The sequence below is a fragment of the Rhinolophus hipposideros genome (genome assembly GCF_964194185.1).
Source record: "Rhinolophus hipposideros genome assembly, chromosome: X".
In the NCBI taxonomy this organism is placed as follows: Eukaryota; Metazoa; Chordata; class Mammalia; order Chiroptera; family Rhinolophidae; genus Rhinolophus; species Rhinolophus hipposideros.
The window spans coordinates 99402906-99474994 of record NC_138046.1 but is presented as its reverse complement, the minus strand read 5'-3'; the positions used below and the strand labels follow the sequence as shown (position 1 = coordinate 99474994).

The 72089-nt window shown below is 39.4% G+C and overlaps 1 protein-coding gene across 4 annotated transcripts; it reads left to right on the top strand.

The window, feature by feature from the left end:
• Positions 1–17059: 17059 nt before the first annotated feature.
• MAGEB16 (MAGE family member B16) lies at positions 17060–65652 on the top strand. 4 transcript variants are annotated; one of them, XM_081042495.1, is made up of 3 exons: positions 17060–17211; positions 20273–20402; positions 27247–30019. In XM_081042495.1, the coding sequence occupies exon 3, from the start codon at positions 27507–27509 to the stop codon at positions 29478–29480; it is 1974 nt and encodes a 657-aa protein (XP_080898621.1). In that variant the 5' UTR covers positions 17060–17211; positions 20273–20402; positions 27247–27506; the 3' UTR covers positions 29481–30019. The 4 variants fall into 4 exon arrangements, with proteins under 4 accessions (XP_080898621.1, XP_080898623.1, XP_080898620.1 ...); XM_081042497.1 differs by lacking the exon at positions 27247–30019 and adding an exon at positions 64034–65646 and having other exon boundaries at positions 17062–17211; XM_081042494.1 differs by having other exon boundaries at positions 17064–17211; positions 27238–30013.
• Positions 65653–72089: the final 6437 nt, after the last annotated feature.

Sequence of the window (72089 nt, the reverse complement as noted above, 5' to 3'; positions counted from 1 at the left end):
TTTTTAAAAACCATTTGTACTCTTGTGTTCTGTTATTTTGGGCTGAAAAATCCTAAGTGACGAAAATAAACAAATCTTTAAGGGCAAAGTTACAGTATCCATTCACCTTTAAATCTCTCCAATGCTCAGTATATACTGTATAGTAAAATCTATATAAATGCTTATTTTATTTTTCGGTATCCTTTCTGCATGCATTTCATGCATACATACCTTCTATGGTGACTCAAACATTTCCATGAATTTTTTGCTCTTAAAGAAAGCATGGGCTAGCAATGAACAAGTGGAAACTGAAATTAAAAGTACAATACCATGTAAATAGCACACAAAAAATGAAATACTTAGGTATCAATCTCACAAAATAAGTATAAGATCTATGTGAAGAAAACTGTAAAACTGTAATGAAAGCTATCAAAGAACTAAACAAATGGAGAGAAATTCCATGTTCATGATGGGAAGACTCAGTATTGTCAAGACATCATTTCTTCCTGTCTTAATAGAGTTATTGCAATCCCAAGCAAAATCCCAGCAAGTTATTTTGTGTATATCAGCAAACTTATTGTAAAGTTTATGTGGAGAGGCAAAAAATGTAAAATAACCAACACAATATTAAAGGAGAAGAACAAAGTCATAGTACTGGCACTACCTGACTTCAAGACTAATTGTGAAGCTACAGTAGTCAAGACAATGTGATACTGATGATAGAAGAAACAAATAGATCAATGGAACCGAGTAGAGAGCCCAGAAATAGACTCACATAAATGTAATCAATTGACTTAATTTTTAAAATGAAAGTTTATTGGAGTGACAATTGTTAGTACAGTTACATAGATTTCAGGTGTACAATTCTGTATTACATCATCTATAAATCCCATTGTGTGTTCACCACCCAGAGTCAGTTCTCCTTCCATCACAATATATTTGATCCCCTTTGCCTCAATTGACCTTTGACAAAGGAGCAAAGGCGGTACAACGGAGCAAAGATAGTCTTTTCAACAAATCATTCTGAAAACTTTGGACATCCACATACAAAGAAATTAACCTAGCCACAGACTTTACACCCTTCACAAAAATTAACTCAAAATGGATACATGTAAAATTAAAAAACTATAAAACTCCTATAAAATAGTATAAGAGGAAATCTAGATGAACTTGGGTATGGCAATGAAATGTAGTTGTAGCAGCAAAAGCATGATCCATGGTCTGTGAAAAGAGAATTAGAAGATGAACTGCAGATTAGAAGGAAATCTGCAAAAGACATATCTGATAAAGAAATGTTATCCAAAATATACAAAGAACTTTAAAACTCAACAATAAGAAAATAAACAAAAAACCCACTAAAATATGGGCCAAAGATGTGAAGAGACACCTTGCCAAAAATGATATGCAAATAGCAAATAAGATATGAAAAGATGATTCGTATCATATGTCATTAGAGAAATGCAAATTAAAACAACAGTGAGATTCCGCTATACACCTATCCGAATGGCCAAACTCCCAAACACTGACACCAAATGCCCAAATGCTGGAGAGGATGGGGAATGATAGCAAATCTCATATGTTGCTGATGGGAATGCAAAATGTTATAATCACTTTAGAAGACTGTTGCCTTACAGCTGCCAGACGGTTTGTTCCCTGTGCTCTTCCCAGGATTTCACAAGGGAGTGCCTCAGCAAACTGAGGCCCAATGGAGAGATATCGGAAAAGCTCGTTTGAGGGGAAGTCTCAGCAAACTGAGACCTGATGAAATTGTATCGGTCCCTCCCCTTCAGTGGATTCCTTGGAGATGTGCGTGTGTGAAGGCAAAGTACAAGCTGGAACACAATGGGAACTTTCGGAAAGACAGCCAGCAGGCTCCATAACACACAGATCTTGAGATTAACAATCTTTTACCTCCTTAGAAGTTAACCAATAAAAGCCATGCATTGGCCCGATTCGGGGCTCAGTCCTTGAGGCTTGAGACCCTTGGCCCCGCCTGCACCCTATTCTTGACTACTGTCTTTTCTCAGCCCTGCCCTGCCCTTCTCGCTTCCCACTGCTCGTGTCGTGCTGGACGCGACAGAAGACAGTATGGCAGTTTCTTACAAAACTGAACACACTATACAATCCAGAAATGCCTCTCCTTGGTATTTATCCAAGTGAATTGAAAACTTAATGTTGCCATAAAAACCTGCACATGGATGTTTATAACAACTTTATTCATAATTGCCAAAAGTTAAAAGCATCTAAGATGCCCTTCAGTAGATGAACTCCAGACAATGAACTATTATTCAGTGGTAACAAGAAGTTAACTATGAAGCGATGAAAAGACGTGGGGTAACCTTAAATGCATATTAGTAAGTGGAAGAAGCCCATCTGAAAGGCCACATACTGTATAATTCCAACTATATGACGTTCTGGAAAAAGAAAAACAATGGAGACAGTAAAAAGATCAGTGTTTCTAGGGGCTGGGGCCGGAGGAAGGACTCGGTGGAGCACAGATTTCTAGGGCAGTGAAACAATTCTGTCTGATGCTATAGTTGTGGATACAGGCCATTATACATTTATCCAAACCCATAGAATGTACAACACAAAGAGTGAATCCTAATGTAAACTGTGGACTTTGGGTGATAATGATGTGTCAGTGTGGGTTCATCAATTGTAATAAATGTACCCGTGTGTGGTATGGAGAGCTGGCATTGAGAGAGGCTGTCAATGTGTTGGGGCAGGGGTTACACGGGAACTCTGTGCTTTCTGCTCAGTCTTGCTGTGAATCTAAACCTGCTCTAAGAAATAAAGTCTGTTTTAAAGGGAAAAAATGACATGAAAATGAGAATATATAAGAACTATATATTTCTGCTGGCAGTATTCTACAATAGGACGTATCATTGGCATAACAACTCATCCAGCTGCCCTCCCTTTTGCCAAAGAAAACATAAGAAAGAAGAAATTAAATATTAATAAACAAGAACACCACTGAATTACACAGTATATTACTGTGGTACAGTGCTAAGCATCAATAATAATTACCAGTGGGGCGTCAATTTAAGATTGACATTTTAAAATCTAACTCTCTCTACAATGTAGTGTAGTTGATAAATCAGGGTGATAAGAAGTTAGGGCATTGGAACTGACTGGCAGAAGCTTGATTATTATTCACGAACGTAACTGCTTGTTTATCCATTCATCAAATCTTTGACATATGTATATTTTACCCAAGATATACTCAAATTTTTAAATTTAAATTTCTGGCTACTCAATAAAGTAAACATATCTCGAGTCAACATATCTGGGGAAATTTTATAAAAAAGCAAAGGAGTGAATCGCACATATGATACTTGCAATGAGTTTCATATTCTTCAAAGGAATGGCTTATATCTGCATTAAACCAAAGTAAAAAAAATCAAAATATAGTAAGTATACAAAATGTTTTAAATGGTTGCAATTGTAGACTGGAACAAATTGAATTATAACTCAGAAGTGCAAACGAAATGAAATGTAGTATTACTATAGAGATCCCCACACATTTAACTTCGTTAAAAATAAAGGTGAGAAAACTGATAATTTTATATCTGCTACTGAATTCAGAAATGATTTTAAAAATCTATATGCATACAACTCTGCTCCTTAAATTCATAGAGTTCTGGTAATACTAATAAAGCATTCAGGCTTCATTCACGTGTTTTTATGACACCTGGACCTTTCAACAGAATGGCTCCTTTATTATTTACAGTTGGATTATATATTATATATGTATACATATATAATATATATGTACATATATTATATACATTACATTATTAATACATTAAGCGTTAACAACATTCAGGCAATTGTACAGATATTGTTTAAGACAATTCAAGCTTATGCACATATCTGTAAAATGAGAGTCTGGGAAACACAATATTCAGTCCTTTTAGTAATAGAAGGAAATTGCTACTTTATTAACTTTCTTTGTAGTTCAACAAAAACGTATTTAAAGGTTAACACTTAGGCCATATTAATACATTAAATGCAAAATACAAGAATAAATACAGCATTGCTAGCAATTCAAATTCTGACATTTAATGAAAATTAATAAACTGAAACAAATCAGTTCATAGAAATATTATTGAAAATTTTAATAATTAAGTAATTTGCAATAATCTGTATAATGATGGCTCTTACCAAAAATGTGAACTGTGCTATAAAAGCCAGACCATTGAATTGGTCTTTGCCACAATTTGTTATCCATTTCTCATAGGGAATACAGAGGTGAGATTTTTTAAAAAAGAATTAGTTTTCTTTTCTAAATATCAATCTTTCAGAAATTCAAAGAATAATTACAGAGAAATTTTACATCTTATTACAAATTATATGAACATATGCATGTATGTACACAGCGTGCCAAAAAATGGATACACGTTTTAAGGAAAAAACTGTATTAAAATTGTAATACTCAATGTATAACAATAACAAAAGATGAATACAAGTCACGTTTGACTAATGCAATTACAAGTCATGTTTGACTTCTGCAATTACAAGAGGTGCTCAAAGTGGTTACTATCAGCATAATTTTAATACAGTTTTTTTCCTATCTTAAAATGTGAATACATTTTTTGGCACCCTCGTATAAGAAAATAATAAATTTAAATAAAACAAATAAAATGTAATTTCTCCAACTGTAAAACCGCAGAAACTTAACATCAAAATATATCTGTAAGATTTTATAAGTAACATGAACTATAACCTTTATTTTTATTTGAACCACTTTAACAAGAGGCTAGCATATGGCAGTGGAAGGGAAGTGCAAAATTACTCTTTCTACTGAGTACCACGGAGTACAAATATTTCATCAGTAATTATCAAAATGAGTAAGGAATCTCAGAATGAACGGATTACTTGTAACTCTAAAGTTTCATTGTCAATTTCCCTCTTTGTTGAGCAAATTTTCACACATGTAAAGCAAGTATATGGAAAGCTTGGAATAAATAAGAGGAATTTTATGTCTTAAGGGAGACTGAATTATTTGACTTATAAAAGACAAGGCAAGATGAAAAAATAATAAAAGGAATTCTCAATTACAGAAAGTACCACTCACTACATAAAGGTTAGAAGAAAAAGTGAAACCATCTGAATGTTAAATAAATATCTGAAACACCGTCTTATTTTGTAGGGAGTTGGGGTTATATAAATAATGAAAATTACTCCTGAGTTGAATGGAAGTATCTTAGTTGTTAGAGTTTCCAAATCAGTCTAGATTCTCCATGGGATGAGATAATTTCTTGTATGAACGTGAAGGACACAAAGGGGTGATCTTTATACATCCACACAAATCCTGTGAATCCCATTTGCTGTAAGGGGGGAAATGACAGAATATACCTTTCCCATGTTGTGATACTGTGAATTTTAATGATTTTCATCTTGGTTCCTGGCCCACAGCTTCCAAAACCCTTGGAATTTCCTGAGCAATAAGAGAAATGGGAACGTTTTTTGTTGTTGTTGTTGGAATATTTGGTATCTTGTCCTCAGTTTTTGAAATTGGTTCAGAGCCATGAAGGTGAACTGGGTGTCTTGTTATTCATAACAAGCCCCTTTCCATCGCAAATGGGGGTTTATTTATTGCGGTGACTTTTGGAAAGCACCTAAGGATGAGGGCTATTTGTCAGGGGAACCAACCATGAATAGAGGGGTTGGCACTTTGAGCCCCACTCTGATTCCCGGGGAGAGGAGAGGGACTGGAGCTTGAAGGAGTTACCAATGGCCAATGATGTAATCAATCATGCCTATATAATGAAGCCTCCATAAAAACCCCAAACTATGGGGTTTGCAGAGCTACCAGAATGATTCCATGTGCCACACTGCTGGGCCCCAAACTCAGTGGGAACGGAAGCTTTGTTCAGAACCTCACCCCACATTTCTCTTCATCTGGCTGTTCATTTGTATCCTTGAATATCCTTCATAATAAGCTGATAATCTAGGGAGTTAACGAATTTCCTGTGAGCTATTCTGGAAAATGAATTAAACTCAAGGAGGGTTCATGGGAACCTTCAATCTGTAGATGATGGGTCTAAAGCACAGGTGACAATCTCAACTTGCGACTGAATTCTGAAGTGAAGGGCAGTCTTGTAGGACTGAGTCTTAACCTGTGGCTTCTGATGGTATGTCTTGGGTAGATTGTGTCAGAATTTAGTTTACTTGTAGGGACACCCAACTGGTGTTGGAGAATTGTTGGTGTGGGGAAACATCTCCCACATCTTGGAAATTTGGTGACTAGAGCCCTTACGTGTGTATTAACTTCACACACCAGGCTTGCTTTACACCTGAAATTTGAAGACTTGGTTTTATTTGGAACCATAAATGTTTTAGATGCTTCACAGGAACAGTACTAAGTAATTTTTCATCTGAGGTGCCACACCTTTGAATATTTTCACAACATATCATTGCAAAATTAGTTTATTCAAAATAATAGTAGAAGTTTTCAGCTAATATATAAAATTAGTTAAAACTCTATACTTTTTATGTTTTTAAAATATTTTTTTCTGCTAGAAACCTATCAATGTTTTAGGCCTAACATGCAATTCAACCTAGGGGATAATTTTATCATTCTTATTTCTACTTTGCCTAGTATCTGTGAACTAAGTATTTGTCTTTTAATGTGTAATCAACATCCATAGCTTTTAATAACAATTAAGAATCTCTATGTAGCCAACTTTCCTTTCCTATGTGCTAAAAGCAAAGATGCATTTTGATTTGAAAAAAGCAATTTACTAGCCTTCTCAGAACTTTACCTGGGGCACTCTTTTCTTTCAGAAAGGTGATAGTGAATCAGTCAGTTAGCAGAGCATATAGACTATGTCCTCAAAATATACCATCCTTGCTTGCTCTCATCATTGTGTGAATCTAAAAAATAGTGAAATTAATTCTGTTAAGATGGGATGTAGGTCTCTGTATCTCTTTTGAAAAATTATTCTTTAAGCCCATGCAGTTGCACTTGCCTCACATTTTATTGTGAAGATTTATTTGCCTCCACTATTCCCACCCCAGAGAAATACTAGAAATGTGACTATAAAGCAGTGAAGCTAATTTTCATTTGTGGTTATATGGTTATTCTTATTTTTTGAAGTATAGCATATTAATGACGTTGGGTTTTGTTTTTCAGCCTGAGAAGCCCCAAACTTGAAGACAGCAAATGGTAACTTAACCATTTTTTTAAGCACCTAAGGATGAGGGCTGTTTGTTAGGGGAACCAACCATGAATAGAGGGGTTGGCACTTTGAGCCCCACTCTGATTCCCGGGGAGAGGAGAGGGACTGGAGCTTGAAGGAGTTACCAATGGCCAATGATGTAATCAATCATGCCTATATAATGAAGCCTCCATAAATCTTATCCTTTTTATAAAGTTTTTCCTAGCACATTCCTATCATTTTAGTGTCATGATGGCCTCATTAAGAATCCTAATTTATCTCAGCATAGTGGTTAATATCTGACAACAAACATTTTTGAGTGCCTACTATGTGTCAGGTACTGTGTGAAGCTCTAGAATTATAGATAATCTCAGTCTTTGAGTTGCATATAGACTAGTGAGAAAGGCAGTGTTGGGGAGGAAGAAACTTTCTTCTACCCTTGTAGGTTCTTTCAACTGGTCTAATAATTAAATTGACATGAGACAGATTAATAAAATAACCACATTTAATCACATATGTATGTACGGGAACCCCACATACATGAGAGAGTCAGAGATTTAGGTACAGAAAGAGAAAATGAGGCGTGTTTGACATTCTGAGCTATGGATGAGGTAAGGTATCTTGGGGCTTTATAGAGGAGGAAGGTCATTCACAGGATGTAAGAAGAGCAGGTGTTCAGTAATTAGGTTTGCCCTGCCCTATAAACAGGTCATAAAAAGTTATTTTAGGTGATAACTCTTTCAATGGGCAAGTCCCCTAATTTAAATTCTTTAAGGGAGAGGTAAAAGTTTCTCATGAGCCCACAGGGTGTTGATTGCCTTTAGCTCAAGATAATTCACATGCTGAAGTGGCACATCTTGGGGAGGCCTGTTCTGAACCCCTTCAGCAGATAAGCAGAGTTACATTAATTGTGAGTATATTCCAAATGACTGCATAGAAAGCCCCATGAGAGCAGAGTGGAGGCATGCCTGATCTTACCTGTGTTAGTTATCTGTAGCTGTGTAACAAATTAACACAGATTTGACAGCTTAAAACAATACACATTTTTAACTTACAGTTTCTTTAGATCAGGAGTCCAGATAAGACTTTGATGGGTCACATGCTTTGGGGCTCACACATTTTCAATCATAACATCAGCCAGACTTAGTATATATAGAATCATTTATAAATCAAAAATAATACAGAATATTAAATATGTAAAATAAAGTTTAATTTTATACATGAAATTACTGATAAAATGAAGTTGTACAGTAATAGTAATTCTTGTTTCTCTTTTTCTCTAAAGGAACATTTAATTTAACTGAATTCTCCTATGTAAAAATGTGTGCAAAATGTAAACCACAATGTTATGAGTGGTTTAATCAAATGCTTCTGAATCCCTTTGTTGTATTAATTCAAAATATAGCCTTAAAAATGGTAATGTTAATTTGTAATAGCATAGTAATGAAATCAGTTTTATTCTTTGAATCAGACAATTGGAATATTAGTATTTTACTCCATACTTTGATATCAGTTAATCAAAATATAATTGCACTTAATTTGACATGTAAATATATTAAACTATGACTTTTGATTGTAAATATATTTTGTCCTGCTAGAGAAAATATTAGGAAAAACAACAATCATGATCAAATAAGAAATACTGCTCTCAATTGAATTATGAATACTTATATGAAAATGGATCTATTTATTATGCATTTAATTATACTGATAAGTATATTGAAAAATGCAAGTATGCACTTAAATATGTACTCAGATCAACTTCTAAGCTCACCTAGTTGCTTCTTGTTCTAATGAAATGTGCAGTAACTTCTTTGTATATTAAGAACCACATGTTGAAACCTATAATTAGGCCTCTATTTGATGGCTTTACATATGTACAACACAAACATTTCTACTAACATGGCTATCAAGGAAAGGCCATTTGTTTCATTTTAGCTATTATTTGGACTTTCAAATAAAAATAAAACCATTTATGTAAAAGCTCTTTGAAAGTAGAAGCAAGTCTATAACAGTCCCACTGAGATTGGTAGAAATTTGAAGATTAGGGAAAACCTGCAAAAGCCCTGAAATTTAATTTTCAGGAAGTCCAATTAATCTACTTTTTCTTTTTTTTGCCTGTGCTTTTGGTGTTATACATACGAAACCATTGCCAAATCCAAAGTCATGAGATTTACTCCTAATTTCCGTTTAAGAATTTTATAATTTTAGCTTTCAGTTTAGTCTTTGATCTGCTTTGAGTTAATTTTTGTATATGCTCTGAAGTAAGGGTTCAACTTCATACTTTTATATGTCAATATCCAATTATCCTAGCACCATTTGTTAAAGGGAATAGTCTTTCCACATTGACTGGTCCTGGAACCATTGTCAAAAGTGAGTTTACCAGAGATACTTGGGTTTATTTCTTGACTTTTATTTCTATTTCATTAGTCTATATGTCTATCCTTGTGCCAGTATCACACTCTTGTGATTGCTATAGCTTTATAGTGAGTTTGAAGTCAAAAGTATGAGTCCAACAATTTTGTTCTTCTTTTTCCAGATTGTTTTAGCTACTCAAGTTCTCTTGAAATTTCATATGAATTTTAGGATCGGCTTTTTGATTTCTGTATAAGAATATACTGGGATTTTAGTAGAGATTGCACTGAATCTACTATAGATGAACACAAAGCATCTCTCTTTTATTTAGATCTTATTTATTTCTTCCAGCAATGTTTGCAGTTTTCAGTGCTCAAGACTTATACCTCCCTGGTTAAATTTATTCCTAGATATTTTATTCTTTTTGATGTTATTGTAAAATGAATTATTTTCTTAATTTCCTTCCGATTGTTCATTGTTAGTGTATAAAATACAATTAATGTTTGAGTGTTGATCATATATCCTACAACTTTGCTGAACTCATTTATTAGCTCTAAAGGCATTGAGTATTATTTGAGGGTGCTTTCTCTTTTTCTTCATAACTTTATTGATAAGCCATAGTCTATTCGCTCTTTGATTTTTCTTTCAGTTTATTACTACCGTTCCTTTTTTCATAGCTACACTCCTCCTTATGTGTCCAAACCAGTGAATTATGTGGGTAACATAGAGAAGATGAGATCTCATCTGACCATCAAACACCTGGAAACAATTATTGATTTCATGGGGACTGCTGGAATTTTGGGGGAGGTGACATGAAAGCTAAAGTTTCAAGCAAAGCAATAAAATTCACAAAATTACACATAATATGAATTATAAATCCCATCCCCATTGCTAGGCCTTCTTCCACTTTAGCCACCCTTCTTTCCCTTTTACCATAAATTGTCATCCCACAGTAACCAACTGCATACTTTTTAAAGAAAAATGTGGGGAGAAAATCTGGAATTGAGAACATTGTACCCAATCGGTAGTTATTTATTATTGGAGTTCTCTTCTGAATGGCACTATTAGTGAGTCTGTAAATTTCTACATGCTTTGGGTGCTAATATTATAGCACCTGGGAATACTACCTCAAACGCCTTGTACACAATGAAGGGACAGTAATTCCTATTTTCCCATGTTAGTGTTAATTTTGTGGACCCACTTAGTCTTGAAGGAAACTGTACAATGGGTATTTGCTGAGATAGTGTCATATAGCACACACTCTATTTTTATTAAGCAAGCCATTTGTATGTTATTCCATTTAAATATATATTAATTTCCCAAAATGTCTGTGGAATTATCTCTCCGGCATGCAGTTAAGATTGTGTTAAAATGACTGAATTTATTAGCACAGGCATACAAATCTTTCTGAATCTTTTACCCTCACTGAGTCTTCCAGCATGTCTCTCTGACCTATTTATTGTTAATTGTTCAATTAAGATTTAGTTTTCCAAAATAACAGCAATTATTCCGCCCTGGTCAGATTATGGTATAATTCTTTTTAAAGTCAAGCAATCCTCTTGAATACTTAATGGCCTCTTTCTAGGGTATGTAATTTAACATTTTATAATTTCAGTTTAGCTCTCATTTGCCTTATCCAGCCTTCAAACTCATATAATTTTCCCACACAGTTCAAACAAATAATTTTAAAAAACCTGGCAGGATCCAGGTTCAAAATAAGAGAATAAGTAGAATTTAAGATCTGTTTGACAACATGGATGTTATCTGTCTATGTCATTATCTTTTTATAAGTGTGAGATTATTTGTATCTAGAGGGCATCCATGACATGTCCAACGTTACCCAGCTAATTAGTTACAGAGCTGGGATTAGACCTTTCCTGCCAATTCAATTTTGTGTCCTTTCTTTCTGGGTCATTAATAGTTGGCCTTCTTCAAAAGTTGCATGTAACTGTACTGTTTGAGGAATGCAGTTATCAAGATACACAAAATGAACAAAATATTTTCTGTGAGTGTTTCTTAGTTTCTCCCAGGAAAATGTAAGTACAATTAATTATGTATACTGAAAATATGGAATCAAGAGCCGGAAGGAACTAGTACAGGTGACAATAAGGACAGCTCACAATAAGTTTCAGAAAATGTTTCAGAAAATTTCATTTCTCTGGTCACAACCTCTAGACTTGAAATTAAGGAATTTCTGGGGTTTTTTTCCCAAACATTATAACACTTTTTTTCCAAATATTATAATTGGCATATAGCGTTTGTAAGTTTAAGGTGTACAACATGTTGATTTGATATATGTATATATTGTTAAATGATTACCACAATAAGGGTAGTTAACGCATCTTACATAGTTACAATTTGTGTGTGTGTGTGTGTGTGTGTGTGTGTGTGTGTGTTGAAAACATTTAAGATCCATATTCTCCTAGCAACTTTCAAGTATACAATACAGTGTTATTAACTATAGTCACCATGCTGTACATTACATCCCCAGATCTTATTCATCATATAACCTATAACAGTCCTTTATTACATTTGCATTCTTTTCTTGGTCTGATTTTATTTCAAGAAAAGTGGAGAAAAACAATTACATTAGACTACAGATTATAGTCTCCTGAATAACTTCTCTGACATAAACAAAACAAGATTTTAAGAGTTGTTCTATAATAAGAGAACATATTTAAAATGAACAGGTTAGATAAAATAATTTTTAGGAAAATGGTAATGCACCATCTGTGTAAGATATGGAAATAAGTGGAATTGACTGGAGATTAATTTATTGATATCTTAGTAAAATTTGGCTAATCAATGGCTGGCATACTATTTGTAATTTATATTAGAAAAAGATAGTTTGGCATGTAAAAGTTTGCTGCTTTTAAATCGACTCTCATGGTTTGGTACTCCTTTGTAGGGGGTAGACAAACTGCAGTTCCGGTTTCTTTCAGCCACGCATAAAAACTCTGAAAATTATTATTTTATAGTCACTGGGTCTAATTGCTTATAAATACTATATTGTCGGGGCGGGAGGGAAACAACCGAATTGTAAATTACAATAGGGATGCTAAGACAATTCAAATAAACCTAAAAGAATAACTTCCTGTTGTCTTAAGCTTCTGCTTTGTTGGGCTGATTCATTTGTCCTCTGCTCTAATTACTGTTGGAAATTTTCCATCATTAGCATTGATCACTCGGCTATATTTGTGCTTAAAACAAAATGTCTTTTGTCCCCTGCAAAATACATGGCTGCTTAGGAAGTATACTATATGCAAATTACATAAAAACACTATTTATTTCCTGGGGTAACTGAACTGAAAATAATTATGTATATTAATTAATGAAATTCTAGGAAACTTTATCCTATGGAAGCACACTACCAAATGAATTATGTTATAAACAAATATCAATTTGGGAAGAAGGTAATGAAGCTAGGAATAACGTGACCTTGCGAACATAAATTATTTCTACATTGTTTTTCTATAATTTTTATTTTCCACCATTTCGCTTCTTATCTAAGATATTTATAGTCTTTCAGAATATCTTTGCACGTTATCCATTTAAAAATAGATTGCCTACTTAAAGATTATCTGTGGAACAATCTCTCAAGCATGCATTTAATGTTGTTTTGAGATTGCAGGGCACTTATACAAGTTACAATCCCTCTTCAAAGTTGGATTTGAGAACCTAAGAAACAAAATAAAGGAACAAACAAAACAAAATAGAAATAAATTTAGAGATACAGAAAACAAGCTGACAGTTGCCAGATGAGAGGGTGTGGGATGATGGTTGAAAAGGTGAAGGGATTAAGAAGTACAAATTGGCAGTTACAAAAGAGTCATGGGGATCTAAAGTACAGTATACGGAATATAGTCAATAATATCATAATAACTATGTATGGTGCCAGGTGGGTATTAGACTTATCAATGTGATCCCTTCGTAAGTTATATAAATGTCTAATAACTGTGCTGTACACCTATAACTAATATATTGTATGTCAGCTATAATTTAAAAATACATATTTTTAAAAATGGGGAAAAAAGCTGGATTTGATACTTTTTGGTTTTCTAGTAGAATACCTGTGTGTGTCACATGCCCATTCAGTTGCAAGATTCTCCACTTTGGGCCCACACTTAAATTGTCCAGTCTTTGTTTTTCATTGGTTCTCTCAAGTCTTGGTCCCTATAGACCTTTCGTGTCAGACTCTGCATTTCACAAGATCGCCAGGTGATTTGTATGCTCATGAAAGTGTGGGAAGCCTGCACTCAAAGAATGGTCCCACTCCATTTAAATGGATGTCTTAAGTGCCTGGTATGTGCCAGGCAAAGGTTTAGGTTCGCAATATGTGTTACCTCATGTAATCCTCACCACATTTTTATTATCGTTCTACTTCTTAAGGCATAGGGACTTAAAAAATTATTATATAATGTATAAAATATATACATTATAGAGATAAAACTAACAATAAACCTATGCTGTTTTTGTTTCTTTTTTTTTTACCTAGTTTCAGTGGTGCATCATGGCCAAACATTTTTCACGATTATTTTCAAGGGTTTATTAGGCTATTGCTAGCAAAAAAGAAGGAGAAGGAGAAGACAACAACAACGGGGGAAGGGAGGAGGAGGAGGGGTAGGAGGAGGAGGGGTAGGAGGAGGAGGAGGAGAGCAGTCTAGGGACATGGAGTCTAAACTGCCAGCAGTGTGGCTAGGTAGGAAAGACAACATGTCCAGTCTTCTGGAGTTTTGCAAGCGTTTTTATATGTCAAGTGGTGGGAAGAAATGTAAACCCTTTGAAAGGATTGATGAGTTTTGACAATTAAGTTGACAAACTTGTTGCAACGATGTTGCTCACCTTTTTTGATATCAGAGGGATGATTCAACATTAATTTGTACCAACTGGACAGTTAACCAAGTTTACTATTTGGTAGTGCTAGAAAGGCTGTGTGAAAAAGTTAGACGACCTGAACTTTTCACCAACCATTCGTGGCTCTTGCATCACGACAATGCACCAGCTCACAGGGCACTGTCTGTGAGGGAGTTTTTAGCCAGTAAACAAATTACTGTATTGGAACACCCTCCCCACTCCCCTGATCTGGCCCCAGTGACTTCTTTCTTTACCTGAAGAGAAAGGAAATATTGAAAGGAAGACATTTTGATGACATTCAGGACATCAGGGGTAGTGCGATGACAGCTCTAATGGCCATTCCAGAAAAAGAGTTCCAAAATTGCTTTGAAGGTTGGACTAGGTGCTGGCATTGGTGCATAGCTTCCCAAGGGGAGTACTTCAAAGGTGACCATAGTGATATTCAGCAATGAGGTATGCGGCACTTTTTCTAGGATGAGTTTGTGAACTTAATTGTCCGACCTTGTACATTAACTATAGACAAAGCAGACTGGAGGAGAAGCGAATTAGTTCTGGGGTAGGCAGCAAGTCCGCAAGCAAGAATTGTCTACCCCTGTGGACTAGCTGTGGGCAGCAGATTGAGAAGTTCGTGTGTAAATAAGAAGCGGAGGTTCCTGCTTCTGTGGTGCCTGGCTGTTCTCGCTTTTGGATAGTCTCAGAAATAGCTACCTGGAAATTCATCCTAAATTCAGATATACAGGAAATGTGAGCAGTCTTTTATCAGAGCCGGTCCACAGCTATTAACAGGCTAACTGTTCCCTTTCTCTCACACTCCAGCCACTGTAAATTTTATTTAGAACAGCTCAGAATTTTTTTTCTTGTCTGAAGGTATTTTTCATTTCACTTTACATCGGAGGAAATTGGAATTCAGAAATTAAGTAAAGAAATTAAGTGAACTTGTCTGAATCTAAGTAGCTAGTAAATAGCAGTACCAGAAAGAAACCTGGCCTGTCTATCTCCATTGATTCATCTCTATATCATGTTACTGCCCTTACATTGTTCTCAGTTTTATTTCTTCACTCTCATTTAGTTTCCTGACTTCTTGCCTTCTTACTCATTCTAAAAGATTTTTCAGGGGCGGACGGGTGGCTCAGTTGGTTATAGCACGAGCTCTGGGCAACGGGGCTGCTGGTTGGATTCCCACCTGGGCCAGAGAGCTGCGCCCTCCGCAACTAGAATGAAGTCAATGAGCTGCCGCTCAGCCTCCGGGTGGCCAGATGGCTGTTGTCTGGAGCACGGGCTCTCAACCACAAGGTTGTCGTTTCGACTCCCACAAGGGATGGTGGGCTGCGCCCCCTGCAACTAACAAGGGCAACTGGACCTGGAGCTGAGCTGTACCCTCCACAACTAAGATTAAAAAGACAACAACTTGACTTGGATGGAGCTGATGAGAGTCCTGGGAAAAAACACACCACTGTTCCCCAATTAAAAAAAAAAAAAAAAACAGTCCTGGAAGTATACACTGTTCCCCAATAAAGTCCTGTTCCCCTTCCCCAATAAAATCTAAAAATAAATAAATAACAATAAAAGATTTTTCATATCTGCCCATGTTCATTTGGAAAGTCCACAATTTAAAGTAGATGTTTGGGAAGTCAGACACATCCCCAAATGATGTCACTACCTTTCAACAATAAGTTACAGAATGAGGAAAGACAATTTTTTAGTTTGCTTTTTTGATTGTTCATTAATTTTAATCTTGCGTTCTTTCAAAGATTATGTGTAGCTATAAAGATCAGTTGCTGTTGGTGCCATTTGGGGACCTGCTGAATGCATCCCCTCGATCATGCTGGTTGTATGCAAATTTTCCTCCATACCATGGTAGGGCTACCTTTCTCCACTGATATAGGACCTATTTTCCACAATTAATGGATGTTATTGTAGTATGCTGAGTTATCTTTGGCACCCATTTAGTTCTGCCTTTAACAGGAAACGTACTTTTGTTTTATGATTTATCACAATCTCCCTGAGCTTTAAAAAATTGTCTAGTTATGAATTAATATACATTTTCCAAGGAACAAGTATGATTCTCTTGCCGTCTACCTTCCTTCCAATAAATTCTTTCAGTCCACTTAACTATATCAGTATTCAAGAATAAATCAGAGTTTATAAATATTACGCTTCATTTATAATGCTGAGGGATGGGACAATTCTCTATATAGTCACCTAACCATCCTCATAGCAGACTTTTCCAGTATGAAATTGAATTTTAGAAGGCATCCTTTTAACTTTATTATACTATCATGCATGTAATACAGCAACATTTTACCAATTAAAAAGTATAGATTATGGTGTTTTTAAAACTTTAATTTTCAATCTTGAGATTAATATCAAACTTTGGCATGCAAACTATTTACTCAGCAGAACTTTCCATTTCGCAGATGATTTGGAAACCACTATATGCTCAAAATCTGTATATTACAATATAACTTGGAATTCTATCCTGTGTTCTATGTTTTTGATCATTAACCACAAACAATTAAATATTAAACGGTAAAGTTGTCACCAAGTGTTCACTATTGCCCATTACCTATCCCCTGCCTTTGCTTAACTAATCTTTAGACAGGATTTTCTCTGCCCAACAGGCCCCTGAATTTTGGCTTGCCCTCAAGTTTGATTAAACATTAAAATGCAGAACATGCCCCCTTAACATTTCATCCTGAGAATTAGCTGAGCACAGTGAGAAACAGACAGCCCGGAGCATGCTGTCTCCTCACTCCCACTCATTGGCCCAATGTCTTTTCAACAGTTCCTGCTAGCCCTGCTTATCCCTCCCTATGAAAGAAAAACATTATAAGTTTGTGAGTCATCTTCAGAGCCTAAGGTCAGTGCATTCTCCCTATTTCAGTACTGTTTTGAATAAAGTCTCTCCTTCTCTAAGTCCAGATTTTTTTTTGACAATTGTTAGCATCTCTGACTTGATATGTTTCCTTACATTTATTTTTACTCCCCTTGCCTTCGAGTGCATACTAGAAACATAATGCGCACTAAATTTTTTGAGCATGTTGATGATGTTTCTTTGAGGGAACCATTTGACTAGAGCACATGTTTGATATTATCAGTAAAATGCCTCTTTTCTAATTCTTCTTGAGTCGCTGAATTAGAACTACTAGAAATGAGCTGTCTGTTTTTTACTGTGTTTAATGAAGTCCATAACTGCAGTTATATGTTTCATGGCTCCCAAGTCCATCCTGAATAACAATGACAAGGACATAAATGGTCACTGCAGTCACCGATGTTTTTGCTTCCCCTAATGTTTAATCGGGAACACCTGGTTCTACATTTGGAATGCGAGCTCCTTTAAGTACTGGATGTGGAATTCAAATTACCACTGACTAATGATGCCAAGGAGAGGCTTTGGCTTTTGCAGCACAGCAACAGATGTTGGATAGGAAGTGTGAACAAAGGTTGATGACAGGCCCTGTGGACAGCAGTCGTGTCACAGTGGTCATTGCCCTTCTGAGGCTGCCCAAGGTCCTGGTGGGAATGGAGCACAGATGATGCACTGAAATGACTCTCTTGAAAACCTTGTGCACAGGTGTCACTACTTAATTAGTACCAATATTTTTCACAGAAAAATTTTGGGTTAGCCCTGAAGCCTTTCTTTTTCCCAGGAAGACAGCTCAGACTTCTTTTGGTTGTTTGTTTTGGTTTTTTACCTCACTAAATAATACATTGGAAACAAATTGTTCTGCTGTAGGGACAGAGTCCCAGAGAGCGGTTTCTAGGCTCTCGGCCTCACGTGGAAAGGTGCTGGCTCGGGTAGCAGATGGCCATCAGCTGTGACTAGTTGGCCGTCAGCTGTAAACAGTTAGCCAGTTAGCCACTGATATAAGTGCTGTGGCTGTGTTGGTTGATTGGTTGGTTGGCAGAGAAGCAGCCAGCGGATAGCAGATCGTGTAGATACTACTTCCTGTGTGTGTATCGCCTAGCCCCCAGCAGGACTGGGGTGCAGGAAGACCCCTTGTTGGGGTACTGGCAGATGTTTGCTTTTGTCTCTCCAACCCAGCCACCAGCGAGAATATAGTGGTATGACTCCCCTATCTATGGCTCCGTGGGTGTTCCTGTTTGGCCTCACCATGTCCTGCGTTCTTGTGCGGGGAGCGGGACCTGTATTATTTAGTGAGGTAAAAAACCTGCGTGACAGATAGCATTTACTGCCTGAAAGTAATATATTTGTGTGTTTACTCATGTCTATCTCCAACAAGGGATTTTGTAAGAAGATACTTGTTTAGTAAATTGTCATATCACCAGTGCCTAGAAAATGTGTGCTGTGCAAATGGCCGTCATTAAATCTTTGTTCAGTAAAGGAATAAATAGTAAATTTTTTCATCCTGTTTCTTAATGTTAACCTTAATTTATATATATTACAAAATCCTTGGTATTGTAAGGATAATTTCTTTTATATTTGTGAAAATGCTAGAATCAATACAGGAGAAAAAGCTTCCAAACAATTAATGATGGCTTTTTAAGGATGTCCTGAATTTTTACGTTTATTTTGGCACCAAAACATCAAGGCCTGAGGTTCTGATGCTTTTTGGTTGATCCATCTATATTGTGCTTCTGAGAAGCTGATGACTCTCTTCAGCTCATATCAAACAGCCTGCTTCTACTACAGAACAGTGAATTTGGGAAGGTTTATGGTCAACTTTCGGTACACTGTTACCAAAAAATATATTAAATGAATGGCCATTTAAAACTTTAAGCCTATCTTAGGGCGAGCTCTCTCTCTCCTTTTAAATTCATCTTCTTCTTTCTTATCTCTAGTCAAGAGATTTTATTGAAATGAAAAATGGTTGAAAGAAGTCAATTTTGTAGAAAGACCAACTTTTTATGATGAATGTACTTAATGCGAATTTTTTTCCCTCTCCCTTTGGCTCTTTCCCTGGAACCCAGTATACTCATTGTGTTGATTACTACACTTATTGCATTTATAAAATTATGTTTTATAGTGATTTACTTTTAATTTACTTGTACTGCCCATCAGATTGTGAATTACTAGAAATCTTGAAGAACTTTTCTTATGTAGTTTTTGTTTGTCTCTCAATGTTTTGTGCATGATATGTGCTCAGTTATTTAATTGAATTGAGCATATGCCTGAACCGAAAAAAAGGGCACATTTAACCTGCTTGATTCACACTTTTAGGGCTGGATTTGTCTGCAGTGTCCCATTTTAGATAGAACTGTTTTGAACTGGAATAGATCTAGAGAAGCATGTGCACAGATGCATTATATGAGTAATGGTTGAAGAAAGTAAAAAGGTCTAAACTAGATAAGGATTTTTGGACAGCTATGGAGGGGTGGGGACTGGTTGTTTTTCTATATTCACTAATTTGTCATTAGTGACAAAGTAAAAGAGGGGGACTCCCTCTATACTGCTAATAAAAATATATCTGGGGGTGGCCCGTTAGCTCAGTTACTTAGAGCATGGTGCTGATAACACCAAGGTTGCCAGTTCGATCCCAGAATGGGCCACTGTGAGCTGTACCCTCCTTAAAAAAAAAAAAGAAAGAAAGAAAAAGACTATATCTGCTGGATAAATGTTAAGGAACACAAGTTTCAATTCAAGAAAGAAAGCACTTTCTCAGTACTGTTCATCAGTAGAACGGTTTCCTCCCAAGGCAATGAATTCCTCAGTGCTGAACACATTACAGCAGGGTACATTAAGAATCTCTCATAAAGGATGAGTCCATTAGTTCTGTGAAATGTGTTAGTTCTATCTTTCACTAATTAAATAAAACTTTGGCTAAAGATATAAACAAATTCAATCTCTTGGTGTATCTTTTCCCCAATTATGATGTTTAAATACACAACGCTCTCTTTCGTGTTTTAGAAGTAAAAGTTAAGATAATTGAATTCTGATTTTACTTTTTACTTTTTTGCAGTATTTTATGCTGTTAAATACCTCAAAGCTGAAGAAACCTAAGTTGATTTTATACATGATATAACTGAGCCTCCTAGGATATTTCGCTATCCCCAAGAAAATCGACATCTCTCAGATTCCGGAAATTCAAGGTACATTGACTCAATCTGAAGGAGGTAACTTTCAAATAAGACAGTTTATCAGTAACATGTGTACTGCAATATTTAGCACTGTCCCAAGTACTGCAATGTACTAAAAAAGAAGAGATTATCTTTACTATCAAAGTATTCATAATATAACTGGAGTGGTTCAGCTACATAAATACCAATTATTGAATGATATTTTGCATTATAAGTAAGCAACCTGCTACATCACAGTAATCTACCTTTTGTACTGAATTTAGGCGCTAAATACTGGTACTGAAATTTGCAGACCTATGTTTGTTAAAGAGTACTTACCTGATAAACATAATAAGTGCACTTTGAGAAAGGTAAATCTCTTCCTTTAACAGTGAACTTAGTTGCAGAAGTTGTGCTGGAGTTGAGGCTTTGGCTGGCTCTAATGGATAGGAGGGATGTTGATGGCAAAATCGTATCAGAGGAGAACAAGTGTTATCTTCGATCTGGACTACAGGCTGTATTTCTTGAATACTAACTTATGGTCTCCTGGTACCCCTTTATTCTGTTTGTTGTGATCAAGAAGGAATAAGCCAGATTTAATATTAATGTTGATAAACTTATTAAATACAAGTGATAAAATGTAAACAATGTAGCTAAATATTTTTAACTGTTCAAAAATTACCTTTTTTTCCCTTAATTTTTCTTCCAAACTGCTGCCTAATAATAGGAATGTAATTTCTTCTCTAGGGCTATTCCTAGAATGTACAGTATATCTGTTTGCAGGAAAGAGGGTTCTTGGCTTTGCACAGGAAAGAATTCAAGCATGAGCCAGACAAAAGAGTGAACGTAATTTACTGTGAGGTAGTCCACTCCACAATTCAGAGTAGAGACTGCCCTTAGGCAAGAGACAGCCCTGACCCTGCTTACAGCTGTGGTTTTTGTGACAAGGATCAAAAAAAAAAAAAGAAAAAAAAAACCGTGCCTCAATTCAGTTTAGGCAATCTACTTAACAATGGAAGATAAGCAGGTCAGAGCAAAAGTGCTGTGGGAAATTTTCGGCCACCCGAACATATCTTCTGTTAAAACCATGTACCCAGTTAAGCTTACCCCCCAAAAAAAAACTAGATATCCTGTTGCTGCAGCAAAGATAAGCAGATCCTGTTGCTGCAGCAAAGATAAGCAGAACATCCCCTTACCCCTGGGAACATTCCCTTAAGAAAAACTTACCCCTGGGAACATTCCCTTAAGGAAACCTACCCCTGAAAACATTCCCTTAAAAAATAATAATAACCAGCACCCCTTTTTTCTCCAAGGCACATAAATCAGAAAAAGGACAAATAACAGAAAAGAATAAATAGGGATGGGAAACAGTGCTCGGGGCTCTCGCTCACTGCTGTGTCAGTGGAGGCTTGAGCCCAGATTCGGATCTGTAATAAAGAGTGTTAATTTGTCCAATTCGGCTCCGTGGTCATTTCTTGGGGACTCGCTCCGTAACATTTGGAGGCCCCAGTGAGATCGCCACCGGGACGCCCTGGAGCCCCCTCCTCAAGGTTGGAGGAGGCCCAGAGGCTCCCCTGTAACCTCCTAAATTCCTGAATCAACGACCAGCGGAGACTCCCTCTGTCCGGACCAACTAGCGGCGCCGGTAAGTCAGGCCTCTGTTATTCCGGTTTTGTTTATTTCTGGTTTGGTACGTACCCTGAGTGGTGGACGTTTGGAAGGCGGGACGCCGCGGAACTTCCAGTCCATGACCGAGACGGTGACGACCGTCGAGGTCCTGGTTTCGGCAGATTGGGGCTCCAGCCGCCCCAGTCTCCGATCTCAATTCTGTCAATTCTCGTGTTTGTGGACAGTTTTGTTTATAGGATTCTGGGTCTGTTTTGGTGTTCTGTGTTGTCTGAGTGTCTATCGTCTTGGCGCGCAAGCGAACATGGGTCAGGGAAATTCGCAAGCCGGGGGATTGAGTCCCCTCGACTGTGTTATTAAGAACTTTCAGGATTTCAGGAGGAGGGCAGACGGCTACGGGGTGCCCGTGGACGCCTTCTCTCTCCGGAAATTCTGTGAACTAGAGTGGCCCACTTTTGGGGTCGGGTGGCCTTCTACGGGGACCTTCGATCTAGATTTCTGTTACGAAATTCGGCGAATCACTTATGGGAAGACCGGCCACCCCGAACAAATTCCCTACATTGATATCTGGATTGATATTGTAACTGACAATCCAGGTTACCTGAAGGCCTGTGATTGCCCTCCCCAGAAATCGGGAAAGAAACAAAAACGATCAATTCTGTTAGCTAAAACCCCAGGCCGGACAGAGAAACCCAAAACTAAACAGCCTCTTTCTGCCCCGCCAGTTCTCTCAGCCCCAGAGGAAGATCCTGTCCCCCACCGGCGGCCACCCCCATATGCCCCTCCGGGGGCGGCAGCGCCTGTCCAGGGAGCTGTGAGAGAACGGGGACGGGCGGGATCCGCCCGGGTTCCTCCCGACCCGCTTTACCCATCTCTGGCTGACCTCAGTGGGGAGTGGGAATCCCAGCGCGCAGGTCAAAGGAACCAGATTTTGACTCACCCGGCTGGGGAATCGAGTTCACCTGATTCTTCAACTGGGGAAGGGAGGCCTCTGAGCCCACGTAATCCTTTTAGTCCCTCACACACCCGTTCGGGGACATTTTTTAGAGAGGCTCAGACAGTCCCTATTTTACCCCTCCGGGAGGTGGGAGAAACTGGCCCGGGAGGGGTCCCGCTACGGACTTATGTTCCTTTCACCACTTCTGACTTATACAATTGGAAAAATCAGAATCCTCCTTTTTCCCAGAACCCCCAGGGTCTTATTACTCTCCTTGAATCGGTATTTTACACCCATCAGCCCACGTGGGATGATTGCCAGCAGCTGCTGAGCACTCTGTTCACCACAGAGGAAAGGGAAAGAATTAAGACCGAAGGGAGAAAGCAAGTTCTTGATGCCCACGGGGAACCTTCCACTCACCCTGATCATATAGAGACTGTCTTTCCCAACTCCCGTCCTGACTGGAACTATAATTCACTAGTTGGAAGGGAGGCCTTAAGCCATTACCGCCAGGTTCTTTTGAGGGGAATCCGAGCTGCGGCTCGGAAACCTACCAATCTATCTAAGGTGACCGAGGTAAGGCAGGGGCCGACTGAAAGCCCGTCGGCGTACCTCGAGAGGCTATGTGAAGCTTACCGGACTTACACGCCTATCGACCCTGACGCCCCGGGCAATCGGGCGGCCCTTGCAGTCCAGTTTGTAGCCCAGTCAGCCCCAGATATTAGACGCAAACTACAAAAGTTAGAAGGCTTCGAAGGGAAGTCTCTGTCTGAGTTGCTGGCCGTGGCCCAGAAAGTTTTTGAAAATAGAGAAGACCCAACTCAGGTCTTAAACCAAAAAATGGCTAAAGTCCTACTTGCAATACAGGAAGATAGAGGAAAGGGACGAGGGAGAGACAAGACACCTGGCCAGGAACAAAGGAAGGAGCGGAAACAACTGGGGAAGAACCAGTGTGCATACTGCAAAAAGATCGGCCATTGGAAGAGAGAGTGCCCTGAGAGACCCCAGAATGGGAGAAACAGAGCCGCCCCAATCCTGGTAGAGGAAACAGACTAGGAAGGTCAGGGCTCCCCTACCCCCCAGGAGCCCAGGGTAACGCTGAATGTGGGGGGAAAACCCATTGACTTTCTGGTGGATACGGGGGCAACCCACTCAGTTTTACTAAAACCCGAAGGATCCCTCTCGAAAGGAAGGGTGCTCATCCGAGGGGCCACTGGGAAATCCAAATCATATCCGTGGTCCCGAGCCCGAGTCTCCAACCTCGGGGAGAAGACTGTTACCCACTCCTTTTTAATTATCCCCGAGTGCCCTGAGCCCTTACTCGGGAGGGACCTTCTCCAAAAACTTAGAGCCACCATTTCATTTGCTGATAATGAGCCTCGGGTAATGACAGGGGAGGGAAAAATATTGACTGTCACCTTCCCTGTGGAAGAGGAATATAGGCTCCTGGAAGAACGGATCCCTGAAACAGAAACAGCCCTCCTGGCGAAATGGCAGACCGAAATTCCGGGCGTTTGGGCTGAGAGAAATCCCCCAGGGTTGGCCAAACACCAACCACCCATTATTGTCCAACTCACAAGTTCAGCCACCCCTGTCCGAGTCCGGCAGTACCCGATGAGCCATAAGGCCAAAGTTGGCATAGCCAAACACATCAAGAGACTTCGAGAGGCAGGCATCCTGGTCCCTTGCCAATCTTCCTGGAATACCCCACTTTTGCCTGTTCAGAAACCAGGGACCGAAGACTTTAGGCCAGTCCAGGACCTAAGAGAGGTCAACAAGCGGGTAGAGACCATCCACCCTACGGTCCCTAACCCCTACACCCTCCTTAGTCTGTTAAAACCTGACCATCGGTTTTACACCGTCCTGGATCTAAAAGATGCTTTTTTCTGTCTGCCCTTGGCACCCCAGAGCCAGCATATATTTGCCTTTGAATGGGTAGACCCGGAGAAAGGGGAGTCGGGACAGTTAACTTGGACTCGACTCCCCCAGGGGTTCAAAAACTCCCCGACCCTCTTTGATGAAGCCCTAAGTCAAGACTTGAGAGATTTCCGAGCTCAACACCCAGAGACCACCTTGCTCCAATATGTGGACGACCTCCTCCTCGCTACCAGAACCCAGGAGGAGTGCGAAGAAGCCTCCCGGGACCTTCTCCAAACCCTGGGTTCGTTGGGGTATCGTGTCTCTGCCAAAAAAGCCCAGCTTTGCAGAACAAAGGTCACCTATCTGGGCTATCTTATCCAAGAGGGGAAGCGCACTTTATCCCAGAGCCGGATCCAGGCGATTCTCCAAATCCCCACGCCACGGACTAAAAGGCAAGTACGGGAGTTCCTTGGGGCTGTGGGCTATTGCAGACTCTGGATCCTCGGGTTTGCTGAGATCGCCAAGCCTCTGTACTCGGCAACCGGGGGAAAAGAGACAGAACTCAAGTGGACAGAAAACGAAGAAAAAGCCTTCACCGCACTCAAGACAGCTTTGGTAAGTGCCCCCGCCCTAGCTCTCCCTGACCTGGAGAAGCCCTTCCAACTATTTGTGGCCGAGTCTAAGGGGATCGCAAAAGGAGTTTTGACCCAGACCTTGGGGCCCTGGAAACGCCCCGTGGCTTACTTATCTAAGCGACTGGATCCCGTGGCTGCCGGCTGGCCTGGGTGCCTCCGGGCAATCGCTGCCACTGCCGTCTTGGTAAAAGAAGCCTCGAAGCTGACGTTCGGGCAGAATCTCCAGGTCACTGCCCCTCATGGTATTGAGGGCTTACTGCGGTCTCCACCAGAGAGGTGGCTATCAAATGCCAGAGTGACCCAATACCAGGTCCTCCTGTTAGACCCACCGCGAATCAGTTTTCACCAAACCACAGCTCTCAACCCAGCTACCCTCTTGCCTGAGTCGGGAGATGGGCTCCCGTCCCATAATTGCACAGAGATACTCACATCATTGACCTCCTTAAGGGCGGACCTTACTGATACTCCCCTCTCTGATGCGGACGAAACCCTCTTCACAGATGGGAGCAGCTTCGTAGAAGGAGGCACCCGCTATGCAGGAGCAGCAGTAGTGACTCTTACCTCTGTAGTCTGGGCGCAGGCGCTAGGACCCGGGGCATCTGCCCAGAAGGCCGAGCTAATCGCCCTCACTCAGGCGTTACGGTGGGGGAAGGGGAAGCGGATAAATGTCTACACGGACAGTAGATATGCCTTCGCCACTGTCCATGTCCATGGGGCCCTTTACCAAGAGAGAGGCCTCCTTACGGCAGGAGGAAAGGACATTAAAAACTCCCAGGAAATTCTGACCCTACTGGCCTCCATCTGGGGTCCTACTGCAGTAGCAGTCATCCATTGCCGGGGGCACCAAAAGGACGAATCAATAGTGTCGCGGGGAAACAGGTTTGCCGACCGGACAGCCCGAGACGTCGCCAAAAGACCAGTAGGGCCCCTACAAGTCCTGAGCCTCCATGAGGTCACCCTCCCTCCGGGCCCGTATTACACACCAGAAGAAAGGGAATTAGGATATAAACTGGGAGGAACCGAAACAGAAAAAGGATGGATCCAGCTCCCAGATAAAAGGACCTTACTTCCTCAAAGCTTGGGCAGACAAATCGTCGAACAGATCCACAAAAGTATGCATCTAGGTGGTACCAAGCTCGCAGAACTCTTGAAAAAAAATTTTTTCATAAAGGGACTCTATAAGATGACCCAGGACATCGCAAGGAGATGTCAGACTTGTGCTCAAGTGAACCCCAACCCTACTCCCATCAAGAAACCTGGGCTCCGGTTTAGGGGAGGGGCCCCAGGTGAACATTGGGAGTTAGACTTCACTGAGTTGCCACCAGCCAAAGGAGGGTACAAGTACCTCCTCGTCATGGTAGATACTTTCTCAGGATGGCCAGAGGCTTATGCAACCAGACAAGAGACAGCCCAGGTAGTAGTTAAACAATTGATCTCTGAAATTCTCCCTCGGTTTGGCCTACCGCTATACTTGGGATCTGACAATGGCCCGGCGTTCACCGCCCAGGTCACCCAGTTATTGGCTTCCACCTTAAAAATTAAGTGGAAACTCCACTGCATATACAGACCACAGAGTTCTGGCCAGGTAGAAAGGATGAATCGGACTCTTAAGGAAACCCTAACAAAATTAAAGCTGGAAACTGGCGGTGATTGGGTAAGTCTTCTCCCTTTCGCCCTCCTGAGGGCCCGGTGTACCCCGTATACCCAGGGTTTTACTCCTTATGAAATAATGTTTGGGCATCCTCCTCCACTCCTACCCCGGTTGGGGGAAGAGCAGCTGGGGGCCATCAGGAACCATAATCTTCTTAAGTCTTTACAGGCTCTCCAGGTGGCACGGAACGCAGCTCAGAGTGCAGTGCGTGAAGAGAGAGACCCGGAGACTTCCCGCTCAGCGAGGACTCCTGTTATTGAACCTGGTGAATTAGTCTGGATCAAGAAGCTCAACCCAGGCCAGCTTGAACCCAGATGGACTGGCCCATTCACGGTGATCCTGAGCACCCCGACTGCGGTTAAGGTAGCCGGAAAACAGTACTGGATTCATCACACTAGACTAAAAAGGGCGACAGATCGAGAAGGGGAATGGCGGGCCCAACCAACTACCGACCCCCTCAAGGTCAAGCTGACCCGGCGCTCCTCCTCCCCCTCTTTTTCGCCCTCCTAGCAGGGACGGTCCCGACAGCCGGCTCACAACATCGACCAGCCGCCTATAGGTGGGAGGTTACCCGGACCTTAGATGGCACGCTAGTTAGTAACCTCACCACCCTAGGCCAGCCCACTCTTAGATTTGATCTATGCGATCTCTTCGGACGGGAATGGAACAAGCCTCACCCCTCCACTAGCAGGGGGGGGCGGGCAGGCGTAAGGTCACAGGGATGCGGTAATCCTGATCTGGAACGTGGAATATGGCACTCTCAGCTTTACCTTTGTCCCCGCGAAGGGCCTAGCGAATGTGGGGGAGAAAACGACTTCTACTGCGCTGCCTGGGGCTGTGTCACCCTAGCCCCCTGGACCACGACCGACCAGCACCTAAGGTTCCGGAGGGTCGCTCGCTCGGGGGCTCCAGACGCACCGGGGACCTGTCAGGTCGGGAACTGTAACCCTGTGGAAGTTGACATTCTGACCTGGGGGTCACACTATTGGCAGGGAGGAAAGACCTGGGGTCTCCGACTCTATGTCACCGGCCCAGACCCCGGGATCCTTTTCACCATCCAAAAGAGATCCATCCCCCACATGGTCAACCCCATAGGTCCACTCCGACCCGTCCTCTACCCTGAGCCCGCCAGGCCTTCTCCTCCTCCCCACACGCCGCGGACAAGCATCCCTGATCCAAACATCTCCCAGGAGACCCCGGTGGAGGCGGCCCCACCTGTCAAACCAACCACTGCCCACCCAACTCTCCTGGGCACCCTGGATGCCATGTTCCAGTTTCTCAACCACACTTCCCCCAGTTTAACCCAGGACTGCTGGCTTTGCTTAAACCCTGAACCACCTTACTATATAGGAATTGCCGTCAACCGCACTGTAGGAACGGGTTCCACTAACATCAGAAATCTCTCCCTAAGCCAGACCCCCTCTCCAGGGACCCTCCTAGAACACTTCTGCCCATGGGGAGCCTACCCAAAACTAACTCTTGACGATCTGCAAGGAGAAGGCACATGCCTTTTCCCAGCCAACTTTCGCATAGAGGATTCTCCTTATTCATCCTCCTGTGTTCAGACCATCATCCTTCCAGAGATAGAGACCGACGGGGAAAACGTCCTTCTCGTCGCCCCCGAAGGGACTTGGTGGGCCTGCACAGAGGGTATCACCCCTTGCGCTTACCCCCCTGCTATCATGAACTACAACTCTCCAGGGCTCTGTATCCTTACTCGTATTCTTCCTCAGGTCTATTATTATTCTGGTGAAGGGGGTAGAGAACATCTAGGGTTAGAGCCCCATAGGGCCAAGAGGGCCCCAGTCCTAATCCCACTCTTGATCGGATTGGGCGTCGCCGGTTCCACTGCGGTTGGTACTGCCTCCCTCATTAAACAAGATCAAGATTACCGAGAGTTAACTAGACAAGTGGATTTAGACCTCAGTACGCTTGAGGGAACGGTTACAAAACTTGAAAGCTCTCTGAGCTCCCTTGCTGAGGTTGTTCTCCAGAACAGAAGAGGCCTCGACCTCCTTTTCCTTAAACAAGGAGGACTATGCCTCGCCCTGGGGGAAGCCTGTTGTTTCTATACTAACCATTCTGGGGTCATAAAAGAAAGTCTTAGCCAGCTTAGGCGGAGACTCAAGGAGAGAGAGGAAGAGCGAGCCAGGCAAGGAAACTGGTATGCAAATTTATTTTCCTGGTCCCCATGGCTCACTACTCTCCTTAGTGCGGCCGCTGGGCCCTTAGTTCTCCTCATCTTAATCGTCACTATCGGACCCTGCATGTTTCGATCTCTAGTCAACCTAGTTCACTCTAGGGTCCAAGCTGTCAAGGTCCTCACGGTTCGTACTCACTATCAAAACTTAGCCCTAGATGACGCTAACTTCCCAGAAGAAGATCGAGAATCAATGATTTGATTCCCGGATAAGACCAGTAGGGAATGTGACAAGGATCAAAAAAAAAAAAAGAAAAAAAAAACCGTGCCTCAATTCAGTTTAGGCAATCTACTTAACAATGGAAGATAAGCAGGTCAGAGCAAAAGTGCTGTGGGAAATTTTCGGCCACCCGAACATATCTTCTGTTAAAACCATGTACCCAGTTAAGCTTACCCCCCAAAAAAAAAACTAGATATCCTGTTGCTGCAGCAAAGATAAGCAGATCCTGTTGCTGCAGCAAAGATAAGCAGAACATCCCCTTACCCCTGGGAACATTCCCTTAAGAAAAACTTACCCCTGGGAACATTCCCTTAAGGAAACCTACCCCTGAAAACATTCCCTTAAAAAATAATAATAACCAGCACCCCTTTTTTCTCCAAGGCACATAAATCAGAAAAAGGACAAATAACAGAAAAGAATAAATAGGGATGGGAAACAGTGCTCGGGGCTCTCGCTCACTGCTGTGTCAGTGGAGGCTTGAGCCCAGATTCGGATCTGTAATAAAGAGTGTTAATTTGTCCAATTCGGCTCCGTGGTCATTTCTTGGGGACTCGCTCCGTAACAGTTTTTATTAGTCAAGCTTTTTAATGTGGGAATAAGGGGGAAGAATATTCTTATTAGTTCTTGGAAGGAGTGGGTTTTTCCAGGAATTTTGGATACACCCCTTTTTTTGTCCTTACATTGTTCTCTCCAGAGGTCTCATAGTGCTGGTGGGTGTGTCATTTAGCATGACTGTATAATATGGTTGGAGATTACTTGAAGGTGAATCTTCTCGCCATCTTGGTCTTGGCTGGTTCTGGCAGGTTTTCTTGTCTCATCTTAATTTACTAGTCCTTTGTCTTTGGCTGGCACTTAGTGGTTTTTCTTGGCGGGCCAGCCCCTACCCTATCTCATATACAATGTCATGGATTCGAAGTTATGTTTTTGCTTAATTAGGTTTTGTTAAGTTTGTATTATTTATTCCAGGATGATTTATGTTACCTATAATATAATTTTTAAGTCTGAAAGAGTAAGGGCTACAAATTGTAAGTTACAGGGTACTCTGTTCACTTGACCTTCCTAGAGAAATGGAATCCCACATTAAAATGCTAAGCTGCTATGTAGATGATAAAGATGTTGAATTGTGTAGTATAAAACAGTAGGGGTGATGTAGCCTGGGGCAAACTGCAAATTGGAAAGTAGATGCCCTGACTGGATACTCAAATTAAAAGAAAAATTAAAGTCTTGAGCCAGCCAAACCACTATGGGGCTTTATTAGGCTCACCAGCTGCCTGTTTGGGATCCCTCATCTTCAGTTGTTTTTTGTCTGTTTGTTTTATTTTTGCTTTGATCCTTATTACCTTCTGCTTTTAAATGTGCTGCTAAAATCTTAAGTGAATTTTTTTGGATAACTTTGTAATCCCTTTTGAGGTAAATGGAGGAAGAGTTGTGTATTTTAAACCCAGAGAATTGTCAGACCAAGCCATTCACTTATTGTTCACTCAGCAACACTACTGAACATCAGTTCCCTTGGGCAAAATGATGAAATTGCACTATTCTTCCCTTTGGAGGACTCACAGATAAGTAGCTCTTATAATACAATGGGGTGATGCTATTGAGAGGCGCTTATATAGAATGTATTTATAAATAATACTAAGAATTAATACACTTGATTACATAGGACAATTCCAATTTTTAAAGAATTGTAATGAGAATTTAAAATATATAAGTAAATGTAGGTAGACGACACGAAATTCAAAATATAAACTTAACTAAATACTAATGAAGACTGGTGGTATATTAAGATAGTTTTGAATTTTAAATCATGGTGAAATTATTTATATTCAAAAATCTGTTGTTTGGATGTTTTCAAGTATGATTTCTTTTGTATCTATTGTCAATTATGCATTTAAATAAAGTAAGTTTATTATGAAAATTTACAAAAATAGAATAAAAAACAATTTTTTAAATTTTAGGAATAAAATGTGAAAAACTTAAAAATGCAATTGGCCTACTAAACTTCAAGTCCAACTTGTAATACATGTCTCAAATATACTATATTCAAAAATTAGGAAACGTACTCAGAAATATCCATCTGTCTAAGATAACAGGGATTCCTATCTAGAGAGATAAAATTCGTGGCAAGTGTCCTAGAAAATAATTTACTATAATTGTGGATAAAATTGGTGAACATATTGAAGGTCGCCCGGTAGCCTTCAATGCCTCCTTATAAAGGAAATCATCGATATAAAGCAACTAGGGAGAAGATAGAGTTTTGGAAATTATATTATGTCTGTAATGACAGGTGCTTTGGATAAGTGATAAATGTTTACATTGTATCTGGATAATAAGAATATCCAGATGTTCAATTCAGTACAGCCCAAAGTCAAGGGCAGCTGTGACCATTCAAAGCAAATTTCTAATTCGGCCACCCAAATCTCTTTTCACACTGTGCTCTGACAATGTGGATTAAGATTGAAAGCATTCATTCATTCAACAAGTATTTATTGAATGTCTATTCTGTGCCAGACTGTGTTCTAAGCACTCAGTTTACATCAGGTATCAAAAGAAAGATCCCTGCACTGTTGAGCTTAGAGCCTAGCAGGGGTATATAGACAATAAACAGTACACATAATAAAACATAACTTTTACTGTATGTAATAAGTGATAGAGGCCAAAGGAAAAGAAAAGGAGCAGGATAAGGTCACGGGGAGTGCCAGGGAATGAGGATAATTTGCAGTATGATGTTGAGTGGTAAGGAGAGAGTCCCTTAAGAGGATGAGAGCAGAGCAGAGATTTAAGGAAATGGAGGGAGTTAGATATCTGGCAGAAGATGCTTTCAGGGGGAGGGAACACGTGTTGTAAGACCATCAAGACAGATGTCAGAAGGATGACTGTGTGGCTTAAGTGGAAGAAACAAAGGAGTGGAAGGTAGGAGAAAGAGTAACTTAAACTAATGTCTGGTGATTTATTGAGAAGTAACTTGTTTAAAAATGATCTCATGATCAATAATTACAAAGACACAGCTTACATTTAAAAAGGAAAAACTAGAACCTCCAACACATGCCAGTCCCACAGAAGGCCCAGTAGAGGCAGATGGGCCAGTCACATGCCAGGTGTGGAACAGTCTTAGGCATAGAATTGATGGTTCCCATACCACTTAGTGCCCAAAGTACGTGCACAGCCTACACAGTACTGCCAAGAATATGTCAACCGGTGGGAGAGCAGGGAAAATCCTAGGAAAATAGAAATTTAACAAAGTGACACCTCACTGTCCTCAGAGTTGCTCAAAGGTCCTGAGGCCAACGGTAAGAAGCTATATCTGCTGGCCACTGGAAATTGCCAGCTTTTAATGAAATTAGGTGAAAAATCTGATTACTAAATATACAATACATGGAGGGATGATATTATGCAGAATATCACTGCTGCCCGAGGGCAGTGGGGAAATACAGAGGAGTGTGTTGGATGATTCTACATGATCAATACTAGATTACTAATCATGGCGTCTTCATTTAAGGCCAAGGACCAGGACATGGTGTGGTGGGTGACGAAGTGTCTCAAGATCTGCTTCATGGCTCCCTTGGGCTCTGGTCACTTTTTATCCCCAGGAGTCCTGTAAGACACCTGGGATACTCACTGGTTAAGAATGGGTATTTTTATAACAGAAATTGAAAGCTATGGGAGTGAGCGAGAAACAGAAAATACAGCCAGAATTTCCAATGGCAAGTAATGGTGAACTTCTTGATTTTGATGAAGGATGGGACCCAGAATGGTGGGTAAGGAGGTGGGGACGAGTATAGGGCTCACTGGTGGTGGGCCTCTCTACACATGACTAATAATAATAAATTATTAGAAGGACTTCTGCAGCTAACCATACAATAGCTAAGTGAATAAAAAGACCACAAACTAACTTCCATTTTACCCTTTCTTCAAAATTCTAGTGTTGATGACAACGATAAACACCTTCCTATTATTTTCCTAAGGCTTTAGGAAATCGTTTCAGACAATGGGAAAAAGTACCTTGTCTGGTGCATTATCCAGAGAGGCCACATTCTATATAAAGGGTTTTCCTGCCATGGGATCATTTATAGGTACAGATGAGCACAAGCCCTACTGTGTATCGCAGTTTGTTCTGAATGGAAGACACACTGCATGGTGGCCTTTCAAGGGCAAACATGTTACCTCGTAGCGATGCAGTAGAATGGATCTCGACTGCCATTATGGAATCATGTGACCTAAAACTGATCATTACAGTCATACATATTTTCTTCCTTTTCATATTTACAAATTGATTCTACATTTCCTTAGACAACACTCAAGGTTCAGCATCAACCTTGGCACTGACATACGAGGTGATCATGAGAGGCCATAGAACAGGAAGCCTGAGGTGTCACGGGACAACTGCTCCAGGCCTTCTAGTGGGAGCAGGCTCTTCTAGGGGAAGGTGGAACTCAGTGGGCTGCTGGGCTTGGAGCTCTTCCCTGGAGTTCAGCATTTGGCGGTATATGAATGAGGCTTTTTGTCAAATTCCCGGTCAGAATCAGACACACTTCTCAGAAGTGTGGCTGCTCCCATCTCTGGTCCACCCGATGAGGGTCTTGGAATATATGTCTTTTTTTCTCAACTGAGCCTACTGAGACAGATTGGCTGGAGCAGACCCTAGCCTTTCCTCTAGTGAGGGAAGCAAAACATTCAGAGTGAGAGCTGTGAGGACTTGCATTCAATCTCCAGGCCTGTGTGAGTCACATAGTTAAAATTGGTTGGGTTGATACAGTTTGGGAGCTCATTGTAGGCCTCTAAGCATTGCTCCCCAATGTTGCAATCTCTCTTACTCTGGAATCTTAAAGACAAATCACATTTGCAAGTGTCTGGCACCCTTAGAACTGCTCTGGAGGACTTGTTCTTCAAGTAGATGAAGCATGGAAGCTCATAGTTGAGGAGGTTGAGGGTGCATTAAGAGTTTAGTGGTCCTATCGTTCTCAGGCCAGTGATCTGGACACATTCCATCGTGTTAACATCATCATTATGGTGTACTGATGCCAAACTCACTGTATACTAGTACACGGGGAGAGCTGTAACCATAGGTTGCAGGCTGTATTAACTCCTGCATGCATGACCTTCAATGTAAATCCTCGTGCAATATCACGTGGCTGAAGCAAAGTGGCTATTCCTCCTCATTGAGCTCCACAGAACCAAGGGCTTCAAAACATTACAGCAAGAGGAACATACGTGAGGGGGCCACTGGAATTTACCAGGCTTAGAGATTGCCCATCCTCATGGATGCTCACCAGAAAGAACCCAGAAGGCTGGCCAGCGCAGAGCTTTTCTTGAGCATTGCGGTACACGGTACAGTTCCTAGAGCCACAGATTCATTGAACTGTCTGTGAGAAGGTTCAGTTCTATGGATTTCACAGCAAAGGATCAGGCATTTCACTGCTACAGACAGGTCGAAGAACTTATTAAAAGTGTTGAAGTTAGGATGAGTGGGCAGCCTTTTATTTCTGGGAGCTTGATATTAAAGTTTCCTTCCACTCCCTCAAAGGAAGAGTGTGGATAAAAGGGAGCATGGTCCCAGCAACACAGCTATTCCAATAAACAGAAGGGCTGTAATTTCCTCTTTGGGTACAAGTTCAGTGTGGTACACTTTCTTACAAACAGTAGCTTGAATGATCCCATCACAAGTAATCTCTATTTTATGCAGTCTTTTAAACAACAGCAACTTTAGATTATTTTTGATAACAGGTGTCAGAATTGCTTTAATAAGATACAATATACCGTCACAGGCTTGTAGTGGAATATGCACAATTTGATTTTTCAGTCTGTTTTTGTATAGGATTTATTGGAGTCTTTCTAGAATCCTAGCCAATTTTCTCCTTTCTTGCTCAGTTTCTGTCAGAATTAGCAGGGAACTGGTCTTCAAGTTGTACCTAAGAGAAGCTGTCATCCTGAATATACAAAGAATATCTCAGCTCAGAGCATGGACAGAGCTTATCAAAAAAACCTTCATTTCCGAGATGCAATATTGGCTCACAATAACACCAGACTGAGTGGGTTTTCCTTCAGGCAAATCATACAAAAAGAGTACGCAGTTCTATACCAATTCATAAACCTTTGCCATCCTTGCTCCACACTAGTATATTTTGGACCTTGATGTAAACTTGTAGGGTGCTCCTGTGCCTTTCTGCACATCCACTCCAAGAGGCCTCTGGGATGGCCTAGAGGTTGAATGGATCTTGGGAGCACTGTCTTTGCAGGATACATGGCATGTGAATGAGCACACCCCCAAGCCATACCCTCGTTGAATTAGTCCAGCCATAAATGAGGTGCAGTGGCTACAATGAATACAACTGGAAAATGAGCTGAGCTTTGAGCTTTGCTCCAGCCAGCAAGAGGACCTGTCCAGTGTCAATGGCACAGTAGCTGGCCCTTGCTACAGGTAAGACATGTCTTGTTGTTCTAGGCTTATGGGCATGAACACTGATGGGGACACCTCTGGATCTGGAGTTAGTGTTCCCGTTAGCTGAGCTAGTTCTGAGATGCCATGTTGAAACACTTAAAAATAGAATCATGAAAATCTAAAATTTTGAGCTCTGTGTATATTTTAAATGTTTCTGTTCTTTTCTTCAAAATTTCCCTATCAAAATTTCCTAATAATGCTCTACTTGTTACTTTGGAATCCATTAGCTTATTCCAGAAGAGAGATTTGTATCTTCAACTTTTCTCGGTTAAGTTTGAACAAGTTGCCTGGCCTGGTTGCCTGCCTCAAAGGCAGACTGCAAGCCCTGCAGACATGCCCAGTTTCTAACTCTGATGACCTTTCCAAAGTGGATCTAGCATGCTTGATCCAGACCAGAACTTTTCAGTCTCGATCTCTTTGGTCATCTTAGAAACAAGAGCTCGCAAATACTCTTGGACGTCTTTCTCTTTGCCAATCCAATGCATGGTTTCTGCAATCTACGCTTCCCATCAGGCAAACTGCTCTTAGCTGTCAAATCCTTAGCTCATCTTCATAGTGACTATTTTGAACTGTTAGGTTATCCACAACAGATCACAGCCTTTCATTTTTACCAGTTAATTTCTAGGTTTTCTTTCACACCTCATTGTAATATCTTTTTCAAATACAGTTGACCCTTGAACAGCTCCGGGGTTAGGGACACTGCCCCCACCCCCACCACTGCCACACACACACACACAAAATTGAAAATCCACATATAACTTTTGATTCCCTAAAAGCTTAACTACAGTTGTCCCTCAGTATCTATGAGGGGGGATTGGTTCTAGGACCCCTACAAATATCAAAATCTATATAAAATAAAGTAGAACGATGCATACAGTAGGCCCTCTGCATCTGCATGTTCCAAGCTAAAATCCGGGGATATGGAGGGTCGATTGTATAGTTATTGAAAAAAAATCATGTATAAGTGGCCCTGTGCATTCAAACACGTGTTGCTCAAGTGTCACCTATATATATCTTTTACCATGTCTTCTGCCTCCTCCATTTTATTATGACATTCTTGTTTGACTTTTATAATTTCTCTTTTAATCTTAATATTTCTGTCTGCAGGTTAAGCTGATCTCTCTCTAAATCACACACCTCACTGACCACATATTTATTTATTTATTTATTTTTTTTTTTGCTTCTGAGACATAGGAGGCTTTGCATCCAACACATTCCTCTTCATAAATCAAGACTTTCTTGTCAAGTTCAGATTTTAATCTCTTGCTGATATTCTAAAGTGGCACTTGGAACTTAACCTTATTGCTTCATTATGGGGACCTCAAGGTCCTTTTCTTTTTTTTAAATTGGGGAATAGTGTGTTTTTCCAGGGCCCATCAGCTCCAAGTCAAGTCATTGTCCTTCAATCTAGTTGTGGAGGGCACAGCTCAGCTCCAAGTCCAGTCACCAATAGCCATTTTCAATCTTTAGTTGCAGGGGGTGCAACCCACCATCCCATGCGGGAATTGAACCGGCAACCTTGTTGTTGAGAGCTCGCCCTTTAACCAATTGAGCCATTCAGCTACCCAAGGTCCTTTTCTTTTTGTTTGGCGAAATTCTGTCTGCATTCATGGGGCCTGTGTTCCTTGGAAGCCTCAGCAAATGTATCCTCAAGCTGAGCTTGCAGCTCTTTCCTGAACCTCTTAGATTCAGAAATATCTTGTTCTATGGAGTCACTTTTCTTCACAGACACTTCCATTTCTTCCTCTGTCAGTAAGCTTTTGGGAAATCTGCTTCTATAAGCTATGCGTGCTCTTATGTCTGAGAGTTTCTGCCGGGCCAGCTTCTACTACTAATGGGTATCTTTGTGTTTTTCTGGCCTGGGATTTTGCACTGCCTGAAGGTTCAACCAGTTGCTTATGAAAATCTTAGTTTTCCTGCCTCATGATATGTTACTGGTTTTCTGGTCCTTTCAACGTAGGTGTGGATGGTGTTCTTGAGAAAGTGTCATTGTATTCTCAGATTGTCACTTGAGCCTATTTGAATCAGCTATTCTTTAAATATACACTTTCTTTATTTAAATGTTTAATTTCTTTTTCTTGGTTGGAATATCTATGGCATGAAGTGAACAATGAAAGAAATGTAGAGTCTGTGTGCATTCTTGTAACTTCCTACTTCGTTCTAGTTTCTTGTGTTCTAGTCTTAATACTCTCCTAACATAAGCTTCAATATGCAAGTTTTTATCTAAATTCTGCTGTACATCCTCATCTATGGTTAATGTACTTATTGGACTGTATCACACTCTTCAGAGATCCTGTGATACTGTGATTTATAATAAGAAATATATCTATTGGTCTTCATCCTGTCTCTTGTTATGCTAATGAGGCAACCATTGGACTACAGCTGGTTGCCAGTAGAACCAATCATGAGTAGAGGGTTGGAACATTTAGTCCCACCCTGCTGACCCCCATCCTAGGAGAGGAGAGGGGCTGGAGGTGGAATCATCACCTATAGCCAATGATTTTATCAATTGTGCCTATGTAGTGAAGCCTCTATCAAAACCCAGAAGGACAGAGTTCAGAGAATTTCCATGTTGGTGAACACGTGGAGATCTGGGGAGAGTAGTGATGCTGGAGAGGGCATGGAAGTTCTGTGTCCTTTCCCCAACTCTTGCCCTATGCATCTTTTCCATAGGACTGTTCCTGAATTATATCCTTTTATAATGAACTGGTGATCTAGTAAGTAAAATGTTTCTTTTAGCTGCTCTAGCAAATTATTGGTCTAGCCAAGTAGGAGAATAGCAAATTATTCTCCTATTAATAATTTTCGCTTTGTATATAAGCTAATGCAGTACAAAAGCAAGTGTTATTTGACTTTATCCCTTCAATAGCTCCACATTGTACAGTACGAAGTCCCTAGATTACAGCAGAGGAACAGAAACATTACTAATCTTTTGCATACGTACTACTATCTTTTGCATTTTCAGCCAGCTTTTAGAAGAGAGAAGCTAGATGTGAGATCAAGTGTTATTGTATCTAGTACAATATTTTGCCTCCTAAATTTTTTCTATTAATAATCTTTACAAATTTTTATAACAGCTTTAGATTTCCAGAAAGATTTTGGAAATAGCATGGAGATTTTCTATATCACTCTCACACAGTTTCTTACTGTTAGCATCTTACATTAGTATGGCACATTTGTCACAATTAATAAACATATATTGATACGTCATTGTTAACGAAAGCTTATACTTTTTTCAGATGTCATTCAATTTGCCACAATGTTGTTTCACTCTCTGAGGATCCTATCTAACATACCACATTGCACTGAGTTATCACATCTCCTTAGGCCTCACTTGGTTGTGACAGTTTCCCAGACTCCCCTTGGTTTTGATGACTTTGAAAGCTTTGAGGAATATTTGTCAGGCGCTTTGTAGAGTGTTCCTCAGTTTTGTTTTGTCTGATATATTTCTCATGATGAGACTTGAGTCATATGTTTTGGGCAGAAGGCCACTAAGGTAAAATACCATTTTCATCGCATCATATCAACAGAACATGCTGTCACCAGGACTTACCACTGTTAATGTTAACCTCGATCACCTGCCTGAGATACTGTTTGTCAGGTTTCTCCACTGAAGTTATACTTTCCCCCCACTTTCTATATGTACTCTTTGGAATAAAGTTATCATACTCTGCCTCCACTTACAGAGTGGGTAGTTATGCGCCACCTCTTGGAAGGGCCTGAGTATTCACGTAAATTATTTGGAACTGCTCTGAAAAGGAGATTTGTCTGTTTTCTTCAGTTTATTTATTTTTATTCATTCAATCATTTATTCATGTCATGATGGACTCTTGGACATTTATTTTATACATTGGATTATACTTTTATACTACTTTATGCATTTTGTTGCTCAAATTGTTCCAGCTTTGGCTATTGGGAAGTCTTCCTGTTGGCTCCTTTGTCCCTTTGACAAATCCTCGTCTCTCTGGTTATTTTTGAGAATTTCCATAATTTCTATCACTACAAGATGTTCCACAGTCATGTATATTTCTTGTCTCACTCCTAGAATTGGCCATTTCTCCACAGATTCCTTGTTCCTTTTATTGGAGACTGATATTATTTATTGGAGAATAGGTACCATCTGTGCTCATTTCAACTGGGGTGTCGTTTCACTGCTTCTAGGGCCTCTCAGCTGACAGCAAGGAGACACATGTGTGTATACTAACCCCTATACATACATATACTTATAAATGTTTCTGTATGTATCCATCTATATCTACATTAAGTGAAAACATGAGTTCTTTCTGATATCTCCAATTCTAACCCAATACCACAGATTATTCTAACCTCTCCTCATTGCTTTTCTGTCATTTCCCAATTCAACAGTGAGACGACTGTGTCCATTATCTTCCATCTATTTCTTTAATTGTTAAATTTGTGTACACATATAGTACTTTCAGTGTTGGTAACCTGTAATACCGTGAGAGCCAACTTTGTGAACCGGGATTTTATTGCTATTACATGATCATTTACTAAGAAGCTTACATAAAATTATTTTTAAGTTGTGAAAATCCATTGCTTATATAGTAAGACTTTGGTGTTCTAATCAATGTGAATCCACATATTATATTCTAAATGAGAGGCCAAGTAGAGATGCACAATAAGAATAGTATGTGAATCCACATATTATATTCTAAATGAGAGGCCAAGTAGAGATGCACAATAAGAATAGTACTGGTGATGTTTGGTAGGTAAGGTTGAACTAAGGGCTGGTTTTCAACTGGCACACTGTTGGTATATATTTCCGGTGGATAAAATCTTGACGTACTTCTTTGCTAATTGGTAACTGACCACCGTCCGCAGCGCCCACACATGATGCCCGAGCTGCCTTCCCACTCCCTCTGGACTTTATACCTCCTTAAAACCTGGTAATCAAAGGTTAATGCCAGGCACAGCCTGGTCTCTTTGCCTATAGTTCCCTTTTACATTGTAGTGTTCATTAGCAACGCAAGCTAACTATTCTGAATATCGCCTTTTGTCCATATGAAACTTGAATGTGTCTCCATAAAAACATAGTTATTGTATCTCTAATAACATCAGGAGCAGTGGTCCTGCACATTGTCATTGGCTGGTGTTCAGAATCTTCTGTGTCATTAACAGCAAAGCTGTCACTAAAGTGTCTCCTTTGTGTATACCTTGGCACACAAACTGCTGGCTGTGCCTAATTTAGTTATCCACTCTGAACTGCTATCAGTTAGTGCTTTTCCTACTCATGGACAAGATATGTTTTAGTGGAATTCTTGGACTTTTCTTAAAATTAATTGGGCACAATCATGGTGATATGAAAGTTGCTGGTTTTAGGGTTATGTTATTTTTTTCTGACTTTAAAATACTTATAAATGGGACCTTACACATATATTTTAATATGTTAGTTAATGAGGAATTTAAATGTTAAACAAATTATAATTTATACGTCATTTATTAATGTGACTATTAAGCATTCTATTCTAACTTTAGAGCTAAAGCAATGCTCACAGTATCATAAAAGTATGGAATATTATGCGGATGAGAAATATATTGTAAAATGCTTAAATCTGATGTCAAACTCTTAATTACATTTACTGTTTTCTTATATGGCAGAAACATTTTGTCAATGTTGTTATGGAATCATAAAACTTTTGGATATATAATAAACCTTTCTCTACTCGTCTCAATGATAAGACATTGTCACTCACATGGAAATTATGCTATTAAAACAAACTTTCAGTTCATACTGTGGTATTTGTGGAGGGTGCATGTAGGTACGTTGGGTCAGGTTTTAGTACTTATTAAAGTATTTGAAGCATGCCTCTGCTAGATACTTTACTGTTTTTGAAAGAAGTAGGAACCTGCATCACATAATGAAGACTGGCAGAGAATGACTCCAACCCCAAGTTAAGCCACTTGACATGCACTCAGGTTAACAACAGCATAATAACTTTAATGTGCTAATTAATATCTGGTCCTTAAGTGCCTTTCTCGGATGTATGAATTAAATATATATTTGTAAAAATATGTGAAGTGAGTTAAGTACATCTAAGGAACACTACTCCATAGCGAGAAGTAACCTTTGAGGTACTCAAAGCTCCCTTAAGGATTAAGAACATCAGTATTCAAGGACTTTTCATATTTTGGAAACTCCATTCTTAGTGCAAGCTAAGAATGTGTTGGACTGTTAGATTTGCTTTTACACGTAGCCTCGCCTGGCTTCTAGGTTTGTACATTCTGAATTTCAAATTCCTCCAGACACCTTACTTGGTATTGTTGCTCCATTTTAATAAAAAGGGTTTTGTTCAGATAGTTCAGGTAGGGCATACTGGTTTTTCTCTTAATTGACTACGGAGGGTAGCTTTATGTTGTCTGCGGCTTTTGATTATAATCTTGGTTTCAGGAAAATGTAGAGATATATTTATGCTAAAATTCCCAAATTCTGAACCCCCAGCAATAATTTCACATTTGCAAAGAAATTTTCAATTACTTCTAAATTTATGCTCAGTGGAACCCATGCCAGTTTTGATTGTCTACTCTATAGGAATATGAATTAAGGGCATTTTGGTTTATTGGCAGTTTACTGAATTTTTAAATTTTTTTTTTCCTGGAAACAGCATAGAGAAAATGACGTTAAACTTACTTGCATATTTTAATAAATCATTGTAAAGTAAATGCTCCTGCATCTACAACTCTTGTTAGGAAATACATTACTGATGCTTCAGAGGTCTATTATATATCCCTTCCCAACCAAAGCATGATTTAAATTCTGTAGTCATTGGTTATCTATAACTATTGTTTTCTATAATTGGGGGCATTTCACATTAGAGAGGTGATGTATTAGGGTTTTCCAGAGAAACAGGACCAATAGAATGTGTGTATATAAAATAAGATGTGTTTATATATCTATAACTATATCTATATCTATATATCTATATCTATAATTATATCTATATCTGTATCTGTCATCTGTATCTCTATCTATAGAGATATATAAAGAAATTTATTGGCTTATACAATTATAGAGGCTCTAGAGTCCCAGGATTCTATAATGAAGAATACATATTATATAATTGTCTAAATTCATAGAATATATAACACCAAGTGTGAATTGTAAGATAAAGTATGGACATTGGATAATTATGATATGTCAATTTAGATTTGTCGTTTATAACAGTTGTACCCTCTGGTGAGGTATGCTGATAATGGGGGAGGTTATACATGTGTGAGGGCAGGGGTTATATGGGAAATTTCCATACCTTCCAATTCATTTTGCTGTCAAGCTAAAACTGCTCTAAAAAAATTGTCCATAAAATTTTTTTTCACTGGCATTTTGTGCAGAAATAGAAAAAAAATCTTAACATTCATATGGGATCTCAAAGAACTCTGAATAGCTAAAACAATCTTGAGAAAGAAGAACCAAGCTGGAGGCCTCACACTTCCTGATTTCAAAACATATTATAAAGCTATAGTAATCAAACCAGTATGGTACTGGCATAAAGATAGGTAAATAGACCAATTGAACAGAATAGAGAGCTCAGAAATCAACTCTTGTGTATATGGTCAAATGATCTTTGAAAATAGTGCCATAACCACACAATTGGAAAGGATAGTCTTTTCAACAAATGGTGTTGGGGAAACTGGATGTACATGAAAAAGAATGGAGACCTTTATCTTACACCATATACAAAAATTAACTCTAAATGGACTAAAGACTATAAGAACTGAAGGTAAGAACTTAAAGTATAAAAGTCCTAGAAGAGACCATGGGAAAAGCTTCATGACATTGGAGTGGGCAATGGTTTCTGAGTTGTGATTCTAAAAGCACAGGCAACAAATGAAAAGATAGACACATGGGACTACAGGAAACTTAAAAGTCTTTTGTGCAGCAAAAAAAAAGCGATCTACAGAGTGAAAAGCCACCTACAAAAGGGAGAAAATATTCACAAACATATCACATAAGGAATTAATATCCAGAATACATAAAGAACTTATACAACCCAGCAACAACAAAAAACAATTCAATTAAAAATTTTCCAAAAGACTTGAATAGAGATTTCTCAAAAATGAATATACAAATGGCCAACAAGCATATGAAAAAATGTTCAATGTCACTGATCATCAGGGAAATGTAAATGAAAAACACAATGAGATATCAGCTTATACACATTAGGATTGTCACTAGTTAAAAAAAAAACAGACAGAAAATAAATTTTGGTGAGGATGTAGAGAAACTGGAATCCTTGTGCAGTGTTAGTGAGATTGTAAAATGGTATAGCCATTATGGAAAACAATATGGAGATTCCTTAAAAAACAGAACTTACCATATGATCCAGCAATCCCACTTCTGGGTATATATCCAAAAGAATTAAAAACAGGATCCTAAAGAGATATTTGCATACCCATATTCATGCAGTGTTATTTGCAATAGACAAGATGTGGCAGCAACCCAAAAGCCATTGATGGATGAATGTATAAAGAAAATGTGGTATACACATACAATAGAATATTATGCAGCCTAAAGAAAGAAGAAATTCCTGGCATATACTTGGATGAACCTTGAGAACATTGTGCTATGTGAAATAAGACAATCACAAAAAAGACAAATAATGTATGATTCCACTTCTATGAGATATATAAAATAATCGAATTTCTAGAAACAGAAAGTACAATAGTGATTGCTAGGGAATGAGGGAGGGGTAAACGAGTTTTCATGGGTATAGTGTTTCAGTCATGCAAGATAAAAAAGTTCTAGGGATCCATTGTACAATATTGTGCACAAAGTTAACAATGCTATACTGTACTCTTAAAAAATTGTTGAGGGTAAATTGATATTAGGTGCTTTTTATCACATTTTTTAAAAAGTGAGTTGATTAGTATAGAAGACACTACAATGTCTATCTCAGCCACCTAGCCTGAGGTTCCATGTTACTCATGCAGCCTCTTGTGACAATTAGGGATTGAATGTTACACTTTTGGGGTCCTTGCTAATGACTCCGAAGCAGTCTTCTCTGGTAGTCCAGCTGTATTTTGATGGAAGCAACCTAAGTGTCCATTAATAGATAAATGGGTAAAGATGTAGTGTATGTGTGTGCAATATCCCATTGCGCATGCACACACACACACACACACACACACACACTACATCTTTGGATAAAGATGTAGTATGGATAAAGAATGGATAAAGATGTAGTGTGTGTGTGTGTGTGTGTGCGAGAAATGTTCCATTGTGTATGTGATCACACATGTGCACGCACGCATGCACACATATGCACACACACACAATGGAATATTGCTCAGCCATAAAAAAAGAATATAATCTTGCCATTTGCAACAACATGGATAGACCTGAAGGGTATTACGCTGAGTGATAATACTGTATGATGTAAACAAATACTGTATGATTTCACTTATATGTGGAATCTAAAAAACAAAAATAATAAACAAAACAAAATAGAAACAGATCAGATACAGAGGGAAAACTGGTGGTTGGTAGAGGGACGGGGAGGAGAATGGGTGAAACAGGTGAAGGGAATTAAGGGGCATAAACTTCCAGTTATAAGTCATGGGGAGGTAATGAACAGTATAGGGAATAAAGTTAATAATACTGTAATAACTTTGTATGGTGATAGACAGTAAATGGACCTATCATGGCGATCACTTTGTAATGTATGTAAATATCTAATCACTATGTTGTACACCTGAAACTAATGTACCATAAGTCAATTATACTTCAATTTTTAAAAAAGAATATATGAAGGTAGAAAAAAATGTATGTTGAATAAGGATGTCACACTCTCTCCATTCGTTCATCCATCCATCCTTCCATTCATCCATCCATCTAATTCCATATTTGCAGTCAAAACTTCCAAGTATCTTTTTTAATTTTTTTAAACTTTTTTATTTGTTTCAGGTGAATAAAAAAACATAATATTTATACATTTACACCCCCACAAAGTGATAACCCCCCTCACCCCATCTACTACTCTCTGACATAGTGTACAGCTGTTACAATACCAGTGACTATATTCCCTGTGCTGTACTTTAATATCCCGTGACCATATCTTTTATGTGCTGGTCTCTGCTTTTAAGGACCCTCCAACCAGATGGAAGTGATGAGATATAGATGTTCAAAGTGATTATGAAAGGAGAAAGGGCAAAAGTCAAGAGCAGTTATCAAACTCTACTAGACTGATTGTGAGGAAGTACAGATCTCCAGTAGTGGAAGTTAGAATGAAGACAAAAGGGATGGATAGAAAAGAAGGACTTATTTGTGATGGAATAAATAACAAGATGTGGTTACTGATGACAATGTGGGACATCTAAAATCCTTGGAAAGAGAACTGTAATAAAAAGCATCATCTATGCATGTGAATAGGAGCCTATGCATTCAAAGGCCAATCTCTGTACCTTGCTGCAACCATCTGAAAAATTTAGTTGTTTAAAAAAATACCTTTAAGCCTTGTTAGTGGAGGTCATGTTTTGGTTCTAGTACACAGTTTCAAAAATGGCAGGATTTTTTTCTGGTTGGTTTGTTTGTTGTGATTAATGGAGTATTTCTTATATTTGTTAAAAACATGTCCTATATCTTATTAAACTCCCAAATAAAGCCCTGATAGTGGTGAGTAAAACTTCAAATCTCATAATTCGATTAATTGAAATGGACATTCAAATTGATTAGCTTTTGTATTATCTTTGATAGCTCTCTTTCCTCTCACCAACACTCCCTGTTATTCTCTTGATACCTGTTAACTTCAGTGTTTGTCATATTTTAAGAGATTATTTTCCAGTTTCCAAGTCCAGCAGTAAACCTTATCTCCATGACTTTAAAAACCTATATTAAGGGGTGGCCGGTTAGCTCAGCAGGTTAGAGTGTGGTGCTAATAACACCAAGGTTGCCGGTTCAATTCCCGCATGGGCCACTGTGAGCTGCACCCTCCTAAAACAAAACAAAACAAAAAAAAACCTGCATTAGTCTCCCCTTATCCACAGTTTTACTTTCCACACTTTCAGTTACTCATGGTCAACTGCAGTCAGAAAATATTAAATGGAAAATTCCAGAAGGGATTCATAAAATTGTGTGCCATTCTGAGTAGCATGACAAAATCTCTCCAGCCAGCTCTGTCCCACCTAGGACGTGAATCATCCCTTTGTCCAGCACGTCCATGCTGTATATGCTAACCGCCCATTAGTCACTTAGAGATGGATCACCACAGTATTGCAGTTCCTGTGTTGAAGTCACTCTTATTTTACGTAATACTGGCCCCAAAGTTCAAGAGTAGTGATGTTGGTAATTTGGACATGCTAAAGAAAAGCCATAAAGTGCTTCAAGTGAAAAGGTGAAAGTTCTCAATAAGGGAAGGAAAGACATCGTACGCTGAGGTTCCTAAGATCTACAGTAAGAATGAATCTTCTATCCGTGAAGTTGCCAAATATATCATAGGTATGTCTGTATAGGAAAAACCGTGATATGAAAATATATATATAGTTCGGTACTATCTGCGGTTTCAGGCATCCACTTGGGGGTCCTGGGATGTATAAGGAAGGACTACTTGATTCCCTGTAATTAAGTCAGTCTCCAGCTGGACTTTGTAGGCATCACGTGGGTGTTTGTAAACATTCAAACCTGACCTTTTGCAGTGATTTGGTAGACATAGTTCTTTCTTGATACTATGAGAAAAGTCTACAAAAAGAAGTGTCACCTACAGGAAGTTAAGTTCATTTCTGCTCTGCTGAAATTGAAAAGATAGAGCAGAATTCTACTTTTGGGCTTAAAGCTACACCTGTTTTCCATGCATTTTAAATGATTTTTGTCTCAGTCTTGCATAAACTAATGAGATCCTGGTGTGCTCTATTCTAAACTATATTTAAACTGAAGAGCAGTGGTTTCATAATTTTCAAGTACTGTGAACTCTTTTAACCTCAAACCAAGTACCAGACCCTCTACAGAGAATACTTTTACTGCTTTTTGAGAAAACATGACCAAAGTTACTCTAAATTCGACAACTCTTTATAAAGTAAAAACTTCATTTTGTTAATTATAGAGCATGTATTGACATCCGTAAGATCATGTTCAAAAACATATCAGGCAAATTATTTGTCAGACTGTTTGATGTCTATAAGGCAAAACAGAACCTAAACTGTTTCCTAGGTTTCTGATGCCCCTCAGGTATCTGCAGGCCAGAGGTCAGGGACTATTTTCAAAGATGATGGAAAACTGTTGTTAATTTTACCATTGCAAGTCTATCGTTGATAGTGATCAGAGACGTTTTAGATGGATTTCACTGACCTCTTATTGGAAAGGAACAATACAATGTAATACAAGCAAAGTTTATCTATTTTCCTATCATTGGACTTATATTTAGTGGGAATATTCTGAAAAAGATCATCTGTTTGAGAAATTAAATAAGATAAGGCTGTCTTATGCTATACTTGATACGTTGTAGTTCCTGGATAATTTTATTTTTACTTCCCTTCTGAGCCACTCCTATATGGTCAGGAGTCCCCATATAATCCCACCCTCTACAACCATATTTCTACTGAAAGTGATGCCATACCATCTCCTTGGCTTCCCAAGCTGCTGTTGTCATTCCGTTACATCCTGGTTGATCTCTAGTATGTGTTCTCTTGCTTAGATAGTAATACTTAACCTTCAAGCTACAAATTTATAATCAACAAATATTCTTCTTTAGCATTGCTTAGTCAATGAGAACATACATTGCATGGTGGGATTTCAGGCATTTGACCAGATAGTTGGCCAAATACATTTCAGGCATTTGGCCAAATACATTTTAATGAGGGTTCTATCAGAGGGAGCTTTCTCATGACACAAAGTTGATGACCTCCTTTAATAATTTGTAAGGCCAGCTCTGAGCTTAGCCCATGTCACTTTTCTGTTTATAAAATCCTCTTCAATAGACTAGTTAGATTCCAGGTATTTCAAGCATAACTATGACTTCTTTTTGTTATGTTCATTTAAAAAAAAATCCTAAAATCTTCTAAGAGATAAAATGGAAATAACCCATAAATATTACCTAGTCTGTGTTTTAGCTAGATGATGGCTGCCTTAAAATAAAGTGCATTAAAAATTTGAAGGAATAGTTTAATGAAAATGAGCTTACTGTGTTGATATGAGTTTATGTTATCACAGTGGGAATTTTAGCTTTTGGTTACCAGCAGGATGCAGCTGCTGATTCATATAATATATTTAACAGCTTATGCCTACTGCTCAAAATTCTTTGGGGTTAAACATTAAAGATGTAAGGATGCAGACAGAAGAAAAGCTATTGTTTAAATTTTACCTTTGTATCTGTTTGTAATGATAGTTATTTACATAAAACTTTGTAAAGACAAAAAAGTTTGTAAGTATATATGATTTTGCCCAAAAATAAATGTTTAGGGATTGGTAACTTCTCCTTTTTGTCACAATTCATTTCTAGAAACTACATTTTGAACTTTATTAATAAGAGATTATAGAGTTTTCCTCTACCAGCACTCTCTTGGAAAAAAATATATATTGATAGATATTAATCAAAGGTAATGTTTTAAATACTTAGAATAGGTTATAAGGGAGATATTCAGATTTCTCAAATGCTACATAGAAACTGTAGTTTCTGCTTATTTTACCAGATTATTGAGTACTTCTAAGGTGACTGTAGTGATATTCTGCAATGAGGCATGTAGCACTTTTTCTAGGATGAGTTTGTGAATTTAATTGTCCGACCTGGTATACATTACCACACCACAATTAAAATTCAGTTGTCCCATCAATTGTCCTAAGTAACAAAGGTATACTAGCTACAGTAAGCATTGCATATATAAAGAAACATTAATTAACCCTCTGTGTGTAAGTAAGTTTACATGTGAATATTTTTGTTATTAAATTGAGAAATATTTTTAATTGGTGTGGATAGTACTTGCTAAACAAAGTTTTTTTTCTGTACTAACTTTCTCTGAAACAAGCACAGTCATTCAAAATCATTCTATTGATTTTACGTTTTTACTTACATAGTACATGGATAGTAACAAGCATTTGCTTTGGAAGATGATGTGGGTGATAGTGGATTTCTTAATACAGAGCATTTTCAGAGGGTTGACCCAGCATGCTTGTTTTCCTTCTTTTATTTTTGAGTTTATTTAGTCCTCTAAGAAGACTTGTGGTGTATCAATCCAAACCAGTGTTAGCAGTGAACTTTTCATTAACCTTTTGTAGCCTCTGCCAATTTTGTCAACATGTAATTTTTGGTTTAGTTGCCTTGTGGAGAACGTTTAGACACACAGCCATATTAAGACTATGAAGACCTGCTCGTAGAAACCACATCCTGGAGCTTTGTCCCTTCCTCTTGCTCTGACCCTGTTTCTATGAATTAAAGCCAGATTCAGTTGAACTCCTTTTTGAACACAAGGTCTGTCTTTCATTAATGCATATAGGAAGAGAAGCTTAGCTAAGAGGAGAAAGATATAAATAATATTACAGTCCTATGGTCTATAGCATATTTACAATAGGCCATCACAGTACTTCATATGCTATTGGAAAGCAATAAAATGCTGTAATTGCAAAGCCTTTTAACAGAGATATTTACTATGAACCTTCAAAATTTAAACCCTAACCTAACTTTAAAGACAAGGATAAAGGTCACTTGTCTTAAATAATGATCGGGAAAGACTTACAGATGTGAGATTTTAGTGCTATTATTACCCAGTTAGTGACTTAGGTGGTGAATGGTGAGGCTTTACACAACTTCTCTAATGTGTTATATATATATTCTTCATGTCATTCAGCTTCAAAATTATGGTGCTTAAAACCATTTGCATTGTATTGGTTATTCTCTTCTGTAAATGTAAAATTTTTTGAGTGATTTATGTTAATGTTATTTTTTAATTAAAAGATATTTTGTTGGCTTTCCCCTTTTATAGCTGAGTGTGATTCCTTTCTTAGAATCTGGCGATGAGGTGAAATGGAAAATAGAATTAAGACAGTAATGTGTGCCTTGGCTTGGGGAAAGGAATGTGGTCTTTATGTGTGCGTGCAAGTCTGTGTGTGTGTGCATTATATTAGGGAAACAGATATATTAGGTGAATCAAATTAAATTGCCATTTATGTAGGTGTCAATTTCATGTGGTTCAACCCAATATTTTAAGATTATTTTGATGCAAACAGCCTTTGTATTGCTCTAATAAGTGCCGCTTGTAGCATCTACAGGTATTGTTTTTTTAATAAGAGGAAATTGAAGGCCAAAATGACATCATAGGGATATTAAAATACAAGTAAGTGAGAGTTAACTCATTATCAGGAAACTTGAGTGCTTCAATTCAACACAAATAAATGCATATTTCAAAAACTCTGATACTTTATTACTGAGTAAAAAAATGAATCGTGATACCATCGCAAGAGTTTGAGTGTTGCAACATCAAGAATTACTTACCTAAGATTAAACTGATAAACTCATTGAAAGAAAATATTAGTATCTCTATATGTTAGTTTTGGATAAAATTTCCACAGACATTAGGACAATACACTAAATAAGTGAAATTTGTACAAACGAAATTGAAGTAAATCCTAATTTCCGTAATAGCAGTTTAAAATGATTTACTGATTTATGTAGCTCTTAAACTTGATTCAAAAACTGTGTTAATGAAGTGTTCTGATCTGAAACAGATGTGAATTATCATTCTTTAATTACTTCCTTGATTATTCATATAAAAGAAACCACACGCTAAACTCTAAGGCATAGGAATTATAAAGGCAGTGTCCTATAATCCTGGTTGTCTGTGTTTAATAGGAGAATGAAAACATCCATGCGGTGAAAACATAGTTAATATATATGTACTTTTTTAGAATCGTGATACTAGTACTATCAACCCAATGGTGAATCAGTGACATCTATTATGTACTGATTTATACCAGAGATTGACAGATTTTTGTCATAGAATCTTTAGCAGAAGTTAGCCAAATGATTTTGTTGGATAAATTAAATCCTATAAAATGTGGACCAATAAAAGTTGAATACAATGTATTTAGGAGTGAAGTTATACAAAAAAGATGCATCGTAGTAAAAGTAGTAACATAATGAAATAATGCATTTGTGTTTTAAGTTGCCAAAAGTGTGGTAATTTGTTAAGGCAGGAAGAGAAAACTAATATGCTAGTATAAGCAATTAGTGCTACACTCTTTTCTAATCGCTGTCTTTTCTAATCACTTTTTTCTAATTCTAATGCCTTACCTGCATTCCATAGATTTTGATACGTTTTAATTTTTTGTTCACTCATTTGCACATATTTTTAAATTTACCTTGAGAAATCCTCTTTGAGCCATATATTCTTTAGTGGTGTGTTGTTTAATTTCCAATGGCTTCAAGATTTCCCTGTTATATTTCTGTTATCGATTTCTAGTTCCATTCCATTATGTTCAGAGAACACTGTGTGGTTTCATTCCTTTAACTTTGTTAAGGTTTTTTATTACTTGGGATATGATCCAGCTTGGTGAATATTCTGAGTGCTGGAAAACAATGTGTGTTCTGTTATGTTGGATTGTGCTCTATAAACATTAATTGTATCCTGTTGGATTGTGATGCTGTTCAGTTCTATATCCTTTATCCTATATTTATATACTCTATACCTTTGATGAGTTCCTTTTTATTGTTACTGTTGATCCCTTAGAGAGAGGTGTTTAAATCCTTGACTATAAATGTGGATTTGTCTACAAGTCCATGCAGTTCTCTCAGGTTGTGTTGTATATTTTTTTAAATATCTCCCTTGAGGGCATACATATTAAGATTGTTAGGTTTGCTCAGTGGATTGACTCTTTCATTATTATATGACAGCCCCTTTTATCACTAGTAATTTTCATTGTTCTGAGGACTTTCCATTGAGTTGATACATTTTTAGAACTTTATTTACTTATAGGTGCCAGGTATTTTATTGTGGTAATTTACAAGTTATGTATTGTTTAATTTCATTTTCATACTTTTTGTTGTCACAGATACAAAGTATATTTTGCATATTCATATTATACCTGGCAACATTTATAAATACTTTTATTGATTTGATAAATTATCATTAGTAGATTTTCTTCATATTCATTCTAATCATCTTTGAATGAAACTATCTTTGTTTCTTATTTTCCAGTCCCAATCCCTATGATTTTTTCTGTTTCCATTGCTTCCATATGTAGTATCTTCATTAAAATATTGAATAGAAATGGTGAAAGCAGCCAGCCTCGTCTCCTTCCCAGTTTTAAAGTAAAAGGTCGCAATGATTCAATATTAAGTATAATGTTTACTGTAGAGTTTTTGTAGATATATTGCACTTAGTTTAATAATGTATATTTTTATCATGCATGAATACTGATTTTTTATAAACCAGTTTCACAACTTAGGTATGATTTTTTTTTTCATTTAATCTGATAAAGTGGTATTCCCTTCTCCTATGTAAGTATGAACATTTTCAGAGTAAAAATTTTAAAAGTAGATTTCTGACCACTTGGAATTGGAATTTGTGTTAAATGTGAGGGAGGATTTTAGTCATTTTGCTTTTAAAATGGATATAAAAAACATTCCACTGTAATTTCTTATTAAAAACTGTTCTTCCTCTCACTTTTTGGTGTTCTGATTGGGTGTTTTCTGCTACCTTAACTTCTAAATTGTTGATTCAAACTCTTGCTTCATCTAATTTGTTGATTCCCTGTAATGTATTCTTCATTTCCATTATTGTGTTCTTTATTTCTGACTGGTTCTTTGTTATGTTTTCTATCTCCATTTTTATGTTTCCTATCTCTTTGTAGAAGTTCTCCCTGAGATCACCGAGCATCCGTATAGCCAGTGTTTTGAACTCTGCATCTTTTCTCCATTGCTCATCTCCATTTTGTTTAGTTCTTTTTCTGGAGTTTTGTTCTATTCTTTCATTTGGAACATGTTTCTATATTTCCTCATTTTGGCTGCCTCCCTGTGTTTGTTTCTATGTCCTAGGTAGGACTGCTGTGCCTCCCAGACTTAGTAAAGTGGCCTTATGTAGTATGTGTCCTGTGGAACCCAGTGGCACGGTCACCCTGATCACCAGAGCCCAGTGCTTCCATTGAGTGAGTTTGTGTACCCTCCTGATGTAGTTGAGCCATGGTTTCTGTTTGCGTATCAGTGGGCAGGACTGACCCTCAGGCTGACTGGTTGTGAGGACTGGCTGTGACGACAGTGGAGGAGCCGTTGTTCAGGGGCTGATCCTACAGAGTAGGATTCGCTTTAGCAGGGTTCTGCTGCCTGCTAAATCTGCCCAATCTGCCCTTTGGGTGTGTCATCCTTGGAGGTAATCAGGTGATGTTCCGGTTTTGTCTGAAGCTGGCCACTGGGCATGCCAGCCCCAGGGCTTCCTGGGAGGGGACCTGCTGCAGACCAAATTTACCCACAGCCTGTGCCCTGCTGGGGGCCACCTGACACGAGCCACAAATCAGTCCCTTGATGGCTGCCGCCCATGCTGTGTTTGGAGGTAACTTGAGAGGCCAAGTCGTGAACCAAGGTCAGATGTCACTAGTGCTGGACTTACAGCTGCTCAGCCAGAGGTATGGGAAATACAGAAGCCAGATGCTGCTTGTTCGGGTTTTGTGAACCTTTGAGAGATTTTAGGAAAGTCTGCAGCATGAGCCAGTACAGGCTGTTTGTGTGAAAAAGCCACTGGAAGTGGCTTGGGTGTGTCCTAAAGTTGGGTTGGGTGGGGTCATAGAATCTGCAGGGCCAGGTGAATGAAAGGTGATCGCCAAGTTGATGGAGACTCAGATATGGTGGCCACCTGTGTCGGCACGCCAGTAGGGGTGAAGGCTCAACAAAGAAATAATGGCTTCTGCCAGTTCCTCCATCTGGAAGAAAGCTGCCCCTCCAGCCCTTGCTCTGTAGCCAGACAACTCAGTTTCTCTCTGTATGTCCATGGTGTTCTTTCAGCTGCTGTTCCAGCACTAGAGCTCAGAACAAGTGAATCCATCAACAAGTAAATCCATGTGCAGGCCCTTTAAGAGAAGTGCCTGGGACTGCAGCTGCCCTGGTCTCACTCAGCCACAATCTCCACTGGTTTTCATAATCAGAAGTTATGGGGACTTCTCTTCTCCACTCTGAAACCCTGGGCTGGGGACTCCGGTGTGGCACTGGGACCCCTCCCTTTTCTGGGGGGCACCTCTGCAGCCAAGATATCCATCCCGATTTTTAACGGTCATAAAAATGGGACCAGCCCGTTCCATGTCTCTGCCCCTCTTACCAGTCTCAAGATAGCTTCTTCTGTATGTTTTTAGTTGTAGGGCTTCAGTTCAGCTAGACTTCAGGCGATTCTCAGTGATGGTTGTTCTGTAGTTTAGTCGTAATTTTGGTGTGGTTGTGAGAGGAGGTAAGCACAGCATCTGCCTACTCCACCATCTTGACCAGGAATTCTTCAAGTCAATTTAAATCTTAGAATTACCTTGTCAAGAGTCACACGCACATACACATGTGCATAACACATTCACATGAAAATTTATGTAGCTTTATTGAGGAGAGATTGCAGTCATTAATAGATTAAGTTTAACTTGCTGGGAGAATTAACATGCTGACAATTTGAATCTTCCATCTAAAAGCATAATATTTCTCCAATTAGGTCTTTAGTAATTTCAATTAAATAATAGCTGTATATATTTTCCATCAAATTCTTATATTTTTTATAATAGTTATTTTGGGGAATATGTATGGTTTTACAAGTTAATTTTTATTTAATTTCATCTTCACATTGTTGCTATGGAAAAGTGCATTTTTGCACATTGATCTTATTCACAGCAATTTTATTTAAAAATGTTTTTATTGATTTAAGTTTTCCTCTAGTAGATTTTCCTCATATACACTTTATTCATGTTCGATTATACTATCATTTTTTCTTATTTTCCGGTTCCTATATCTGATTACTTCTGTTTCCAATTCCTTTCCTATATAGTATTTTTATTATAATGTAGAATAGAAATTGTAACAGAAGCAGGCACTTTTGTCTACATCTCAATGTTAAAGTAAAACTTTTCAAGGTTTCCACATAAAGTATGATTTTTACTCTAGGGTTTTTTTTTTAGATATCCATTGTCGACTTTGAGAACATCTTTTATCATGAAGGAATGATGAATATTTTAATGAAACTCTTCTCTATCAATTTAGATAAGATGTTTCTCATTTAATCTGTTGATATATATGCCTGTCCTTGACCTGTTTGTCCTCACATTCATTCTTCACCCTAGCTTTGCTGGGTATTCTTCTATATAGTGTATTAAACACAATTGCTAGAGTTTCCAACATCTAGATGCTAACCCAGTTCAGCCAAAGAAGACACCAGTAAGGACATTAGACCCTGGGAAATGAGAGTGTCCAGAATTTTTCTCCTGCCTCTCTTTATCAGGTGGCTTCCGTTCCAACTGTTGTATCTTTCCTTGATTCCAGCCCCCATCAGATTAACCCAAAAGGTTTCCAGATCCTGTCCTGCTCAACTTCTAGGCTCCAGTTGTACCATCTCTTCTGTTTGTCCTACTAGTTTAGATGTGGCAGTTACTTCCACAAGTTGCTAAACATTGATCTTTCTGATTCTCCCATTTGTTTCTGCATCACTTCCATAACCAATTTCCTGCATTAAATGCTGTTGATTTATATATTTAAACTCATTGGATAATCCCTTATTGTTACGGTTGGCCAATTATATTCACTGATTTTTGTTTTTAAATTGTCCTTCCATTCCTAAAGAAAACTCAACTCTGTCACTAGTATTCTCTGTCACTAGTCTTTGTGTTTCTTCTGTTATTAATAAACAAAACAGCAAAATACCCCTGGACCCTGAAACTGCATCTAAATAAATTTTTCTCCTCCTCTTTACAGCTTACACAAGATAATTTTCTCCACTCAGTAGTGTTTACATATATTGTAAAAACTTAAGCATGTAAATGCTCTACAGGACCAATTATGTGAAGCAGATCAAGTGGTACTCGTAGATATATTTATTGCCTTTAAACAGATTTCTAGAACAAAGGAAATATTTGAAATATCCAAACATTTAAAAAATGCTAGAAAAGGAATGGAAATTTAAGCTTAAAGGAAAAGGTAAAAAATAATGAAGATAAACATAAGTTCAAAAGTTAGAAGACAGTAGAACTAACTCACAAAAGACAATTCTTACAAAAGAGCTGATGACAGATAATTGTATAATATGTTATTAATTACAAAAGAAACAGAAATAAGTGATGTTAATTAAATGTTGTTGTATAAAATGTAGGTGCAGAGGAGATTTAAATATTATAAGAGAACACTAGAAATATGTTCTAACAATACCACAGGATAAACAAGTGGCAGACAAAGAAAAACTGCTACCTATAGGAGGATTTCAGGTGTTAAAAAGAAATGAGAGTACTAATTTGTACTTTCTAATCCCTTCACGTTCTCCCTGATCCTAACCCTCTCTCATTTGGAACCACTCAGAGTCATAGGAAATTTTTCCTATACTCTGAGTCTACTTCTGTTTGGTTTGTTTCTTTGTTCTGTTCTTTAGATTCCACATGTAAGTGAGATCAATATGGTATTTGTCTTCCTCAGTCTGACTTACTTCACTTAGCATAAGATTCTCTAGGTCTATCCATGTTGTTGCAAGTGGTAAGATTTAATTCGTTTTTATGGTAGAGTAATACTCCATTGTATAAATGTACCACAGCTTCTTTATCCAGTCATCTATAGATGAGCATTTTGGTTGTTTCCATTTCTTGGTTATTGTGAATAGTACTCAATAAATGTAGGGGTGCATATATTTTTACAAATTAGTGTTTTGAATTTCTTTGGATAAATACCCAGGAGTGGAATTGCTGGGTCATAAGATAGTTCCATTTTCAATTTTTTGAGGTACCTCCATACAGTTTTCCATAGTAGCTGCACTAATTTGCAATCCCACCAACAGTGCACGAGGGTTCCTTTTTCTCTACATCCTTGCCAACATATGTTGTTTGTTGATTTATTGATGATAGCCATTCTGACAGGAGTAAGGTGGTATCTCATTGTAGTTTTTATTTGCATTTCTCTGATGGTTAGTAGTGTTGAGCATTTTTTCATAAGTCTGTTGGCCATCTGTATGTCCTCTTTGGAGAAATGTCTCTTCATGTCCACCGTCCATTTTTAAATTGAGTTGTTTGGTTTTTTTTGGTGTTGAGTTGTATCAGTTTTTTATAAATTTTGGATATTAACCCCTTATCAGATATACCATTGGCAAATGTCTTCTCCCACTCAGTAGGATAACTTATTGTTTTATTTATGGTTTCCTTTGCTGTGAAAGAACTTTTTAGTTTTATGTAATCCCACGTTTATTTTTTTCTTTTGCTTCTCTTGCCTGGGTCAGGGGGTATATCTCAGTAAAAATATTACTAAGGGTAATGTCTGCGAATTTATTTCCTATATTCTAAGAGTTTTATGGTTTTGGGTCTTACATTTAGGTCTTTAATCCATTTTGTTGTAAGTAATTGCAGTTTTTGCAATTATTTTTAACCTTTTAAACTGCAATTACTTTTTTTAAAATTGGGGTATATTGGGGCATAATGTGTTTCTCCAGAGCCCACAAGCTCCCAGTCATTGTCCTTCAATCTAGTTGTGGAGGGCGCAGCTCAATGGCCCATGTGGGAATCAAACCAGCAACCCTGTTGTTCAGAGCTCGCGCTCTAACTAACTGAGCCATCCGGCCACCCCTTCTTTAATCCATTTTGAATTTATTCTTGTATATGGCGTAAGAAGATGGTCCAGTTTCATTTTTTTACGTGTCATCCAGTTTTCCCAGCATCATTTATTTAATAGACTGTCTTTACCACAATGTAAATTCTTGCTTCCATTGTCATAGATTAAATGATCATATAGGCATGGATTTATTTCTGAAAAACAGTATGGGGAACATAATCAATAATGTTGTAAAGATTATGTGGGGTGCCAGATGGGCACTGGACTTACCAGGGAGATCACTTCATGGTCTGTGTAGATGCCTGACCACTGCGCTATATACCTGAAACCAAAGTTGAATAATATTGAATGTCAACTATAATTAAACATCTATATTTAAATATATATACCAAATATATATGTATGTGTATATACATATATAGTAACTAGAGTTAATAATGCTGTATTGTACATTTGAAAGTTGGTAATGTATATATATATATATATATGTATATAAGGTATATACACACACATATATATACATAATATATGTATATAAGGTATACACACACACATATATATACATAATATACCAAATATTAGATTGGTGCAAAAGTAATTGTGATTTAAATGGTTAAAAATAATTGCAAAAACCGCAATTACTTTTGCACCAACCTTTTATATATATATATATTTATTATATAAACTAGAGTTAATAATACTGTTGCTAAGAGAGTAGATCTTAAAAGTTCTCATCACAATAAAAACATATATATAGGTGTGTGTGTGTATATATATATATATATATATATATATATATATGGTCACAGGATGTGGAGTACAGCATAGGGAATATAGTCGATGGTATAGGAACAGCTATATAGGATGTCTAAGGGTAATAGATGGGAGGGGTTATCACTTTGTGAGTGAGGGGTGTTAATGTCTAATTAGTACATTGCTTTGTATACCTGAAACTAATAAAAAAATAAATAAAAATGTTACTACCATATGATCCAGCAATTCCACTTCTGGGTATTCATCCGAAGAAAAATAAAATGCTAACTCAACAGGATATATGTATCCCTATGTTCATTGCAGCATTATTTACCATAGCCATGACATGAAAACAACCGTATTGTTCATCAATGGATAAATAGAGAAAAATGTGGAATATGTACACAGTGGAGTATTATTCAGCCATACAAAGAAGGAAATCTTGCCATTTGTGACAATATTGATGAAACTTGAGGGCATTATGTTAACTGAAATAAGTCAGACAGAGAAAGACAAATACCAGGTGATGTCACTTATGTGTAGAATCTAAACAAACAAAATCTGAACTCATAGATACAGAGAACAGATTGGTGGTTGCCAGAGGCCAGGGTGAGGGGTGAAGGTAGTCAAAAGCTATAAACTTCCAGTTGGAAAATAAATAAGTCCTGTGAATGTAATGCACAGCATGGTAACTAGAGTTAATAATATCGTATTGTATATTTGAAAGTTGCTAAGAGAGTAGATCTTAAAAGTTCTCATCACAATAAAAAAAATTTTGAAACTGTGTGGTGATGAATGTTAACTAGACTTATTTAAAAAAAAAAAAAAGAAAAGAAAGAAATGAGAGATTTACCATTCTACATCCCATAAATGGGAACAGATAATGATCAGATCAGGTCTGGCTTCTACTTAGAACTATTGATAATCATTATGCTGACTCAGTTAAATAGGATACATTGTATTGTTTTGTGTAAACAAAGTATATATCTCAAAATTTCAAAGTATATGTCTGAAAGTATCTATGAAAAATTATTTATTATAAATATACCTTTAAATTTGAATACCCAGGGGAAATGCTACCTTTTAACAAAATATAAATTATAAAATAATGCCATTAAAAACTGAAAATTGTAATCAACAATTATAAGTAGAAATTCTAGGTCAAAGCCATCTAGATCAGATCAGCTTTGGAGGCCAGTTGCACCATAAAATCAGGCAAAAACTAATCAGTATCTTATGTAAGCTTTACCAAATCATACAAAAAGATTTGAAATTACTCCACACATTTTAAGAAGCTAGCTCTCCTTTGATACATACCAAATAGATGAGAAGACCAAGAACCAAGAAAAGAATATCTGAGCCTAGCCCACTAGACTGTTCAAAACTGGACTGGAAAACATAGTCAGAGATAACAATAGAAAAGTAAATCAGAAGTATGAAAAATGCAAAGAGAAAGACAGTATTTATCATGCCCATATGATTTCTACATATTCAATGGTCAATAACCTCAAAAAATCAGCAGCTTTGAAAATCATTTCAGTCCTTCCCTGTACAAATTAAATTTTTTACAACAAATTTTACATGAGACTATGTCTACTGTTGAAGAGAAGGAATAAATCAGCGTGAGTTTTCTCTGACAGCCCACCAGCTGTCCTGGCCTCTCCCGGCCTTGTGCTCCACTTTCCCATGTCACATTAAGGCTGGACACAACCCATTCCAAGCTCTGCAAGGGTTGCGGTAAGTAAGCTCAAGAGTTTGTTGGGATGTGGCATTTCCCAGGAGGCCTTAAGTCATGAGAAAGTAGCCCAAAAGAGAGAACCCCCATGAATGAGGACAGAGGAGACCAACACCAGAAAATAAAAGTTGTGTGTCAGGGGGTCTCACAGAGATGTGACATGACAGCACCTGCTTTCAGCCCTAAAAGGCTCAGGCGGTGAGTCAGGCTGAGGAATCCCCTCAGTTCCTCTTCAGGATTCTCAGGGAAATAAGGACTTTGGAATGAGGGGCACAACGTTGACTCAGTAAAAGGAGGAATCCGGGGAGCCTGGCAGAAGTCACAGTGAGGACTGTGAGCGAAGATCGGCAAGCACTTCCACTGTGAAACTGAGGTGCGCAGAGCCCCGCCCCTGCAGTTGGTGCGCACAGCCCCGCCCCTGCAGAGCCCCGCCCCTGCAGAGCCCCGCCCCTGCAGAAACAGGATGCGCAGAGCCCCGCCCCTGCAGTTGGCTGTGGAACAGATGGGTGTAACCGGAAGTCCCGCCCCCTGACTTCCTCTACCAGAGGCGGCTGAGAGGACTTCGATCTGAGGCCGATTCTGCCGCGTATTCTAGTCAGTGGGAAGAAGTGTCCCTGTGCTTCCAGGGTTCAGGTGAGACTCCAAATGAGGACTGAGGGTAGCACGCACGACAAAAAAGAGGGGGCCAACTAGATAAGAGCCCCAACCCCACCCTGGGAGGACCCGACAGGGTGGGAGGTGACCTACGCCATATTTGTTTGGTGAGCTGACCGAGGGCAGGGCCTTCCTGTGCAAGTGGAGGTGGCTGGGGAGAGGGTTCGGGGGAGGGGGGCGGTAAGAGTCTCAGATTTGCCAGTCTTCATGAAAAGGCCCCTGAACGAGGACTGAGGAGACCACCCACCTCAGATAGTGGCAGCGGCTTCTCCGAGCCTCGGCCGTCTCTAGCCCTGGGAGGCCCCAGGAAGTGGCGGCCTCGTGTGGCTCCAGGCAGGGTTGGTCATAAGTGTTGCTGTCTGATTTCTGCCTTCGGAGTCTGAGGGACGTGAGCCTTCAGGCTGAGGTACGAGTTGTCATGTTTGCAAAGGAGGGAGTCCCAGGCCCTATTGGAGTCCGAGGGAAGACCCCGGTAAATTCTTAGCGTTCCAGAGACCCCGGGGCAGAGGGTGTGGCACACTGTCTAGCTCCCTTTTTCAGCCCTGGTAGTCCTGTGCATGAGGTGCCTCCTCACTTCCATTTAGGGGTCCCGGAGAGTTGGGGCCTCTATTGTAAGGCGGGTAAAAGATGGCAGCGGGCATGTGCCCAATCTGTATCCAATTTGAGGAGCGCCTGCGAGGTTTGTGGGATAAACCAACCCATTACAGAGGGGTCGCTAGCCCTTCCCCTGCTGTCAGCCCTGAGAGGCCCAGGGAAGGCATGGCAGCCAGAAGAGACTCCTCCATTACTACTCTAGGTCCTGGAATGTGAAGAATTTGTTCAGACTAGATAGATTATTCAGTGGAAGGAGAGTCCCAGGCCTTGACAGGCATCACTGAGTTATATCTGAAGGACAAACTCACCACATAAACTTGTAGCCCCACAGATCACAGGGAATCCTTGGGAAGTCCCAAGCAGTGATAGCAAGGTGAAACACCAAATCACTCTTCCATGGTGCTCACTGGGAAGTGAGGCCTTGTTGTGATGGGCAAACTCATGTCAAAAGGATAAGTCCCAGACCATGCTAGTCTTCCAGGTGTAGACCCTAAGAGAAGACCATTTCGTTTCTTACTTCCCAGTTGTCTCAATGAGAATAGGTCTTTTTTTTGGCAAGGGAGGAATGAGGTCGGACCAGTAGCCAGAGTAAAGACTGTGAGTGAGGACTGAGAAAATTACCCATCCTATAAGTCAAGAGCCAAACATAATTCTGCTTAGCTCTGCTGTCATCCCTGGGAGGCCCTGAACAGAGTTGTGAGGCTGAGATACCACCTTACTTCCTGTTCCTTGAGCTATGTGTGGAAAAGGTTGTTCTGTGGAAGCAATGTATGATCACAGGACCTATCATTAGGGGAAGGACCCTAAATGAGACTGATGGGAACACCCACCCTAGAACAGAATGAACTCAACAGAGCCCTATCCTGCTGTCACACTTGGGAAACTGTGGCTGTGATACCCCCTTAATTCATCCTCAGTGGTCACAGAGACAAGACCACTTAGTATGAGGGAGCAATATCATGTCAGAGGGGAGGAGTCTTATATACTCTCAAGTGATAAGCTGCAGACCTTATGTGAGCAAAGAGCTGACCACCCACTTGAGTAAAAATGAGACCCCATGGTAACTACCCTGCCCCTATAGTCATCTGTGGGAGGTCCCAGACAAGGATGGCCTGTAGTCTAAACACCTCACTTCATACACTGGGGTCCAAGGGAGATGGCAGTTTTGGTCTGAAGGGGCCAGGTTAAGATCAGCAGTGGGCAGAGTGACCAGGCAGTCCAGGATTCCACATAGAGACACAGAGTAAGGACTGAAAGGAGATGTGATTTGGTCTTAGGGGGACAGCCTCATAGCATGGGGGGCTACTTGCTAAGGGGGTCACCTCCCCCTTAGCATGGGGGAGGTGACCTAGACCCTATCGAATGCCTAGTAATCAACCTGAATGGGCACTGAAGGGACCACTCTCTTTAGAACAGAAATGGTTCTACAGAACCCAACCACACCTGTCTGCTGTCATCCCTGAGAATTCTCTCTGGTTGGCTGGCTGCACCCTGAGGAACATTCAGAATTTCTCCTTCCTGTGCTTGGGGAAAAAGGAGTCAGGAGCTCAGGAGACCTATAAGGCCCCACAGAACTGCCAGGAAAGATCCATGGGAGGTGGCTTTTATCAGAGCTACCACTGTTGAACTTAGCAGCTGAGGCCACTCATATCTGCCTTCTTTCCCTTAGGCAGTGATTCCGCAGTGCCTGCCTTCTTGTGCACACTCCTCATTAGTGCGACCCACAAAAGTCGTCATGGCTTTTCATCAGAAGAATCCACAATGCTCACACAGTGAGATGCTGGGCCTGGAGGTTGCACAGGTCTCCCAGGCTCTGGAGGAGACCCATCTCTCCTCCCATCTTACAATGCCTGGCAATTCAGAGGGGGCTCCTCATGCTGGCATACCTAGTGCTCCTGAGGGTGTTCAGAGTTTCCCCTCATCTTCCACTGCTGTCAGAGCCAACTCATCAAGCGAATCGTATACAGGCTCCAGTAACCAAGAGGAGAAAGATGGGGCCTCACAGGCTGAGCCAGACCCCAGGAATGTGCCCATCGATGATCTTGATAAGAATGTGGGTTTGTTGGTGAATCTCATGCTGCTCAAGTATCAAATGAAAGAGCCAGTAACCAAGGCAGATATGTTGAATGTCACCAAGGAGTACAAAGACCACTTTACTGAGATCTTCCTGAGAGCCTCTGAGCGTCTGGAGATGGTCTTCGGCCTTGATGTGAAAGAAGTGGATCCCATCAACCACTACTATGGCATCCTCATCAAAATTGGCCTCACCTATGATGGGATGCTGCATGGTGAAAAGGGCATACCCAAGACCGGCATCCTGATACTTATCCTGGGTGTGATCTTCATGAATGGCAACCATGCCACCGAAGAGAAAATCTGGGAAGTTCTGAATTTGACGGGGATATATGCTGGGAGCAAGCACTTCATCTTTGGAGATGCCAGGGAGCTCATCACCAAAGTTTTCGTGGAGGAAAACTACCTGAAGTACCAGCACGTAGCCAACAGTGATCCTGTGCAATTTGAATTCCAGTGGGGCCCAAGAGCCTATGCTGAAACCACCAAGATGCAAGTTCTGGAGTTCCTGGCCAAGGTTAATGGGACTGACCCAAGTTCTTTCCCATCGCAGTATGAGGAGGCTTTGAAAGATGAAGAAGAGAGGGCCCTTGCCGGAATTTCAGCCAGGGCTGTCTCTACCTCCATGGCCACTGCCAGTTTTAGCGCCAAGCCTAGCAGCTTCTCCCACACTTAGGGAAGTCAGGGATAGTTACCTCATGAGTTGTTTGAAGAGGCAGTTAGTGTTCATAGAATTTAGATCTGAGAGGTTGCTGAAAGGGACACAGCACATGTATATGCCTGTGTTCCTATTCTATATGTGTAACTTGAAAATTTGTTTTTTTAGTTTTTGACATACAAATTGTTCAAATGGTTTTTTAGTGTAGATTTAATTAACTTCAAAATCTCCCAAGTTTAGGAATGATATTGTCCACACGTTTAATTCCCTAATGAGGTTTCATAGGAAGAATTTTGTTTTTGAAAACAAATTGTAAAACCATCAAATGTTGTCATCTGGAGTAAAATATAATATGGCATTTCTATAGGCATTTTCTGGAAATGTGAAAGAAGTCAGTTTTAAGATAGCTGGGTTCGGGAAATAGAGCTCAAATAAAAGATTGTCAGTTTATTGCCATCATATACCTTTTATTTTTTGTTTTATAAATTTAAATGCTATATGCCTGAATTTGCTTAACTTGTTTGTGAATGTGTGAACAATAAATCTTGATAAATTAGATCCTGTGCTTACTGTTCCTTTTATTCCCCAAAATTTATTGAAAATTTGCTATCTTGAAATTACCATATTAGTCCTTGAGATTCTAGGATAAGGAAGGCCTAGGACCTGCCCTTATAACCTTTACTTACAGAATTGGCAATTCTGTAATAATAATGTTAGGTTATCTTCTAATATTTAGAGGGCAAATGTAAGAAGGAGTTAGCAAGTGAGTGGAGGTGTTCCGTTTGAGACTGTCAAGCATAAATGCCTGGGGCAAGGAAATTGGAGGCTTGGGGAAGCTGGAATTCCTTCAATGAGATTTTATCTTAATTTAATTTGGATGTAGGGCAAGAAGAGGCTGAGGGCATGATGATCAGGGATCAGATCTACAGATGGTGGGTCTCAGAGTTTAGACTCGAAAACCTGGAGTGGAAAATTGTTCTTCACATTTACCTTAGGGTCATGGTTTAAAAAAAAGAGAAATCTCCACTGGGGCAGAAATGGATATTGTCCTGTGACCTTGCCTGTGTGCCATTACAGACTAAGTCTTTTATACACATCATCTTCAAGGAGTTTTTGAAAGGTAATAGTGACTTTCCTGAGGTGAGATACCTTAGAAACCACTGAGTTAGCATTTGTTGCCCTGGGCTGGGAGAGCCAGAGACTACTCCATTTAAGGGATATTTTAAATAGGTTATTTTTGGTATAATTTGTCATAGTTGAAGAAATGCTTATAGTTTTGATGGGTGTGAAATTAATAAAAATAGTGGTGGTTTGAATGGAACAGAAGCTAAGGCAGTGAGGGATTCATCATTGAAGAAATTCTAGGAATTTCGAGTTGGCACCCAGCTGGAGAAGAATTTCCTTCGATATTATTAAAGAACACAACTTTGGAGAGTATATATTTACCGTGGTTTACTTGCTAAGCAGCATTTTGGTTGATCTGATATTCCATGTCTTATAGTGCTGTATGTTTTATGAAACACTGGAGTTTTAAAAATCACCGAGGTGAAAGTGGTAGGGTAGGTGGTCAAAAATCATCGCAGTAATAGCTGCCATTCATTAAAAACCTAAGGTATGATCTCACTTATATGATCTCACTTATATGCGGAATCTAAAGAAAAGAATATGTGAATGAACTAATCAGAAACAGTTTTGGGAACACAAAGAAAAAACCGACAGTTGTTAGATGGGGGTGGGGGGGATAAGGGGAAAGGTGAAGGGATTTGGAAGCAGCTGGTAACCACAAGATGGCCTCAGGGTTTTTTGAAAATTAATTTGGGGAACGTATACAATGGTGTTGTGGGGATTTTGTTGGGTATCCGATGGACATGCATGCTATTTGGGAGACCACCTCAGGGATACTGTGGATGCCTGATCATGGCATTGTACACCAGAAGCTGAACATTAATGAATGCCAAATATAATTAAAAGAAAACAAAACAAAAAAAAAACCTAAGGTATGCCGGTACTGTGCCAGATGTTTTACATGCATTGCATTCTTTCCAATAGTAAAATATGACAGGGCATATCAGACTCTCAGATGAAGAACCTGCGAGTTACAAAGCTTGGGAATGTGCCTGAGTTCACAGGTCTGGTATGTGACAAAGCTGAGGCTAGATTTCTGGTCTGAATTCTTCTAGAGCTCACTCTGCTCCACTCCTCCAGCCTGTGGCCCACTTTCTGTCTCTTGATTCATTTTTCTTCTCACTATTCCATAATACCTCTTGGAATTAAAAGACCTTGAACCCAAAGTACTAAAAGCACATGTATAGAAGAAAGGTAAAAACGATGACTACAATTTGGGCATTTTCTGTGGGCTTCACTTACCTGGGATATGGCTGCACTTAACCCCAGACAGCTGACCTTGCCGAGGGGCTGGCCTTTTTTTTAAATTAGAGTTTATTGCGGTGAAAATTGTTAGTAAAGTTACATAGATTTCAGGTGTACAATTCTGTAATACGTTATCTATATCTCACATTGTGTGTTTACCACCCAGTCAGTTCTCATTCCACCCCATTTACCCTCTCCTAGAGTTCCTCCTCCCTCCTTACCCTGTGGTAACCCCTAAACTATATGTCTGTGAGTTTTTGTTTCTTCATTTGTCTTGTTCTTTTGTTGTTTTCAGTTTTATATGCCACATATCAGTGAAATCATATGGTTCTCAACTTTTTCTGTCTGACATATTTCGCTTAGCGTTATAATCTCAAGATCCTTCCATGTTGTCACTAATGGTACTATTTCATCTTTTCTTACTGTTGAATAGTATTCCCTATATATACCACAACTCCTTTATCCAATCATTTGTCGAAGGACATTTTGATTGTTTCCATGTCTTGGCCACTGTAAATAAAGCTGCAGTGAACATTGGAGCACACATGTCTTTATGGATAAATGCTTTCAGGTTTTTGGGTAGATACCCAAGAGAGGGATTGCTGGGTCATATGGTAATTGTGACAAGGAGGTCAAGAAAAGAAAAAAAAAAAAAACCCTGTGCCTCAATTCAGCTTAGGCAAGCTACCTAACAATGGAAGATAAGCAGGTCAGAGCAAAAGTGCTGTGGGAAATTTTCGGCCACCCGCACATATCTTCCGTTAAAAACATGTACCCAGTTAAGCTTACCCCAAAACTGGATATCCTGTTGCTGCAGCAAAGATAAGCAGAACATCCCCTTAAGGAAAACCTACCCCTGGGAACATCCCCTTACTCCTGGGAACATCCCCTTAAGGAAATCTACCCCTGAGAACATCCCCTTAAAAAAAACACACAGCACCCCTTTTTGTCTCCAAGACACATAAAAAGGGATGGGAAACAGTGCTCAGGGCTCTCGCTCACTGCTATGTCAGTGGAGGCTTGAGCCCAGATTCGAATCTGTAATAAAGGCCTTGTTAATTTGTCCAATTCGGCTCCGTGGTCATTTCTTGGGGACTCGCTCCGTAACAGTAATTCTATTCTTAATTTTTTGAGGAACCTCCACACTGCCTTCCATAGCAGCTGAGGCTGGCATTTTTTGTCTACTTCCAGCTCTTTTGTGTGTAGAGGTTCAGAATATGCCATTTTGGCAAATTATTATGAATTAAAAGTACTTGAGAAACATTATAGAATGGAAGACACAAAGCTGGTAGTGCACATATTCTTAGTGTAAAAATTCTAAAAATATGGCAAATCACAATCTCCACCTTTATAATATTTCTTTATAATTCAGCCACATTCTCCGAGATAGCCACAATTAACAATCTAATGTTTTAAAGTTAATTCTAGGCTTTCTCATGTGAATGTGTTATAAAAATACATTATGATTTTAAAAAAATGGGTATTGATATACATATTATTCTGCCATTTGTTTTTCCCACTTAACATGAATGCAGGCGCTTTCTATGACAATACATATATAGATACACTTCACTATTACAATTCCTCCCATACCATGTGTGTGCCGAAATTAATTTAACCATTTCCTTCTGATGGACACACAATTTATTTTTCATTTGTTGCTATGACTTACAGAACAGAAATTTTTATATTTTTTTAAATAAATTTTATTGGGGGATATTGGGGAGCAGTGCGTTTCTCCAGGGCTCATCAGCTCCAAGTCATTGTCCTTCAATCTAGTTATGGAAGGCACAGCTCAGCTCCAAGTCCAGTTGCCGTTTTCAATTATAGTTGCAGGAAGCACAGCCCACCATCCCATGCGGGAATTGAACTGGCAGCCTAGTTCTTAAGAGCTCACGCTCAAAACAAACTGAACCATCCAGCCACCCCTCCGACAGCTCAGCGGCAGCTCGTTGTCTTCAATCTAGTTGTGGAGGGCGTAGCTCAGTGACCCATGTGGGAATCGAACCGGCAACCCTGTTTTTCAGAGCTCACACTCTAACCAACTGACCCACCCAACTGCCCCTAGAACTGAAATATTAATTACTTATTTGACTAAAGTCTGTTGTTCTGATAGCAAGGTAGAAATTGGGTTAAAATGGAGAGTGTGTGAAGATTGTAAATTTGTATAAATACCGCAAAAATTATATCCCCAAAATACTCTTCCAATTCATATTCTCAAAGATTAATGCATGTGAATACCATAAACACACACACTTATATTTTAGAAATCAAAAGTGCTTAGTTTGAGAAGCAAGGATTTGGTCAAAATGACCAGTTGACAGGGAATGAAGCCAGATATGAACACTTACACTTTTTGAGGGATGACAATCTGGGGAAAGAGCAATGTCCAGGGTCCATAAAAGAGACCATATGTAAATTCAAGTCCAGAGGGCCAAGAACAGGTGGGTAGTCAGCCTTCTGAATCCAGAGTTCAGTGTATGATGGAGAAAGGACCAAAAGGAGTGAAAGTGGGGAATCTGGGTGGAGAATCCAGGACATTTCACATGAATGGACTTGGGAAATTTTTGAATTACCACTAATAGCTAGAAATTACATCAAAATGATGGCGTGAGGTGAGAATCTTGAAATCATCCCTGGAATTTACAACAAATTGAACAACTGTAACTCCACGAAGGACTACCTGCTGTAAGGAATAGAATATATGAAGGTCTGCCTGGGAACATTTGGGGATGTAAACTCTCACAGTGGCTGGGATACGTGCTTGGCCTTGGAAGGATTGGCTACCCTCCCAAAGACCAAGAAAATATTTACAGGATGTGGAGCCTGGCCTTCGCCTTGGTACAGGTGGGCTGAGCTCTGATACATCTAATCTCATACCAAGGACTGGCCCCGGCTCCTAGCCAGATCCGAGACCAGTTCCTTGTGTTGTTAACATGTATGCTTATTGGATCCTTGTTGCTGTTGTTAGTGAAGTCCTAAAACACCCCAGAAAGCGGAGGCGGAGCAGCAGCAGTTGTTCCCCGGCTGCCTGGGCTGCTGTAAGGTGTTGCGCTCGTGCTGATGAAGGGCCAGTGCTGTTTCTGTGCATGATGTTTTGCCCGTGTTGATAGCTTTACTCGATTGGGATTTTGCCATGCTGATGAAAGGCCGTTGCTGTTTCTACGACTCTAATTGACCGGGCCCTGGTGGTATGATGAATTGCCTCCTTGCTTGTTAGTGGTATGAAAATATATACCCCTAATCTCTGTCTTGTCTTACTTACTTTCACTTTGTAATAAAACTCTTTAACCCCTTCATCCCGGCTTGTGGTGGTGTGTCTTGCGTATCGGGCCTTGAAAATCAGTCTGTGCACAGCAATCGATAATACTTATCGATACACCTGCACAGCAGACAGGCAAGAGGAAGAGGCTCACTACTGAATTCACCAAAAGGTGGGCAAATTGCACAAGCAGAGGAGGAGGGAAGGAGTGCGGAGACGGGGGCTGCACAGGACGCACACCTAGCTCAGTGCTCCAAACTCGCTTCACCCTGGAACGACCGCATCCGCAGGAGAGGGAAGAACTCAGATTTCTAGGATTTTGTTTATGGCCCACAGGGCTGAGGACACAGCATATAAAATGACTGAACCCAACGATCACGGCAGGGACCACAGAGCAAAGACTGAGGAAAGAAGACAGAAAATGGTGGTTTAAGCCCTCACTTCTACAGAGAATAGAAGCCTTAGGCCCTGAGACAAGCCGCTCCCTCCCTACCCTCCCAGAGCTGGCCGGCCAGAGCTCGCCGGCCCAGTGCTAGAAGCAGAACAGCAGCAATGTCAGAAGAAAAGAACAGAACATTTGCAGTTCTGAGAACTGGGGTCCGCAGACACAACAAGTTCTGGCAAAGGGGACGGAGTTGTGGAAGAAGGACTGCCTGTGGTGGTGGTTGCCACCATTGCTCTGGGCCACCTCTCGCTACTCACAGTCCCCCTCATCCCCATCTATCTGGGAGATTCCTGCAGTAGTAAACAAAACTGCTGAAACACATGGGCTCTGAATCTGATGCAGGAAGAGCTTTGGAACTTCAAAAGCTCTCTGCATAACCACAGGGAAGTGGCGCCCTATGACCCAGGTGAACTGTTAACAGAGGAGAAGACAACCTTCCAGGAAATCCCCCGATTGTGTGAGAAGCAAGAATAGTGCAGAGAAAACATAACACTACAGTGTGAGAGAAACAAAAGGCTGCAGTCGGAGAGAAAATAAAACATTCTACCAACACATACTGGAAACAAAAGAAAGACATCTTCCTATCAACCTGTTACAGAACCCACTCCTGTAGATATCTAAGAAGAGAAACAAATCATTAATTGCCATGAACAACAAAGGCAACAAGACAGCTCAAAGAAAATGAAAAGTCTCCAGAAAATGAACTTAAAGACACGAAAATATGTGCCTTAAATGACAGACAATTCAAGATTGCAGGTCTGAAAAAACTCAATGAGATGCAAAAAACACAGAAAGGCAATTTAATGAACTCAGAAACACAATCAAAGAACAACATGAACATTTTACCAAAGAGATTGAAATTTAAAAAAAGAACCAAATAGAATTTCTGGAGATTAAGAACACAGTAGAAGAAATGA

Excerpts from the sequence above, each read along its gene's own strand:
- MAGEB16 (XM_081042495.1), top strand. The coding sequence starts at position 27,507 with ATGGCGGGCCCAACCAACTACCGACCCCCTCAAGGTCAAGCTGACCCG.